Source organism: Cavia porcellus, unplaced genomic scaffold, assembly GCF_034190915.1.
Source record: "Cavia porcellus strain 051 isolate PalLab524CR breed Dunkin Hartley unplaced genomic scaffold, mCavPor4.1 scaffold_7, whole genome shotgun sequence".
NCBI lineage: Eukaryota > Metazoa > Chordata > Mammalia > Rodentia > Caviidae > Cavia > Cavia porcellus.
In genome coordinates, this window is record NW_026947490.1 from 56,733,377 (window position 1) to 56,788,199 (window position 54,823).

The 54,823-nt window shown below is 38.5% G+C and overlaps 1 protein-coding gene and 1 pseudogene across 3 annotated transcripts; one reads left to right on the forward strand and one right to left on the reverse strand.

Moving 5' to 3' along the window:
• The first annotated feature begins 3,155 nt into the window (after positions 1 to 3,155).
• LOC100716449 (vasculin-like protein 1) lies at positions 3,156 to 4,514 on the forward strand (annotated as a pseudogene).
• Positions 4,515 to 21,184: 16,670 nt separating this feature from the next.
• On the reverse strand, positions 21,185 to 39,574 carry Sell (selectin L). 3 transcript variants are annotated; one of them, XR_010048848.1, is made up of 9 exons: positions 39,413 to 39,567; positions 38,530 to 38,611; positions 35,994 to 36,380; positions 35,016 to 35,123; positions 32,633 to 32,818; positions 31,497 to 31,682; positions 29,856 to 30,058; positions 25,806 to 25,824; positions 21,185 to 21,758 (listed from the first exon to the last, which is right to left on the reverse strand). XR_010048848.1 is itself a non-coding variant. In XM_013151236.3 (9 exons), exons 1-9 carry the CDS (start codon positions 39,413 to 39,415, stop codon positions 21,740 to 21,742), a joined length of 1,098 nt encoding a protein of 365 aa, XP_013006690.1. In that variant the 5' UTR covers positions 39,416 to 39,574; the 3' UTR covers positions 21,185 to 21,739. The 3 variants fall into 3 exon arrangements, 2 of the variants coding, with proteins under 2 accessions (XP_013006690.1, XP_063109709.1); XM_013151236.3 differs by having other exon boundaries at positions 29,930 to 30,058; positions 38,530 to 38,590; positions 39,413 to 39,574; XM_063253639.1 differs by having other exon boundaries at positions 29,930 to 30,058; positions 39,413 to 39,569.
• Between the last annotated feature and the right edge of the window lie 15,249 nt (positions 39,575 to 54,823).

Here is a 54,823-nt window from a genome sequence, read left to right on the forward strand (position 1 = left end):
GAAGCTAAGCAGTTCTTAAAAACAGAGCAGGCTCATTTTATGACAGACCACTACCAGGTCGGGAAGAGGTCACCAGAAACCCAAATCTTTATGGCCTAGCCTAGATAGATAGGTAAGGGGAGAGGGGAGGCAATAAGGCACCATACAGAACAGAAAACAGAGGTTATGTTTTTCTTTCTTTCTGGGGAGAGGGATCAAGGTCAGGTAAAGGGTTATGCTAATAAGCAAATCTCCCTGCACACAAGCAAGTTACTTCAAACAAGTGTAAATTAGAGGACCATCCTAGTTTTCTTTAGCTCTTTAGCAGAGAATGGAGGCGCCTAACAGTGATTAACAACACTTGTTAGCTTGTTTTAGCCCCACTTCTGTTATGTAGAGGGAAACAATGGTTAACATATCAATTAGGTAAGGTTTTACAATTCTTTACAGAGGAGAGCATTGCTTAACATATCAATTAGGTCATCCAAAGGGAAAGGGAAAACACATACATAAGCCATGTTACAGGTGTTGTTATAATACACATATAACGAAGCTATTTTCTTAGAGTACAACACTATGAGATATTCGTGTTCTTTAAAATCGAAGAATGAATTTTAGGAACAACGGTTAAGAGTAGAATGTATTAATTGAGAGAGAGAAAGCTTCTGTCCAAAGAGAGACAGAAGGGGTCCTGAGAGGGTTGCCAGGGACTCTGTCTTTTCTAGAAATTTTCACAGAGTAAGATCATGGGGTGAGACAGGTTTAAGGTGGGGAAGACTGGGAATTCACAAGGCAGATGGGATAAAGTGGGACAGAACTATATTTAACCAATAAGATAATAGTTCAGGTAAAATTGATTACATTGGGGACAAGTGGGGAAGTGAGTCACACAGAAAGCGGTGTCACATAGAGAGCAGTGACCCTTCCATAGTGAGTTGGAATGGTGACTCCTGACTTCCTCAGGGTGATAGGGAACTATTTAGAATATCAGTCCTCAGGATATGGATGCATTTGCTTGATCTTTTGTCTTGAGGCCTGGCCCACAGCTGGAGGTGTCTGTCTTCCCAACATTTGCAGGATATATCTGGGCTTCTGCACTGGCTCCTTTGAGGACCTAGCCCTGTCTTACTGCCTATAGTATTTCTAACTCAGCTGTCTGTAACAAAAGGAAGCACATATGTGCAGGAAACATTTCTGTTGCCGCATACTGGATAGTTTTAGCCAAGCTGATGAGGGAATCCTTGGATGAAGCTGTTTACTAGAGGAGTTCTGAATGTATAAGAGGGCCTGGTCTAGGGTCACAACTGTGTCCCAACAATGGCAAGGAGCAGCCTGTAGCAAGCTGTAGCCTCAGTGGTAGACCTCTAGTGGTAGACCAGGAGGTAAACCAGGAGGAGCAGCAACTGGAGCTGTCAAGACTTTCATCTCCCTGGCCTGGCCAGATCTTCATTGTCAACCATTGAATTGCAGAGGAACGGCTTCTCCCAGGTTCCCACTGCAGGTTGCAGTGCTAAAAGTTTTTCTTTTCTCTCCCTTTTAAAAGTTATGAAATCATTTTTGCTTTTTATTTTACTTTTTTCTCTGTGTTGAGATTATACGATTTTCCTCTGCCATCCATTAAGATGGTTATGGGTGATTAGAAATTCTCTGATGGGCCCCTCCTGGGCCTTGAGGGCCAGACAGCCATTTGGGGAAGAGTTTTGTTTGGCTGTGGGTTGGTCCCCTCTACCAGTCCCTTTTCAGCTGAGAAAGTATTCCTGGACTCCATAGCTTGTCCTTGGTTGTAGCCCTGCTGCTGCCTGATTGGTAAATTCATGTGGCCTTTTAAATAATTGAATAATGATAAGAATGGACCCAAAATATTAAGTTACTTCTCCACCAAAGCAGTAGAAGATTCTTCATATCATCTTCCAGTAGCTCAGTTCAGTTTTTGGAAAGGAACCCAGCAAGTGAAATGCTGAAAACTGAAGAGAAAAAACTTCATTTTGGAACTATTTTTTTCTTTAACTGCCTCTCACCCCTGACTTTCTACTCATTTTAATTTTATTGTATTTATGAATATTGAAGACCAAAGAAATATAATTTATGTTTAAGAGCTGTATACCAAGAAATTTGCCTTGAAAACTGCTATTCTAGGGGTTGGGAATTTACTCAGCAGCATATGTACCAGCCTGGCAAGCTCAAAGTCATGAGTCTGATCCCTGGTACCAAAAAAAGAAAAAAAGAAAAAGAAAAGAGAGCCACCATACTGTAGAGGAAAAGGTTTATCAAGTTCTAATCCAATCCTTTGTAAGGAATTTTTTTGGGGGGGTACCAGGAATCAAACTCATGATCTCGCCCTTGCCAGGCAGGAGCTCATGCCACTGAGCTAAATCCCTGGCCCTAGTAATCCTTTTTTAAAGCAAGATTTCTTAGGACCTTTGATTTTGAAGGTTAAGACAATTGCAAACATTCTGCACACTGTTTTTAGCGTACGAACAATGAGATTCGTGTTTTGAGGGCTTTGGCATGTGGTGGGTTTTCCACAGGAGTTGACTGCTCCAAAGATTTTTGATTGTTTATAATATTATACTTTTGAGATATCTCCTTTACTTCCCTGCCCATGAAGCTCCCTGTCTTTCTAACTATGACCTTGTTATGAAGTGTTTGGCTTCACGGTGCTAATGTCTGTGTATTACCTATTTAAGCAACATTTATAGTGCAATTACTCAAGGAAGTAGAATGAGGTGAACACAGACATAGCTTTTCCTCTTACCCCTCTTTTTAAATGTAACAAATATTGGGGCTGGAGATTTAGCTCAGCGGCATAAGCACCTGCCTTGCAAGCAGGCGGTCGTGAGTTTGATCCCTGGTACTGATAAAAATGAAAAAGACCAAAAAAAAAATGTAACAAATATTGTTTATGTTTCTTTTCCCCCTTCCCCTTTTGGAAACATGTCAGGAGCTAGGGATGAATCATTGAGGGACTAAGAAAGTGAGCCACACAGAGCCAGGCTTCTCTGTGCTTCGTTGCAAAGTGTGCTGCTGGCTGGGAAGTTTAAGCTCCTTCTTAACAAGAAACCTGTTGGGGAGATCCAGCTGCTAAACTCAAGGGTTTGGAATACAGGAACACAGAGGTTAGATCCTGGCCATGAGGTAGGATGCCTCTCCTTGCTGAAAAGAGACACTGGACCTAAATGGCACAGCATAACTTTGCTCCTGCTTGGCTAAATTTCTTGACCCCACAGTCAGCTAAGTCACCTACGGCCACTTTTGAGAAACACAGAGCCCACCTATCCCAAGGAGAAGGCAGATTTGCAGTGAGCTGTCAGGAACACAATTCCTCTGGTGGCTTCTTTAAACAATGGACCTTTAGGAACTACAGGAGATTCCTGGTGCCAACCCTCCCTGTTCTGCCGTGATTCTGTGGACTCCGGTGTGTCTCAGGGAACATATGCTGAAATCAGGGAATTTATCTGGTTGGCACAGCTCTTCCTGGGGTCATAGTGGCATGAGTCAGGTAGTAGAGGTGGCATGGGGAACCACTGATAGTGGATGGCAGCGTCTACTCCCGGAAAGGCCGTGCCTTTCAGGAAAAGCAATCTACAGAGGTTAGGGAAAAAAAGACAAGGTGGAAAAATTGCAGTTTGAAGAGGAAGACTTAAACTGGCAAACAGAATCAACCATGCAGACCTATTGGAAACTCCTTCTGGAGTGTGGGAAAATTTACCTGGTGCCAAGCAACCCTCCAAGATGCCAGTAATCAAAAAAGTTTCCAAACAGGATCCTGCTCTTGTCTTTTCTACTGCATCCACCGCACCAGGATCTCACCATGCAAATGAAATAAATCATCAGTCAAGGTTCCAAGTGTCTACAAAAACCTGGTTCCTGAGTCCGCACCGCTTCCTCCCAAGCCCAATGCATAGAAAGCTAACAGAGTGAAACACAAATCAGGATTCCTTTCCTCTGGTCAGGAGTCTGCTTTTATCAATCCAGTCTCTGTTACCAAACCGTTGGTACTGACTGGTGGTGCATTTCTAAGCTCTCCTAAACAGAGTCCCTCCAGCACTACTCCTGTAGTTGAGATCAGCTCCTCTCCTCTGATCAAGTTGACCTGTCAAACCACCAGTGGGGAAACTGAGTTTCTGAAGACTAAGGAGGACTGAAATGGAGACTTCTCAGAGAACAGAGACTGTGACAAGCTGGAGGATTTGGAGGCAAACAGGGAGCAGGCTGTGTTTTCAGAATTGTCTCTCTTGCCCACTTGTGTAAGAAGGGCGGATCCTGTCACATTCTCTGGAAGTGCATAGGTTATTGAAAGCAATGGGATGACAGGAACATTCTGAATTGCCTTCCACTCACAGAGGATGAGCTCAAAGTGTTGCACGTGAAGACGGAGCAGCTAAGAAGAAACAGCTCTGCCAAAATTGCTTCTTGCTGAGCCACAGGTTGAGCCTCTTCTCCCCTGGGAAAAGCACTTGTAAAGCAGAGTTTGAGGATTCAGACCCTGAAAGGGGAGGAGCAGTGAGACCTCAGATGATGACACCGGGAAGTAAGCACAGAAATGCTCACCGCTCATCTGACCCCATAAACTCAGCTGTGTGTTTCAGGAATATACAAAAGCAATTATCATTTTTCTTATGTTGACTACTTCATGCACAAGGGAAATAATCATATCCCTAAGAGAGATCAGTTGGTATATTGGGCTTTTGTTGTTCTTTCCTCTTACCTGCTTCATAGAGATGTTTGTGTGGTGGGAAAGATTTGTAAAATACACAGACAGAGCCTATGGGGCAGTGCACAGGTGGGAGGTGGCGGTGCAGGGGCGGGGAGAGCGGGCGCTGCTCTGTGGTGGTGGCTTCTTAAGAATCATCGTCCATGACAAAGTGGCTACTGAAGTTATCATTATATTAAATTAATGCTAATAATTTGGATATTTTATTTTTGGCTTCTCGAGTAACTTTAGACCTTAGCCATCCATGTGGTTTTTTGTTTTTGTTTTCCTTTTGGGTACAGCTATAAAATATTTGTACATAGGAAATGTGTTACCCTTGAAGCCTTGATATTCAGGGTGGATTGTAAAATGTAAATTTTTGTGGCATTTCAAAGATTATTTTGATAACATGATTTGCATATTTTAAAAAGATGTGGTTATCACAAGTCAGTTAAAGGGGAAAACTACTGCATAACATAAATGACTTGGAATAAATATTTTGCATCAGTTTGAAAAAAAGAGAAATTCTCTGATGTAAATGCCACTGATATATCCCAGAAATAAATCTAAACTGAGCATCAGACTGTATTTTTTTTTGTCTTTTTCCTTTTTATCAGTACCAGGGATCGAACTCTCGACTGCCTGCTTGCAAGGCAGGTGCTTATGCTGCTAAGCTAAATCCCCAGCCCCCAGACTGTATTTTTAAAAATTTACTGCTGTACTTAACTTTCTAATATGTTTAAGATTTTCACATGTAGTCATGGGTGAGACTGGACTGTAATTTTTTGTTTATTGTCAAGTATGTACCTGGGTTTGTTTTTTTTCCTTTCGAGTACTGGGGATCAAACTCATGACCTGGCGCTTGTGCCACTGAACTAAATTCCCAGTCCCTTGTATCTGATTTTTGAATCAAGGATATTCTGGACTCAGAATACTTACAGAATTATCTTTTATTTTCTCTTGGGAAAATGTTAAGCATATTTGCAAGAATGTGTTTTCAAATACTGGTAGAATTGACCTGTAGAATTACTTGAGTCTGATGTTTCTTTGTAGGAAGAGTTTAAACCAGGTTCAACTAACTTTCTTTCTTTCTTTCTTTCTTTTTCTCTTTCTTTGTGTGGTACTGGGGGTTGAATCTAGATCCTTCCAGTGAGCTACATATCTATCCTATTTATTTATTTGTCCATTGATTCATTTAGAGGCAGGGCTTGTAAGTCACTAAGTTACACAGCTTGAGCTTTAATCTCTCCTGCCCTAGCGCCCAGAGTTTTGAGGTTACAGGCTTGTGTCACCATGTATTGCTCACATTTTTTTTTTTTTTTTGAGGCAGAGTGTCTCTATGTAGTTCAGGATGATCTTGAACTCTCTGGGTTACCAGGCTGTCCTCAAACTCATGGCAATCTTCCTGCCTCCACCTCTCAAGTGCTGGAATTACAGGGATGTGCCCCATCATGGCTGCTTCAAATTCTTAATGATTATAGGAGACCCTTAATAATATTTTCTAAGTAAATGTTTTTTGGCAAATGTATTTATTTTAACTATTATCAAATATATTTTTAGGTTGTTAGTCTTTTCTTAATTTAAAATTTTGTTGATACATTTTAGATATATTCCTTTGTATTACACATTTTTATATTTACATTATTTATTATTGATCCTTGTACAGTCTTAAATTTTTTTTTATTTTTTATCTTCTTTAATGTCTTGTTCCTTGCTTCTATTTAACCTTTTTTTTTTTTTTTTTGGTTCCGGCAATCCAACTCACGACCTAAAGCTTGCAAGGCAGGCACTTAAGCAGCTAAGCTAATCCCTGGCACTCTATTTAACTTATTAAGTTTACTTTTTTCTTCTTATTCTTTATTCTTTTATTTTCTGTAAATTTTTAAGTTGAATTTAAATTTTTTAACCTTCTTTGCTTTTATAACATAAACAATAAAACTAAATTTCCTTGCTGTATCCCAAATTTTGGACACCTAGTATTTTTATTATCATTCAAATATAGTAATTTAAAATTTTCTTTGTGATTTAAAAATAATTAATTTTTAAAGTTATTAAAAATTATATATATTTCTCATATACAATATATTGTTTTGAAATATGATACACATTCTAAAGTAGCTAAACTGAGCAAATATATATTATTTTATATAATTGCCATTTTAGTACTGAGATCTTTGTGATTCTTTAATATGTGAGTTACTTAAAGTTTTTAAAATTACTGTGCTGGGCATGGTGACACATGCCTGGAATCCCAGCATTTGCCACCACATGCTGGGAGACTGAGGCAGGAGGGTCACCATGAGTTTGAGGCCAGCCTAGACTACATAATGAGTTCAAGCTAATTTGAACTACATAGTGAGACCCTGTTTAAAAAACAAATAACTTATCATTGTAGGATTTTGAATATTTGTTTTGTTATTCTCAACTTAGAAAAGACTTTGATCCATCAATTTGAGGTTTTTTGAAGTTTACTAGCTTTATAGTATGTTAGATAGCTTACGTTAGTTTATGTTCCAGGCATAGTACTATTGGCTGGTAGGTAAGTAAGATATTCTAAGTATGTCTATAAAATTAAATCTGATCCAAAGAAAAGGGTAGGAATTTATTAAATATATTGTCTTAGATAACAGTGTGTATATTTTTATACTTGATTAATGCCAGGATTTTTTGAGGCACCTGTGATTAATCCTATTTTACAGAATCTGAAAGTTTGAAACAAGCCTGGCTTTAGTATTTGCAAATAGTGAAGCAAAATGACAAAGGCCCACATATCCTATAGCTAAGTACTTAAACATTTTTTAAAAGAGATTAAAAGAAAACAAAACAATTAAAAAAAAAAACCAAAACAATAGAACCAGTGTAGGATTTCAAAACAAGCTGATAGGAAATTAACAATAATCATTATATTGCACAATGTTAACTTCAGAATGGTGGCTCATACTGCAAGATACAAGCATGCAAAGTGGATCAAACAATACAAGCCATCACAGTTTCTTCCCCCAAACTAATAGGATCAATAGTATAATTATAACTATCTTGTGTATGTATATACATATATATATTTATTTTTATATATATGTATTTTTTTCCTTTCTTCTTTTCTCTTTTTCCCCATTCCAGTTATTTTTTCCTTTTGAGTAGTTTCATTCCCTTTTTACAATGTCTGTGGTACCTTTTGGACCTCATTTAAGGTTTCAGTTTCTTTCATGAGAGAAACAATATGATGGTTACACTTGTCAGTCTGATTCATTCACTTATCACTACGGTCTCTAGTTGCATCCATTTACCTATAAAAGCCTCAAATCTATCCTTCTTTATGGCTGAGTAGTATTCCATTGTACAAAACTCCATCTTTTCTATCCATTCTTCAGTTGATGGACATTTGGGCTGCTTCCAAGATTCAGCCATTACAAATTGTGCTTCTATAAACATATGTGAACATGTATCACTGTGGTATGATGTTTTTAATTCTTCTGGGAAAATATCCAGAAGTGGAACAGCTGGGTCAAGTGGAACCTGTAATACTAGTTTTCTGAGGAGAAATCTCCACACTAATTTCCACAGTTGTTTCACCAGTCTGCATTCATACTAACAATGGCGGTTTCTTTTTTCCCACAGCAAATTCCCTCCAGCATTTGTTATTGGCTGATTTCTTGATGATAGCCATTCTTTCTTGAGTAAGATGGAATCTCGATGTTTTTTAAATTTGCATTTCTAAACCAGGCACAAGACAAGGATGTCCCTTATCACCAATCCTATTTAATATAGTACTGGAAATACTAGCCAGAGCAATTTGACAAGAGAGAGAAATAAAAGGGGTAAAGGTAGGAAAAGAAGAAGTTAAATTATTGTTTGCAGATGACATGATACTCTACATAGAAGACCCCCAAAACTACATTGAAAGACTCTTAGATATAATAAATGAATTCAGCAAGGCAGCTGGATACAGAATCAATGCCCAAAAATCAATAACATTCCTATACACTAACAACAAAAATCACTGACAGAGAAATGAGAGAAACCACACCCTTCATACCAGCAGCCAAAAAAGAGAAATATTTAGGAATTACTCTCACAAAAGAAGTGAAAGACCTCTCACAAAAGAGGTCTCTCACAAAAGAAGGGGAAATTATAATACACTGAAGAAGAAATTGAAAAGGATCTCAGAAAGTGGAAAGACATCCCTTGCTCATGGATAGGAAAAATAAATATTGTGAAAATGGCCATTCTCCCAAAACTGTTATACAGATTCAATGCAACCCCAATAAAAATACCATCAACATACCTTATAGATCTAGAGAAATCACTCCTAAAATTTATCTGGAGCCAGAAGAGACCTAGAATAGCAAAGACAGTTCTAAGCAGCAAAGGCAAGGCAGGAGGCATCACAATCCCTGACTTGAAGTTATACTACAAAGCAACTGTAGTAAAATCAACATGGTATTGGAATCAAAACAGAGCTGAAGATCAATGGAATAGATTAAAAGATACAAAAACTACAAACACACTCAAGCACCTTATCTTTGATAAAGGAGCGAAACATGTTCACTGGAAGAACGACAGTCTCTTTAATAAATGGTGTTGGAAAAACTGGCTCTCCATATGCCAAAAACTAAAACTAGACCCATGCCTGTCACCATGTACTAAGTTAAAATCTAAATGGATCAAAGATCTGGATATCAAAACAGAAACACTAAATCTATTGAAAGACAAATTGAGTAAAAACCTTGAAGACATAGGGGTAGGTAGAGAATTCATGAACAGGACTCAAACTGCACGGGAAATACTTCCCAGAATCAATAACTGTGATTGCCTCTTATTAAAAATTTTCTGCATGTCAAAAGAAATCTCCAGCACAGTGAAAAGAAAACCCACAAACTGGGAAAAAATCTTAGTGAACCGTCCCTCAGACAAAGGACTTCTGTCTAAAACATATAAAGAATTTTAAAAAAATCAGACCCCCAAAACTCCAAAGATCCAATCCAAAAATGAGCATCTGAGATGAATACACAATTCTCAGATACAAATGGCAAATACAAATGGCAAATAAATACACAAAAAAAGTTCATCATCATTACGCATTAGACAAATGCAAATTAAAACCAAACTGAGATTTCATCTCACTCCTGAAAGAATGACCAGGATCAAGAAAACCACGAACAACAAATTCTGGAGAGGCTGTGGTGAAAAAGGAACTCTTCTGCATTGTTGGGAGTGTAGACTGGTGCAACCATTGTGGAGGTCAGTCTGGAGATTTCTCAAAAAGCTGGGTTTGGAAGTCCCACTTGTTCCACCTATTCCACTTCTAGGCATATTCCCAGAAGAACTGAAAGCATCATACCACAGTGATATATGTGCACCTATGTTTATAGCAGCACGATTTGTAATATCCAGATCTTGGAAACAACCTAAGTGTCCATCAACTGAGGAATGGGTAAAAAAGTTGTGGTATTTTTATACAATGGAGTACTACTCAGCTACAAGGAATGATCACATTGAATATTTATAAATAAATGGGCACAGCTTGAGGCCATACTCATAAATGAAATAAATCAAACTCACATGTATAAATACTGAATAGTTTCCCTAGTGTAAGAAATGATAACACTACATAAATTATGTGGTAATCATGATTCCCCATTATAATGCTTTCAAGCCTTGTAATGTTTTCATTCATTAATTGGAATGGTTTTATTCTGGGTTGTTTGATTTTATTGTCTGTGATTGTATGAACAGCTATTTTGAAGAAAACAAGACGTCATAATAACTAGTGCTGATTTAATATCATCTTGTTTTGAAGTCCCATCAAGCTTTTGTTCTTCTGTCTCCATCGGTCTTATCATGTTATATCATATTGGATTTTATTATATGTGTACAAACAAAAACTGTTATAGATAAGGAGATAATATATAAACCATTGTTCATTTTCTGTTAGTTGGTTCTCAGTACCCTGTAATACTTTCATTCTCTTGAATGGTTTTGCATTGTCTTGATATGTTTGATGCTACAGTATATGAATGAATATTTCAAGGAAAGAGACACTATGCTAACTACTGTTATGTCAGGTTATCTTGTGGTGAAACACTATGTTGCTTAAATTGTTCTGTTCTGACCTGTGCTGTTGTGTTGTTATGTCCTCTTTTATCTCAATCTTATTTATTTATTTATTTATTTATTTAATTTTTTTAATTAAGGGAAAAATAAATAAAAAATAGCAGGATATATTATAGTAACCATTTTGATTTCCTACTTGATTTGAAGCTCTGTATTGCTCTCACCATCTTGTTTTGACTGATTTTACTCTATTCTGTTTTGCTTGATAGTATCAAGTTTGAGGGTAGGCAACTACTTTGAAGACAATAAGATTCACTATGATGCCCATTCTGGTTTGACTATTACCTTCTTTTGAAGTCCTGTAATGTCTCCAATGTTTTGGTTTTAACAGTTTTGTTCTGTATTGTTTTGTTCAATTTTATTATAACTGATGATATAGGCAATTCTTTTTAAGATAGCAAGAGGCATTATGGTAACTCATTGTTGATTACCTTGTATTCTGTTTTTACATCATGTACTTTTGATTTGACTGACTCTGTTTTGTTTTATCACATTTGGTTTTATTCTCTTCAAAAAAAAGTAATAAGAACTGTGGGAGTAATAAACCCAAAATGTGTAATTGTTATTGTAAAAAAGAGAGGAAAAAAAAGTGCTCTAAAGGATATAACTGTATGTATATTTAAGTGTATAAGATAGATAACCATATTACTGAATTTTTGCTGGATCATTGAACAGAACCATTTGCAGTCTCACTGTTTGAATGTCCACTTTGTATGCTTTAATTTTATAACTTGAACAACTATTTCTAAGATGACAATATGTAATCTATTAACTAGTGATTTCTTACTGTTTATTTTTTTGAAATTCTGTATGACTTGTATCCTTTTTCTTTTTCTCTTTAAATATAATTTAAAAAATAAAATGCCTTTCTTTTATGACTAATGACATTGAACATTTTTTCATATATTTATTTGCCATTTGTATTTCTTCATCTGAGAAGTGTGTATTAATCTCAGATGCTCATTTTTGGATTGTGTCTTTGAATTTGGAGGCTTGATTTTTTAAAGTTCTTTTTATGTTCTAGATGACAGTCCTTTGTCTGAGGGACACAAGGATAAGATTTTTTTTCCCACTTTGTGGGTTTTCTTTTTACTCCATTGGAGATTTTTTTTGACATGAAAAAACTTTTTAGTATGGTGAGATCCCAGTTGTTGTTTCTGGGAAGTATTTCTCATGCAGTTTGATTTTTGTTCATGAACTCTCGGCCTACCCCCATGTCTTCAGGATTTCTACCTACTTTGTCTTCCAGCAGATTTAGAATTTCTGTTTCAATATTTAGATCTTTGATTCATTTTGACTTCAGTTTAGTGCAAGGTGATAGGCATGGGTCTAGTTCTAGTTTTTGTCATATGGAAAGTGGAAAGCCAGTTTTTCCAATATCATTTATTAAAAATGTTATCTTTCTTCCATTGAACTTGTTTGGCCCCTTTGTTGAAGTTAAGGTGACTGTGTGTGTTAATAGTTGTGGCTACATCTTCTAATTTTGTCCATTGATCTTTAGGTCTGTTTTTATTCCAGTACAATGCTGATTTTGTCACAGTAGCTTTGTAGTATAATTTCAAGTCAGGAATTGTGATGCCTCCTGCCTTGCCTTTGTAGCTCAGGACTGTTTTTGCTGTTCTAGGTCTCCTCTGGTTCCAGATGAATTTTAGGACTGATTTCTCTAGATCCTGTGAGGTATGCGGATGGTATTTTGATTGGAATTGCATTAAATCTGTATAACAATTTTGGTAGAATGACCATTTTCACAATGTTTGTTCTTCCTATATATCAGCAAGCAATGTCCATTTTCTGAAATACTCTTTGATATCTTTTTTCAGAGTATTGTAATTGTCAGTATATAGATCTTTTACTTCCTTTTACCTAAGTATTTCATTTTTTGGGCCCTATTGTGAAGGCTCTGATTTTCCTTATTTGTCTCTCAGTAAGTTTGTTGTTTGTGTACAGGAATGTTATTGAGTTTTGAATGTTGACTTTGTATCCAGATACATTACTAAATTTGATTATTAGATCTAGAAGTCTTTCAGTGGAGTTTTGAAGTCTTCTATGTAGAGTATCCTGCCATCTGCAAATAATGATACTTTAAATTCTTCCTTTCCTAGCCTTATTCCTTTTATTTCACTCTCTTGTCTAATTGTTCTGGCTAGTGTTTCCAGAACTATATTGAATAGGAGTGGTGATAATGGACATCATCCTTGCCTTGTTCTTGATTTTAGGTTGAAAGCTTTCAGGTTTTATCCATTTAGTAAGATGTTGGCTGTTGGTTTATCGTATATGGCTTTTATCAAATTAAGGTAAAGACCATCTATTTTGATTTTCTATAGAGTTTTTATCATGAATGATTGTTGAACTTTATCAAAATCTTTTCTGCACCTATTGAGATGATCATGTGATTCTTGTCTGGCTTTGTTCATATGGTGTATTACATTTATTGACTTGTATATTTTGAATCATCCATGAATTTCTGGGATGAATCCCACTTGATTGTGGTGTATAATCTTCTTATGATTTGCTGCATTTGTGTTTGCCAGTATTTTACTGAGGATGTTTGCATCTATGTTTGTTAGGCAGATTGGCCAGTAGCTCTCTTTTTTGATCTTTCTCTGGTTTTGGTATAAGGGTAATACTTGCTTCCAAGAATGAACTAGGAAAACTTGCTTCCCCTTTAACTTCTTTGACAGGTTTGAGAAGTGTTGGCATTAAGTCTTCCCTAAATTTCTTGTAGAATTCAGCTGTGACTCCATCAGGACCTGGGGTTTTCTTTGTTGGTATGTTTTTAATTACATTTTCAATTTCATTAACTGAAATTGAGTTATTCAGCAGTTTTATATCTTCATGATCCAGCTTTGGCAATTCATATTTTTCTAGGAGACTTTCCATTTCAATATCTCCATTATCAATCCTAGCTTTTAAACATTTTAATCCAAATGTTAAAAGTACAGCCAGGGATTTAGCTCAGTGGTGTAAGCACCTGCCTGATAAGCATGAGGTCTGGGACTTGGAGTTTAATCCCTCCTACCAAAAAAAAAGTGTTAAATACAATGTATCCTATCTTCAACGTGGACAGAAATGTCTTTATAATGGCCTAGATCACCAGGTTTAAATGTAGAAATCTCTATGCTTCAGAGCCCCGCATTGAAATATGAAAATCAAATTGGTGACTTTCCTGCTGCTGGGACAAAATACAGTATACCTGTAACTTAAAGGAGGAGAAGTTTATTTGGTTCATGGTTTCAAAAGTTTCAGTCCACGGCTGCAAGGTAGGGATAGCAGAATGGAATGGCCTGGGGGTACAAAGATGTTAGTTCAGAGTACAGTGGAAGAATACCAGAGAGGGCCTAGGGACTAGATAAGACCACAGCACAACACTTCCGTGACCTTCCCAGACATACCTGCCAGGGCATTTTGCTAATCTCTAGGCCATTCCTGAGCCAATCTAGTTGACAAGGTTAAGCAGATTCTTCAGAGTAGCTAAGCTGCTTCCATGGTCTGTGGCCCATCCATTTTCATTTCACCAAAGGGTCTTTCACAAATGTGTGTAAATAATCCCATAGAAATGCCCAAGCTGTAATCAGACCCTGAAATGGGACACCTCGGCCAGGGCAAGCACATCCTGGGGTATGGATCATCCTTAGGAGAGGAGAGACTCCTGCAGGCTGTGAAGGGAAGCTAATGACATTTTGAACATCACCACCACATGGGAGGACCCAAGATTCCCAGCATAATTTCTTATAGCACCATCAATTATTAGGTGCTTACCATTTTCCAGTTACTGTTATAAATTCCTTGTATAATTAGTCCATGTAATCCACGCAACTCCCACATGAGGGATGTTCAATTAGTGCCACTATTTTAGTGATGAGGAAACTGTCACAATGCATCTGGGTGAACTGTCCACACAACCTCGCCTAATGAAACCACACTGTTGCTCAGTTTGCTTGTAAAATTCAAGGAGATGGTGGTACTTAAAGTCACAAAATTAAGAATTAGCACTAGAAAAAAATCTGAGATATAATCTAGTTCTCACCTTCCCATTAAAGTGCAAGAGATAGATGCCTCAAGTTGCTCACTAGTATTTTTACACATGAATCTCAAATGAATATGTAGTCTGCCGAAGATGAAAAGCCTGATATCTATAAAGCTGGGTTCTTAAAAGTATTGCAAAATGTAGGAACAAGCAAGTAAAATGCACTTGTGGGTATGTCTGAGAAGGTCATGGAAGTGTTGTGCTGTGGTCTTATCTAGTCCCTAGGCCCTCTCTGGCACTCTTCCACTGTACTTTGAACTAAGCATCTTTGTACCCCCAGGCCATTCCACTCTGATATTCCTTCCTTGCAGCCAATGATGTCTAATGCCTGTACCTTAAATTGGATTTAGCTCGGCAGTGTAAGCACCTGCCTGGCAGGCATCAGGTCATGAGTTTAATCCCTAGTACAAAAAAAAAATCAGTTTAAATTTTTTCAAAACAAAAGAACCTATATTTTAAAGTATAATTTAGTTTGTTCTTATCTACTGTTGGGTTGTCACTTTCATATACACCATTTATCATAAGACCTGTGTTATGGAAGAGAAGAGTAAACTTGGAAGTCACAAACTTGGCTTGAACTTGCCTAGTTCCTGTATTTTCTCAATAATTGCCTAGTAAAATACATCTGTCATGCAATTTTCAAAACTTTAATGAATGTTCCTCATAGCAAAATTTTGAAGCAACTGTGGTGGGTGTGCATTTTATAAGGAGATCTCTCTAGAACCTTCATGTAATGCTCCAGAAGGCATCAGCACGCTGTGCAAACCAAATCCATCATCAAACCTGCATTCTTCCTGTTTGCTCCACATGAGGTCACTCGTGCAGTCTAAGGTGAGCTGGGTGCACAGGTATCTCAGAGGCACTGATACAGGACTGACCAGAATGAATCAGGATCTCCATCAGAATTGCATTAATGACCAACTCAAACCACTTTCCTTTCAGAAAACCACATTTTTATTAGCATTTTAGATCTGGGTCTTTTTCCCATTCCTGGTCTTCTCTCCTTGTCTTTGTGGATTTATAGCTCATTTGACCAAATCCTTGCTTCGATCCTATATTAAGAATAAACAAGGTGAGTTCATACAGAGGAAAAATAACAAAGGAGGGACTTTCCTACAAGATCTTTGAAAAAGGAACATTTGCATAAGCCATATATAACCAGAAACTTTGTTGTATGTTTTTCCTTTCTGAATGATTTGCGACACACCCTCGCAGTCTCCTTACCCAGCCCGACTAGTCAGGAAACAATGGCTTCATAGTGTTCACAGTGGAACCTTCCTGGTCCAGCCTCATTGATATGCCTGACTGATTGCATTGACTATCTAGTTTCTCCTGACTCCATTTCTTTCCACTCCTGAGCCCTCGGGCATGTTAAACTTCCCAGAATGCTGTTGTGATCCTGTTTCTCTTGCTCAAAGTGTTTCCAAAAACTATAGTATAAGCCTCACAAGCTTTAGTCTGTCGTTTAAACCTATTCTGTCATTTTATCTTGTTTCTCTAATGTCATCTGTCTGATCTTTCTGACTTCAAAGACTTTATCTCAGAGAGTCGTCTCTTTCCATGGTTTTAACTTAAACCTAATCTAGGATCTAATTTTGTCTCTGAATTCTGCTGTCCTTTGACATGTGGTCATGGCTGTTGTGCACACTGCCTTGGCTTGGATGTACAGATGTTTGCTTTCCTCCCTGCTCCAGACACTGTTTTTTTTTTTTTTTATTTTAAAAAGCAAAAAAGAAAAAATGATAGAAATAATACAGAATTTAAAAAAACAGTAAGAAGCCAATGTTAATGTATTGCATATTGTTATCTTTTTTTTTTTTTTTTTTTTTTTTTTTGTCTTTTTTTTGAGACAGAGTCTCTATGCAGTTCAGGCTGGCCTTGAACTCACTTTCGCAACCATCCTCGTACCTCAGCCTCCGGACTACTGGGATTACAGGCATGAGCCACCACACCCAGCTGCGTATTGTTATTTTAGAAATAGTTGTTCAGGTTACAAGATCTAGGCACAAAAATGATCAAGCAATCAAACAATGACAGCACACTCTTCTTTTTGATGGACTGGCAGAGACTAGTAGTATAGTAATCTATCTTGCACACATTTCCAGATACTCTTGGGGCAGCATCTCTATCCTTGTGAGTCCATAGGTCCTGATAACATTTCTTACAATCATACATTTTTAGTGAATCTTTAGTTGGTTAATGGAAAGCCACTATCCCATTCCTTATGCTGTCTTCGAAACAAACATGTTTATTATTGTCATTTATCATTTAACTGCTCTTTTGATAACCTGTTTTCCTCCTGATAAAGGAGTCAATTCCAGGAATGCTGAGGTCAGTCTGCTCTCTTCTGATTGCATTCAAGGGTGATTTTAATAGGAAATGGTGACATACTTTTCATTGCCCACTTTGGCAAGAGTGTTTGAAATCAAATCTCTTCTGAGTCGATTTTCATTTCCTTCTCTCTTTACCATTAGACAGGCACACAGCTGTTTTTATATTGCTTCTTTTAATTGGTCAGGTTTCTGTTGCTGGGCAAGATATTTGACTCCTGAAACTTAAAGGAGAAGTTTGTTTGGCTCACAGTTCCAGAGAATTCAGTCCGTGCATGGCCAACTGGTGCCAAGGCAGGAACATCATGTTTGAACAGTATGACAGATGAAAGTTTTCTACCTTGTGGTAGCCAGGAAACGAAGAGGAGGGGAAGGACTGGAGTGGAAGGGGCCAGGAACCAGATATAGTCCACCAGGTCACACCAGTGACCCATCCACTTTTCTAATCTCGTAGGCTTCCTCAAGCCAATCAAACTGACAACCTAGATTAACCACAACACTCCCTCTACCTATTAAACACTTTATAGGGGTTGCCACTGGGAACAAAAGGTTACACCAACAGAAGAACACAAGTTAGAGACCTTCTGCTCATAGCTCTCTCATACCATTCATTCCTCCTATTGAGGAATGAATTCCTTCCCGTCTTCTCTAAAGAGTATATGTAGATCTTATCACCTTCTTATCTAAAGCCAAAGACCTTCTATAAGCAGAGTCAAAAGTTTTGTCAAAATTGCAACTATAAGCATAATTTTAAACACAATATAAAAGGATCTACAAAGTGCTAAATGATCCAGGAAGAGACATTCTTTAGATTATCACTTTTGCTGTCCAGATCTTTTTTTGATATCTTCAAATCTTTATTTAAAAAACTCAAAGGGTCATGCTGATTGTGCGATTCTTGTCCTAGAAATTTGTTCATTCATTCCTTTAGATCAAGGTAAAATGCCTCTTGATATTTTACCTTAATCTAAATAAATGCTTGTCTTTTTACATTCCTTGTCTGTTGGTAAATTCTTTTTACTACCTAGGTCATTGTTTCTCTGTATGCTGTTTTTCTTGTCTCACAATTCACTCTCTATACAGAGATTAGTTAGCTATGTAGATTTAGAAGAATTATTTAATATCTTGGAGTCTCAGGTTCCTAAAATTTTAAATAGGAATAATATCACCCAAGTGTTAAATGCTGTGAAAAATGCAACTCAGACCTAACCCTAACCCCTAAAATTGAGATAAAAATGAATGAAAATAGTGATTGTTACAGAAGTCCTGCAAGCTCAAAATTCCAGGAAAGCTTAATTTTCGTGTTTACCTTTGTAATGATTTTCTTATAAATATTTTTTTCTGCCAAACTATTTTGTCTCAACCTGCCTATAGGACAAAACTTGGCTACATTTTCACAACTATTTTTTCAGTCTAAAGTAACAGTCCCTTGTCCTCCAGAGCCTCTGAGTGCTGGCCTGTGCATGCATGGATGTTTTCAGAAGATTCAAGCAATGCTGGAGAGTCATATTACCAACATCCGCTTTAGTCTTCCATGATTGCCTCTACCACATTCTTCAGCTTCTCGCATTTATAGCTCTCCTCTCTCTACTTTTTAAAATTTTTTTATTTTACGAAGAAATAAATGTTCATAAAGTAAATAATAGAACCACAAGTTATTACATGGTAAATTATTTTTAAAGTAGCTACTCGCTACTCTCATGCCCTCAGAGTAGCACTCTAACATCACCACACTTTCTTACACACAGCACCTGAATTACACATCACTGCTGCTTGAGTTTTGGCCAACTGTATGGTCTCACCTTTATCTTGAGGCTTAGCACGAAAAGGCAGTTTTCTCCCCAAAAGAGACTTGGTTCCAACCAAGATAAGTGGATGCTAATTCTAAGGTAAGTTAAAGGTGACATTCTGTTTTAGAAAATTACTCCACTATTTTTATTATTGTGACTTCTATTACTATTAAAACAATTAATACTGGGCATACCACTGCCAGATCTGTTATGTAGACCAAGTTTCATACCAAGTTGCAGAGTAAAACTCAATTTCAGCTTTTTAGAGTGACATAGAGAGGTCTACAGGTGTCTCATAAAATTCCAAGCGCTCACCAGCTCAGAACCCTAAGGAAGTAAAGATCTCCTTCTTTAAGCAGCTTCACTGTGCCAACTCACAGACTGTAGGTTGTTTGGTGAGGGCAGATTTTCACCCTGTGTGTTCATGGGGTCATTAGAACAGAAAGAAGAACTAAATTGCCAAGTGAAGAAAAAAAATTTAGGACTTTGGGCAAAAGGGGAAGTGAAGAGACAATTCAGCTGGCAGAGAAAAGAAAAATTGGGGGAAGAACACAGCTATCTACAGGATAATTTTGTTAATTTTTCATAGGATGGTTAGCTATGAAGCCCTTTATTACTCCACCTATTTTTCAGTAGATCTGGGTCTGTTTTAGGCCTGTGTTGAAAAATAGAGACAAGTCTCAGGAAAGTCAGTAGTTACACAGGAACTATGTGGCAATTGGCTAGCAAATTTTTCCTGTCGGAACTGAAGCAATGCAACTAGATTTAATTTAGTAAAATGTTTCTGCAGGAAGCGACCATATGTACCCTAGGCAAATTGATCTATGATAACCATTTCCAGAGGAATGGATAATTCTTTAGTGCTTTATTGTGTCAGAAGTGTGCACCATACTGTTGCTCCACTGTCTGAGCAGTGGAGATCATAAACCAGGCACCAGTAATGAATTAAAGGAACCAAGTTCAGGAAGGAAGATACTTCATTTGAAAAGAAGGAGAAGTAGAAGATAGAAAGCTGTCCTGTACCTGAGATGAGGCATCGGAAAGGCAAATGCTCATGGACCTTGGTCCTCAGCTTCCTTTTATTGTGTTTTGGGGAACTCTTTTCCACCAGGTTGATACCTGGAACTTGGCACAATCTGATTGGCTCTCTGAATTGTCATCAATGTCATCAATGGATCCCGGGCCCTAAGACCCTAACCTGGGTGCCATTGTCGATGTGCACATTCATTTGGTGTACTTTGTTTTCACCCTGCCCACTTGTCCTTGTCTAGGTCTTATGTCTGGAATATACAGGCTGGTAAGCCTAACAGACAAGCCATCTTAAAGTCAGTGATTAAATAGTTTTATGAAATAAATGTTATCTAGAACAACAATGTAGTGACCCTAGAGTAGAGATACGTACATATGTATGTGTGTGTGTGTTTATATACCAAATAAGAGCTTTCTTTTAAGTGGCTACTTGTCTTTTCTGTATTTTATTGGAAGTAAGGGTTTATTTACGTAAGACACTCAGCTTTCTCTATGATCTACTTATTCTCTCTTTCAGTATGTCTATCTCTCTCTGTCTCTCTTTCCCTTCTTTTCTCTCTCTTCTCTTATTAATTGCTTCCTCCAGAAAAATGTTAACTCTTTCTGGTCAGGATTCTCCAGAAATCCTAATGAGACTATATTCTATTCCTCTCCTGTCTACAGATCTCCTACACTTTGAACCCTATTGATTTCATAAAAATTAATATTCTGGGTAAATTTAATATGGAGAACAACTGTTTGAGGAAGATAGTGGTATACTCATTTCATAAGTAACTCTGCAGTTCACTGAGATAATGCATCACCTCCATGGCCCCTGTGAAGGTAGAAACAGGATCCACGTGGAGTCTGAATCCCCACCCCATGCCTCTCTCCCTCTCCACAGCACAAGTAGGTACAAGATCTGGAGGAAGGGAAGGGGATGGATTTAGCCCAGTCAAGGGATCCCTCTACCTGTTTTAATTTTCTTTATAATACCAAAGCAATGTTACCTGCAGCTAGCCATACATTTGTGTTTCTATATTAACAATATAGTAATCATAAGAAAAACACTGACTTCAAAAAATCTGAGTGGGTCTAATAAGAAGAGAAAGCAAGACCCAAAATTAAAACATGGTACAGGGCCCTATTCCGTTCTCTCATTTTATTTGGTGTTTATGGATGCTGCACACAGAGGTTGGCCAACTGAGCTTTGGGATGGCTGGAAAAGGCAGGAAGGCCAAGGTAGTTACAAGACGACCTTTATTTACAGAGGGGGAGTACAGAGCAGACAGGACTTTCCTAACTTGAGCAAGACCCGATTAATTCCCCAAATTGGAAGGGCAGGATAACATCAACTTTAGGAATTTTCTGTAAAATAGTATACAAAAAAACAGGGAGATAAAGTTTGATCTGCAAGAAAAATGCATCAACTTATCACTGTATTTAGAAGTATTGTCATGTACCACATTGAATTGAAATAGGAAATAAGAGACAGGAACGAGCACAATCAGATGTATTTATCTGTCCCCACCCCACCCCAGTCTTGTTTCGCTACAGAAAAGATAGCATAAGTTGAGCTATATAAACAGCAACTGTGGGTCAGGGGTGGGAGTGATTGGGGCAAAACAGGAGCAGAAGGGGCTGTTGATCACGTAGACATCCTTCCAGATACACTGTAGGACACACACTTCATCTGTGATGTAGGAGACACCACCTCACAAAGCTCTTCATGGAGGAATTTGAAGTCATTTTCCAATTATCTTTAGTATCTTCAGAGCTTTCTTTCACACAGGGCGGATTAGTATGGGCCATCCACTCTGAAAGAAAAGCAAGCAATTTTCAGATGAACTAAGAAGCTTTAACAATCGCCAAAATTAAAATGTTAGTAGTCAAAGGACATATTCGCTAATGTTGAGAAAAGGCACAAGGAAATGCTCTCCACTGGAAATTCTGGACACAAGTATAGAGTATTTTAAGGCACACAGGAAGAGGACTGGCGCAGCCATGCAGTGCCAGGGAGGTGGCATTAAAATGGAAATGGATTCAGTGAGTCTGCAGGGTCTGGGGTTCTGCATCTCTAAGCAGTTGCCAGTGGTGCTCATGCTGCTGGTCCACTGATGCAACGTGGACAAATGTCTGCAGGTACATTGGACAAATGTGTGAAGGATGCTGAATGTGAACAGGGGAGACTCAGAAATGTGCAAGGTGACATATTCAAATGGAATGTCAAATCAGAGAAAATCAAAGCTCATGAAAGGAAGCAGATTAGGTGTAAATGTCTGACCTTGGTAGGATATGACTTGAGGAGATGGTGACGAGTTTAGTTTGGTGACGAGTTTAGTTTTATGAAATAAATGATACTTTTGTTAAACTGTATCATTCTTGGAAAGGAGGGGTGAACCAAAGCTGGTATCTTAGCACCTTTCAGAGTCTCAGATTCTGAGGCTCTGGTCTCACAATGAGCTGTCAGGGCAAACCACAGCTGTGCAGCTGCAAATGTGCTTGCCAAAATAGAGACAAAAATGTTTCTGAAAACAGAGTCTGACAATAGATACCCTCCTCTGAGGTTGGCATCGTATCTTCCTGTGTATCTTGGGTGTAGCTTTTACCCAAGTAGAATTTAGGCACTAGAAACCAAATGTGATAAACAGAACCAGTTTGCAGAAGAGTCAGAAAAACCACTAAGAACGAAAACCACATTTGCCCAAGGAGTCATTCATTCACCAGCCTAAACGTAATAGGAATGAAGAAAAAATGGTGAGAATTTTCTCCACAGTTTAAAAATAAATCAGCACCTAGAACTTTTTACCTGTGGCTTTTTCTAAAAACATGCTCTATTTCTTCTGCTCCACCCTTCCTCAGTGCCATGGCACAATGATTCATTGTGCAAAATAAATCACATTACTAGAAGAGGAAGGCAGCTGGGACTAATAACTATAACATAAGAGTCAAGTTTTCTGAGTTCTGGAATCAAGAAACCTGGATCACATGATATGTGGATCCAGATGCTTACAAATCTTGTTTTGCCATTTATTCAATGATATCACTCTAGCTATTTAAACTCTCTGTGCCTAGTGTAATGGGAATATTAATAGGACCTACTCTCATAGGCTTGTGGGCAGCACTTAATGATTTCATTGCAATTGATATTTGATAAGAGTTTACTATGAACTGTCACTAGCTCAGGGCATATAGGAAAGTTATTTAATTAGTTCTACTACTTAGAGAATTCGAACATGATTTCTACCAAATAGCTCTCCAGATCTAAAATTCTGTGAATCTATGAATTAAGTTCACTGTGCTCCCAGGGTGGCTGAGCACTTGCTAGGTTCTTCCAGACCATTTGCTAAAGCAACGGGGACACATGTGAATGGGGCCAACCTTCCTTTCCAACGTCTGTTCCACAGACACTCAACAAGCCACGGACAGGTTCCAGGCCCTTTCCATGGGGTCCTGGCCACGGGTTCGAAGCCTACACCATTGTGCCATTGTTTACTTCCTTTCCTCCTCTGGACTGCCTTCTTTCTCAGAGTCTCTCCATCAACCTCAACCCCAAAGCAATCCAAATTCCACCCTCCTTTATAAGATTGTTCTCTGATCACTAAGCCTAGGGGGATCCTTCTTTTCACCAGGGCAAGATTCCTTAGTGATTACCATCCTCTGCCTTGTGCTTTTCTAATTTTCTTATCCTGTATTTCAGTCTTAACTTCCCAACAAGATAGCAATCTCTCACACTAGGGACAAGAGCATACTCTTCTTGTTGTCTCAATCAAGCTTGGCATTGTTCTAACACAAAACTGTTCAATAAACAATGATTAAGTCATTCATTGTATAAATCAGTGAATCGTTAAAGTTAATGTGGTAATTTGCTTAATATGGTAACTAATTTGATGCTAATATCCTTCCAGTGAGGCATCTCTTCTTGTCCATCAAAGACACTAAAAAATTGGATTTTTTAATCTGCTTCCATCTAGTAGCAGTTAAAATAGGTGGTTCCTGTGACCTGAAAACAGATCTGGGAAGATTGTATCAGGAAAGACTTTCACTCAGTGAGTGTGAGCATGAAAGAAACCTTTGTATCTTGTGGGTTTCCTGCCACAAAAATAGAGAGGCCAACTCCAAAAAGGGACCCCTTTCTTCCTATACAATTATACCCCATCTATACAATTAAAAAGAAGATAAGGTAACAGAATAAAAAGCCCTATGCCTCCATCTATGCCCCCATTGCTCCTCCCCTTCATAGCCAAACTTCTTAAACAGACGACTATATGTTCTGCCTCTGCTTTCTCATCTGGAGTAATTTCTTAACTTTTTGACATCTGGCTTCTGTCTGCACCTGAAGTGGTCTCCCAATGGACACCCTAGTTATACCCACTAGACACATCGGTTCTCCTGACCCTACTGGAGACTATTTCCGTTTCCTTTCCCTGGCATATGCGTTTTCTGGCTCTTCCCCATCTTGTTTCCTCTCTGGGCAGCTCTTTCCATTCTCCTTTTCCTATGCTGATTTGGACATTGATGTCACTCTGGTTCCCATCCTCTCCCACATCCTTCTCCATTCTCAAATGCGTATGTTCTCTGGATGATCATACACACTGCTGGGGTGGCTGTGACCTCTTGAAATAGGAGAAACTCGAGTCCATGTCTCCTGCCCCAAGGTAGGATTTGTGCTGTAAATAAATCCAACCACAGCCGAATCACAGCTCAACACCTCCAAAATATCTCATTTATGTTCCTTTCTAGGCAGTAAGTAATACTACCACCACCAATTCTCAAGTTAGAAACACAGTAATCTCAGTTTCTGTTTCTGTCTCTGTCTCTCTGTCTTTCCTCCCTCCCTTCTCTTCTCCATTAAGATCCACATTCAGTTGATTCTACTTCTTATCTCATGAACCCAGTCTCTCCATAATTTCTCGAGACAGTTTTAGTCTAATAACTTCAAGTGCATCCAAAACAATCTCTTTGCCTCCAGACTCACCCCACTCCCATGATTCTTCTACTGTTATGCAGTAACCCTGATAGGAGACAGATGTGACCCACACTGACCTCATTAGTAATATCACCAAGAACTCGAGGAACTCAGTATACCTTAATATGGTTGATCATGACTTTAAGATCTGATTTTGGGTCCCTCTTTCTCACCCTGAGCTCCAGCTCATTAAATTAAGTTTTACTAAGTGATCATTTGTGATTGGTAGGATAGTTGTCAGAACAAGTGCTCAACCTCTTCAAGAAACCCCTTGCTTCATTTTCAGCATTAAAAAAAATCAGTTATCCAGCTGGATACTCAATATATCACCAAAGAGCATCATGACAGTTCTCTTTACTTACACACTCCTTGCTAAAGTTTTAAAGCATGTCACTAAACTCATAAAACAAAATATTTTAACATCTTCATTTCTGCAAGATACTATTTCTCCAGGTTAAATTAGAGTTAGGGTAATAATAATTTGCCCTTCTGTGTTAGACATTGCTGAGTCTGTGATGTGGGGTTGTACATTCTTCTCATGGTCTAGGGTACATTAGTTCTCAACAAATACTTCTCAATTATTATGTGTAGGTCCTTCATGTCTGTTTAGCCTGTAATCCTCAAAAAAACTGGAAACAATCAAGAACAGCTCCCTTTACATAAACTGCTCCTTCTTGATACATGTACATTTATTCATTTATTCAGCTCTACTAGACCAAAAACAGAGCTTTGCAGGGAGCTACTGATTTATCACTTTATTTGGAAACTTCATTTAGATGAGATTCCCAAGTTAATAACTGATCATGGGTCAATGTGTCTAGCTATGACAAACCCTAAGGAAAATAAGCAAAGCATCAACAGAGATGGAAACTCTTCACCTGTAAAATTTACTTACCTTTTCTGAGCTCTCTTTCCTAAAAGTAGAAAAAAAATAGAGAAACAGAATCAGTAAAACATACACAATACCAATTTTTAAAATAAGGGATCTCTTAACCTCAAAACTTTTCTGAAATGCACTGCACATTTGTTAGATAGACCTTCATCTGTATCTAAAGGGTTTGGGGTACTGGCTTAATCTTTTAACTCCAACAGTGATAGTTACTGCAGTAGAACAGATACGTTAATGCCTGTGCCTCTTAGGTTCCCTGTCACTGTTGAGCTGGTCATGAAGTCAGACATCTCAGCTGACTTGCCTGGTGCTCGGCCCCAAGCTTCCCATTAGCATGTTTATCCCACATCTCATCCTACCTGAAAATGCTTCCCTAAAGGAATCAGCTGCTAATACTGTAAGAAAATGTGTCATAACATTTCTCAGCGTCTTCTCTATGTGAAATTCACAGGAAAATTTCACTCTGGTCTCATTATCAGGAATGGCACATGATCTAAGTAACTGCCCTATTTTCAACGTACAAACAATGACTAACATGACTGGTTATGTTTTCCTTTTGAACTGGCTGCAAGGAAACACAGATTCAAGCCTGATCCCCTCACCTATCACACATATAGGACTGTTTGTCACAGGCGTTTCTGTAACCTACTTAATTTTTGGTTCCAACTTATTTTTTGTGCCCCAAGTTTTTGCTTTCTTTTTCTTGCTTTTTAGCTACTTCCAATTTGCTATGCTGAATGCATTCTGTAAACATCATACATTCTTTTTGAAAAAAGCAAAATACAAATAAATATATTAATGAATGACAGCAGAGTTGAGGTACAGAAGAAAGCAAAGCAAAGAGAGAGAGAGAGACAAAGACAGAGAGAGAGAGAGAGAGAGAGAGAGAGAGAGAGACATTCTGATGAGAAAGACCATTTGAATGGCAGTATATTTCAGTGGCTGTCACTTGGTTCTCTAGAATCATCACACCTAGGTGAAGACCATAATTATCCACCTGCAGTGTGGTGCATCTTTGAACAAATACATTTCCTCTAAGGGCCATAATTCTTCATCTATTAAGGTATGTAATAAACCAAAAGCAGTAACCCTTGCTACTCAGGAGGCTGAGACAGGAGATCACAAGTTTAAGGAGGCCAGCATAGGCAAGACCCTGCCCCTAAAATTTTATAAAAAGGGTGGGGATGTAGCTCAGTGGTAAAGGGTTTGCTTTGCATGAGCAAGCCTCTGGGCTTAGTCCCCAGTATACACCCTCTCAAAAAGAAAAAGGAGAGACAAAATAACTATATCCTCCTTGTTGATTAATAAAAGAAAATGTACTAAAAGAATTTAGGCCAGGGCCAAGAACTTAGAGCTCAATTTCTATTTTAACCCTTAAAAGTGTTTGAAATTACTATTTTAAACTTTTCTTCCTAAACTCAGACTGCTGCTGACATGAACAAACAACACTTAGGAAGAACCAAGTATGAATTAACTTCAGTTCCCATTTCTTTATCTACCTAGAAATACAGATTTTTTTTCTCCCCTTTGGGAACAATGAAGCAAATAACAATAGATTACAGAACTCTGTTCCTACTCAGAAGGTTTCTTTTTGAAGAAAAGGGAACTAACAGGGCCTGCATTTAGTTTCACGCCCTGTTCTTGCCCTGGTTGTTGGTTCATGTAGAAAATTCTTCCAACCAAGTTAAAAAACAACCCAAAACAGTCTTAAGAATCTGAAGACTATTATCTTAGAAGTAGTTGTTCAGGTTACAAGATCTAGGCACAAAGAATCAAATCAATCCAACAATGACAGCACAAACTGTTCTTTTGGATGAACTAACAGAGATTATTAGTATAGTTATCTACCTTGCATACATATACACATATATAGGCAATATATTAACTAATGTTACTTTGCCCTATTTTTTGAAATTCTGTATCATTTCTATCCTTTTATCTGTTTTGCTTTTTAATATAAAAATAAAATAAAATACTAAGCAAGAACCAAAAAAATAAAAGAAGATTGGTACTTTAGAAAGCAAACCTGGATTGGAGTCTGACTTTTGACTCTGGCCACCATTGATAAGGGATTATAGATTAAGCTTCAAACATCATCATCCAATTCTCCTTTTTTTTTTTTTTACCAAATAGGGCCGATGGTGATGATTACTTAAGAACGATGATGCGTGAACCAAAAACATATGTACCTAGATGGGCCAAGTGAGAGTCAAATTTATGGTGCCTATTTCTGCCCAGAAGGGAGCTAAAGTCTGGATACCAGGACTACTAGGGAAGGACTCAGATGCTAGGTTTGGAGGATCCATTCTCTATTTAAAGGACAGAAGGAGAGGGCACAAGTTCATGTCACTTCTTTGGCTCCCAAGGTGTGAATTTCCACCTGTCCCCTTCCACTTTCTAAACCCGATAAGCCAATGAAATTCTCCTAAGAGAGGAACGCTATATATATGCAGATTTATTATGTATGAATATATTTAAATTATACTAACTTATAAATTCTATTTATTATTTTTCACATTTTTCCTGTCAATGAGCTGGCTAAACTCCATAAATTCACGATGGGAACCTAGCCATCATTTTTAACATTGTCTCTCTAGGAAAAATCCTCTTCGAGGTTTAAAGAACCAACTTACAAATAAGACTTTTGGAAGACAAAGTCATTGACTTGGAAGTTGGAGCAGTGGTAGAAGTTTCACACATGAAGACACCCACAGTTACCTGAGTGTCATCCTGACCTTCCTACAGTTAGTGATCTTTGAGGCATCTGTTCTTGGTGGCACACAACTGTAACTACCCTCAGTGCCCGTTATCTGCTTCCTGTTTGCCCCACACTGATTCTCACGGAAGGGGCATGGTAGTTTTCAGGTTATCAGTTTGAGATCTTGTACAGAAATGACTCCAAGGTAAAAAGGTTAAAAACAACTCTGTGCTTTGCTTACCCTGCTTATATATAAAACAACTTTAGACAACTAACTCCTCACTAAACATACATGACTGGCTCAGTGCTCTTGATTCGACAAACTTCTTATTAAAAGATATGGAATTTTGAAATAAACCTCCTCCCTATTAAGATGATTTACAGCCCTGCAGCCCTCAAAATTATTGAGGGAATAGCCACCTGCTCCCAGAGATTAGCTTGCAATTACTCCTATTCTCTACCCTCTCAGTTTTGCCATTATCACTCAGGGAAAGGATTAATAGGTAACATTTCTGCCATTACCACTGCATATGGGCTGGGAAGCCTTTAACTCTCATATATAGTGAATACAATCCGTACTAACTCAGCCATGGAAGGGGCATTAACATGGCAAAAAATGAATGACACAGAAAGGTTGGCAAATGTTTTGAAGTCATCCGTGGCCCCTGAACTGGAAACAGGGTATCTTAAAAACTGCCCAATGTCTATGAATTTTATAATGAGTTCAGCCAAATGTGTTGGTACACCTCAAAGCCTGCTGCAGACTGTGGGCCTGTAGCTGAAAGACTGCTCCCACTTTAGGTCACGGGTCTACCAAGTGGGGAGGGAAGGGCAGTAATGCCATGTTCTTCTCTGGTGTTATTCCACCTATTGTCTAAACAGCAAATAATGACTCAAGACAGTCCTCTGCTTTCCTTTCCTTCTCCAGTCCAGAGTGGAGGGAAAGCCTTGTGGTCTTGGTGACATCACAGAGAACACATGCAACCTATACATGTTAGGAGGCAGGCCAGTAGGTGACTCTAAAGAGGCCAGGTGTTTGAGAGAAGTATCTTGAAAACCTAAGTGGACCTTAGACTCTTACTTATAAATCAAAAACAGGGTCTTAGGAGACAGAGATTATGCATCCTTTTTTCAAAATTAAGAACAAAGAACCATTAGAATGTCTCACTTAGCTATTATTCCCCTAGCAAGGTGCCTTGCAAATAATAGGTCTTTTTTTTTAAAGGTTTGCCTAACGAGAAGCAAAAGGCAGCTGGCTTGCTTTAGTGAAGGTGTGTTCTGACTAATTTACATGTCTCCAGGGACTGAAGTCTATAGATCGGAAAGCTTGGCACCAGCTTCAGTTGAATCTATTGCACCTAATTTCCTGTGGGCTTCTTTCTTTTCTCACTTTAAAGTTGGTTTATTTTCATATGAAGTTAAATTCACATACTCTTCCTTAGTCGCCTTGCCAGCCAGATGATAAAGGCGAGCCCGGAAAACGCAGTGACCATGACTGCCACTGGGATGAAAAGGGGGTTATAGTCACCTTCCTTGATCTTTGAGAAACTTTGGTCCAATTCTGAAAGAGAAATCAACAAAGCACACAACATAAGATTATGCATATTTCTTTAGCCCAGCTCATGGTTTTGATGTTTTTCTTCTGATGCCTCCCAACGTTAGCCTATTTGATGCCACTTAGCACATGAGAAAACTCCCAAGAGAAGTCTACAAAAGAGACAAAAACTGGGCCAGCCTCTAGCCTAATGCCTATGGAACCCCTAGATTTATCATCCAGAAACAATCCTGGGACCGTGGCTAAAAATCTTGGTAATAAGTGGTCATTAATGTGTTTGGCTCCACAGTCTGGCTCAGTGGCTCAAACTTCATGCAGAAGATCTGGAAATTCTAATGCAACTTTAGGAAAAAGAAAAATCAGTGTTCTGAACTGGGTAATTTGTCAATCAAAGGAAGCCAGTATTGTTTACCCTGTTTGTTTATAAAGCAATGGTGCAAAAATAAGCACTTGTTTATGTGCCAAGAATTGTACTGATCTATCAGATAGTATAGTCCTACTGGTCTTCTTCACAAATTAGCAAAGAGACACATTTGCATGCCCTTTGGGGAGTGTAACTTGAGTTCATTCGTAGGCTTTTACTAAACAAGAAAAGAAAAAATCTGCTTTGTGATGCCTTCAGTTGAAGAAATCCACTTCTACCTATTAGCATAGGACCCCTATTCTTCATGCTGCTTTTTCCTTTCAAGGTGTTTCCATTCCCACACTCAGATGCACAGTGGAGGCTCAAGTTCTAGAGGCACACAGAGGCACCTGTAGGCTTGACAAAGATGAGGAAATGGACACTAGCCAGGCCTTAAAAATAAATGTACATACCCGACAGAGCTGACCAAAGTCCTCCCCTAAAGGACTCCCCTGTCTCTCTGCTCCCCACTTTGTTCCACATACATGGAGGTCAGCTTCTCTGACAACTTCTACAGATGGCACCACTTCAAGAATTCGGTTATCTATGCAGTGGCTCAGGGGCGGACGCTGACAGCTATTCTTTCATATGCTATTTCAACATGCATTTATTGTAGTACCAGTCACCAAGTACTCTGTCAGATGGAGGGTATGCAGAGATAAGAAGACGTGATCCTAACCAGAGACAGCTTTGTGAGACATGGGCTTAATGATCATTGAAACATACCATTGTTTTGAGAAGTAGGTGGCCATGGGTAACCTTACAGAGGCATTTCAGGGATCTAACAGGAAAGCCATATTGTAGTGGAATAGAAGAATGGATGAGAAATGCACTATAAAATCAGCAGAAATGGTTGGTTTAGATTTTAAGAGTTAAGGTGGAAAGAGTTAAAAATGGCTGTCATTCAAGAAAGAGACCACAACAGAGGCTTTAATATAAAGTAATGCATATAAGCCATGTGTGTTTCACAAGATGATCTTTGAAAGTTAGTATTTCCTAGAATCTGCTAAGTTTTCAGAATATTGGAGCAAACTTACTTACTTTGACATACTGGACTATGACCAGACCACATTCCAAATGGTCCACAAGTAGCATTATTCTCTCCAATTAGCTGAGTTCCTTCTGAACAACTGAAGGTACACACAGAGGTAAAGCTGAAGTTGCCCAGAGGGTGGCTACAGTCCATGGTCCCCAAATCAGGTGCTATTAAAGGTTCACACTGAATTGCTGCAATAAAAAAAAAAGCAAAACAACACCAAATAATATTTCTGATCAAAGACCTTCTCTTGACCAAAGGATTTTTAGTTACAATGGGTTGACTTAACCATGGAACCATTTACATGAATCTAGAAACTCCTTATTGGCAGAATTCCTTTGTGATACTGCTCCCAGACGTGACCTTCTTGAGAATGATGGTGTACATGATATTGTAAAGTCTAGCTAGGAATTTCTTAAAAAACATCTTAATTCTCTGAAGCAAATATTAGGCAGGTGGGTTTCTTTTGATATTTCTTTTGAGTTAAACTATTTAAACTGATAAATTAGGGCATGAACGCAGAAAATGACTTCAAGACCTCACAAGGGCAGACACTACACATTTTCTTCTACAAAGGGATGATTTGGGCAGCTGAAAGGTAAAGGATGTTACTATATTCCAAGTTTTTATAAAGACAAATTGGTTTTGTTTTTCATGGTGGTTGTTATTCTCCTGAGAGTTCATGTGAGAGGAAAAGAATGAGATGATTTTAAGAATACACCAAATAAAACAAGACAGGCCTATACCCTCTGAGAAGGAAATCAGTTGTTTTTAAATAGGACACCACATAAAATAGGTGTTATTGAGAAAAGAGTCACCAAAATTTAACAGAGATTCAGCAAGACTGATTATGTATGCCACAGCAAGTAGAAAAATAAGGAAAACACAGTAAGTACACTGAACTGTTACAAATTATGTTGTAGACTGCCAGTCAGGACTAAGGGACTTGACTGTATTTTCATTTGGAAGCTTTTTTTTCAATTTTAGTAAGCAAAACTCCTCTAAAAACATCAGAGTGTAATTTAAATTAGGTTAAATTCTGTTCCAGAAGGACTTACAACCTTCTTAGCAAGATTCCTCAACACTTTTTCAGACTGTAGAACAGGTTCATCATGACAATGTGACACGTGAAGTCACTCACCTTGACAGGCTGGCTCTAGAGATGACCAGTTTCCAGATGGTCCACAAGTTGTTTCTTCCATCCCGATTAGGTTTGTTCCATTAGAGCAGTGAAAGGCACAATGTGAGCTAAAGGTGAATTTTCCCAGAGGGTGAGTACACTTCATGGTACCCAGTTCTGGGGCCTCCAGAGGTGGACACTGGACCACTTGAGTAAAGAAAGGAAAAATATTGGTAGTGGTTAAGGAGATCTGATGTCTGGATTTGAATCCTAGCTCTGCCACTTGATAGACACATGCCTGTGTTGGGGTCCAAAGGAATAACCCTGGAAGAAATGATCCCAGTAATAAGTTTTAAAGAGAAAAGGTGTAGTAGTCATGTACACAATGAGAGACAAGGCTAGAAGCAAAATCAATTATATACAAAGTATATGTGATTGGTGGAGAACTCTTAAGTATTCCTAAAAGGAAAGAGGAGGCAGGAAAGAATGTGAATTATAATCAGTGAAAAAGATAGGAGCTAAGACCAAATCCATTTTTCATTTTTACTGATTTATGAATTCCTAGTATATATCAGGTATTGCTCTAGGTCTTAAGGAATTTAAATTTCATCTTGTAGGACAATGATGTGTGTAAATTAAAGACTGAGTGTGTGTGTGTGTGTGTGTGTGTGTGTGTGTGTGTGTGTGTGTGTTGTTTTAAGCTGATCAGCCTGCCTATGGTAGGGGTAATGCGTGGGAGGGGAGCTGATTTAAAGTTGTGGAGCTCATCTAGGACACCACTGCAATAATTCAGGAGAAAGACAATCATGGCAAGGTACTATAGCTGACAAGTAGGAGACAGATTAGAGAAATGTTATAAAAGTTGAAATATGGGGCCTTGCCCAAACGTCAGAAGAGGTGAGAGTCACACACCATAAGCCCATGTAAAGGGTAATTCCACATACTGAGATAAAAACACAAAAGGGAAAGGTGGCTGGGGGCAATGGACTTTATCATTTTTTGGACCTCCTTCAGGGTAATGTTAGCATATTTGGGAGGAGACAGATTTGTCAGCCCAGTGATCACACATATTTATAAAACCACAATTGTCAGTAAGTTTGATTAAGGAACCACAAAAAGTTAGAAAAACCATAGACAAGACAGAAGCTGAGAATTAATACTAGTTTATGAGCTTTATGAGCTTTAAGTGTCTATAAAGAAAACCAGGAGAAATGATCACAGGTGAAAATACAACCAGAAAAGAATAGTGTGATGGAAACACAAAAGAAGCAGGAAGAGGAAGAGGTGGAGGTGAGGAAGAAGACAATGTTTAGAAGGAGTGAAATTGACATATCCATGATATAAGGATTTTTTTTAAATCCTGGGGGTAATGTATTGAGTTATAGTCATGGATCAAGGCTTAAATGAAGTACATTTGACCTAATCCCATTGGCTGACGTTTAAATTTATCCTGGCTTTAAGTCTTTATTTCTTGCAAACTTGCTAAAATTTTTTATGCACCAGATTCATTGTAGTTTTGAAACCCAACCAACATCAATTACAGGAGCTAATGCTTTCTTTAGTCATGGCTGACTGGGTCAAGATTCTGACTTTGCATTCTCTCCATTTCTACCATCATGGCTCTGAATGATTTCAAAAGGTTTCCAGGGACCTCTCCACCTTCTCGTTTTTGGTTTCCAATCTATCCTATTTGCTGTTTCTAGAATAATTGTATGCCAGTACTAAATAGAGAGTGATGTGTCGTTGCCAAATAAAGGCCAGCTTCCTCCATTTGGCAGTCTCCAGTCTCCTCAAGTGTACTCCGAAAGTTGTCGGCTTTCCACCAAACTCAACCATGAACATACAGAATTTTCATTCATTAACTCAAACTACTTTAAGGGAAGAATCAAAAATAGATTAACCTTTGTATACTCCTAAATATCTGGCCCAAATAAATGTGTGGAATTTGTTACATAGCACTGATATGTACTGTGTGTCTTTACATGAAATGACTTTCTATAAAAAAGCAAAATTACCTTCTGGGTCAATTCACCCTTCTAATGATAAATGGTATAATTTCTTTAGGTTTTAGAATTCTCAGTAAGGCAGGATATTCATTAGATTGGGAGCTCTGTGAGAGTGGGAATCTATCATACCTGATTTCTTATTGTGACCAGCTTATTCTTTGTGGTACTCAAAACAAAGCAAAACTAACCCCTCCCCCAAAAACTTGAGAAGTGATTTTCATCAGACTTTCATGCTGACTTGTAAAATCATTACAGAAAGCCATTGTGAAAGCGTGACTCCAATTAAAACCTCCCATTTTTCAAAACGGCTAGTATCATTTTGTTCCAACCAACTTCTAACATGAGTTACGATGATTCCTGTGCCTTTGTGTAGGGAGAAACAAAGGAAAGGGACTTACCAAACTGGCACTGGGGCCCATAATATCCCACCTCACAGTTGCAAGTGTAATTATTGATGACTTCCACACATTCTCCGTGGTCACCGCAGGAGCTTGGTGTGCAAGAAGCTTTAACAAGGCCAGAAAAATTTATTACATTTTAGTATTCACCGTCATTTCCTTAGACGTAGTTAGCCTTTTGTTGGAGACAAGTTTAATAAACAGGAAGGATTTTTTTCATGCATTCACATAGTACTTTTGCATAAGAGTCATGTGCTAAAATTTTTACTTGTGAACCATACTAGACATATGGCCACAGGTATTTATTTACTTTAGAATAAATTTACTGACAATAATAGTGTAACATTTTGGGGACACATAGAGGTGTATATGGAAACTATTGAAATTATTTGTTTTTCATATAATAAGCATATTATGACCAGACCTCAATCATTTCTACATTCTACTTAATAATCCCTTTCTTTACAGAAAGTACTAAGATTAAAACATCCAAAATTCTAAAGTAGTAAGATCCAATTTCACTGTTAAAATATGACTAGGAAAAATATTGTGTTAGAATTTTGTAATAGTTTGTTCAGAAATAAATTGTCATACGCTGACAGTGCAATATTTTGCTTTACGGAATTCAAAAACCTCCAGCACAAATCTCGTACTCCACAAGGAGGGAGCAGGCAGTATGAATGCAAGCTGTGAACTGGCCCCAAGTCGTGTCCACCCAGAGCCCTGGCTGTCCGGCTCCTCCTGTCCATCTCCCACCCAACGGGCCAATCACCTTGGTGCAACCGAATGCAGGGGTCTAGAGGCCAACTTTATACACTAGAAATGCTCGGCATTGACAGACTCCAGATGATTTCCAGGACAGGCAGTGTTTTAGAAGAAGCAGCAAATGCTGCCTCACCCAGCCCTCCCGCAGCTCGCTCAGATTGTCCCACCCCTGGTGGCCCTGGGCAGGAGGTAGCAGTGGGCGTGGTCACCCACCTGTGTAGCACAGTGCTGCCTTCTTTTTGTGGCAGGAGTCATCATTCCACTTTCCCGAGTCTTTGAGCCTCTTGATGTAGATCTCTACGCAGTCTTCCTTGGACTTCTTGTTGTTGGGCTCCCCGGCTCCCCAGTTCTCTGCTTCCTTAGTGAGAGGCTTTCTGGTTCCCACCCATATCCACTTATTCCCTATCTTCCGAATGCCTATCCAGTAGTAATTCTGGTTGAAGGGCAGTGTCTTCTCCAAGTACTCGATCTCTTCTTTGTTTTGGATGGCAACTAAATCCGTGTAATTTGCCTGGCAGAATTTCCTAGCCCTGTCCCATATCATGGAATTTTTGGAATAATGGTAAGTCCAACAGTGAGTTCCATGATGTACCAGGAAATCTGTAAGACATCAGCATAGCGGGTGACATCTCAGCACCAGCCCGGTGAGCCCATCCCTGGGAGATGAGGAACAGAACAGAGAGACCGGACCCCAGAGCCCGCTGTTTGCAGATCTGAGGTGAAGCTCAGACCTTCTGATCTTTAGGTTTCTGGACAAGGAATAACAGATGCAAACACAAGATAATTAATGTCAAGCAGATCAGATACTATAGAAATGAGCAGAGAACTAGGAACATACGATTAATGAACAAAGAGTATCCTACAATCTCATCATAAACACGATTTTAAAAGTGCCATTCCCTAAAATGTTAGTTCTAGCGTGAAATAAACTGTGTGGCCACTACTGTATCCTCAATACATAAAACTGAAAGTAAGAGAGACTCAGGAAACACTTGAATGAAAATAATGCCTGGTTCCCATAGACACGGGCTGACACGCGATAGAGGATGTGTAAGAGGTGATTGAAAATTATGGAGAATGTTTAAATTTTAAAAATGTATCTCAGTAAAAGACACACTGCCCTTAATGCCCCTCATAATCTTCCCGTCTCACACGTGCACACACATACACACACACACACACACACACACACACACTTATCCTATTGTTCTTGTCACTTTCTGAAGCAGTTGTGGAAGTCTTCTTTCTTGAGTGTCTTTAAAAGGTCTGATCTGACCCTAGAGAGACTGTACCACCAGGCCTGGAAATAAAGCCTTTGCTCCCCACCAAAAAAATAAAAATAAAAAAATAAAAGGTCTGATCACAATATGTTGACTGCTGCTGCCAAATCCCATCCACGTGAAGGCAGCTTGTAAAGATCTTACAGTGTGTCATCTTTCACCTTATTCACTGGACTGGGCACTATGCAACTTCTGGCTCTTCCTCAAAGTCAAAAGGGATCATGAAATACCGTTTGCATAGATTTGTGAGTCAGCCACAATGATGCAGCTGAAGGCAGGCACAAAGAAGTCTTCCAGAACTACTTAGAAAAGTGGGAAGAATGAGAGGACACGTGTGTTGGAAATATTTTGGGAGTGGTATTTTGAGGGGGAATAATAACATGTCTTTTACTGTAATAATTTGTTTCTAATTTAACATTCACTACGGGTTTTTTTTAAAAATCACACTGAGAATGAAGCGCATAGTAGGTGCGTTTGCATAGTCAGAACTGAAAATCCAAGAAAGTAAGAAGACACTAGCTTACTCAAGAAATAGTAAAGAAGTCAAAGGAATTGCTGGAGAGTCTTTAGGACTCAGACCCAAGACTTGTAACATCAGTGGAAGAAGGATCAAAACAATTATAATCCCCTACCTTAAGGAACTAGAATACAGCTGTGGAAATTCCACTGATTGACAATAAATTAGTAGAAAATGGAGTACTAAATAATTGGTACAGATTATAAAGACCTCATGAGAGATTTCTTATTTTTATCCAAATGCCCACATCATTTTTCATAAAGATTAATATTTTGATTCTTACATTTCTGTAGAAATACAAAAGACTCAGAAAAGTCTAAACAACTCTGATAAAGGAACAGAAGTAGAGCTCCAACCCCACGACTTATCATAAAGTTGCACCAATCATGACAAAATGGCATTGATATCAAGATACACAAACCACCAAAGTACCAATATGAAGTCTCCAAATAATAACCCACATAACAGACAATTGATTTCTGGCAAAGATGCAAAAGCAATTAAATGGAGAAAGGATAAATGTACTGGAACAGCTGGATACCCACATGTAAACAACCCAAACCTTATAGCACATCAAACATTTCTTAAGACACCCAACAGTCAACTCAAAATGGCTCACAGTGGGTTAGTTAAAGTAAAGTGTGGCCTGAGTTGTTGCTTTGGCTGAAGTCCTTCTCTGAGATATTTCTTAATTGACTGTACCCCTTCACAGTTGAAACCTTCTGAAACTATCAGGATTTGGGCCTGGAAAGGAGTATGACAGGTAAAGGTAGGATGAGAGGGTTCCAGGGAAATGCTAGAGGTAAGAGGAAGAAAAGAGATGCTCGTAGAAAGTATAGAATTGCAACTGTCTACTTAATGTTTTCCCTACAAATGTTTACTCTTGATGGATATTCAAGAAAAGTGATCCTCCATTAAAAATTCTTAGCAATATACAAATATCACAACATACCACAACAGAACACTGCCCAGATCCACAACTTGAAGATCTTCCATAAGCCAATTGGAGAGCTCTGACATTTCCATGGAAATATATGCAATAAAATACAAAAGGATATTTAGATTGTAAACCACAAACGCATAGCACCATGAGGTGGTGCCTACAACTTTCTTAAATTTCAAAACACAACACAATAGTCTACTAATTATTCAAGGTAATAATGTTCTCTGATATAAATTTTAAAATTGCATCAAATTTATCCCAAAACTGGTACATAGTTTTGAATCCATTTTTTAGTATCAAGTTGCAGGTGATTATTACTTTGTTGTTTTTCTGTACTTGGGAAATTTTTGTACCTACTTTTCTGTTCAGCCTTCAGATAGAACTACTTAACATCTGGTATGCTTATTTTAAAAAGTGTTTTTGATGCTTTTGAAATGTTTAGATTTAGTATTATCTTCATTCTTGATCATGATGAGTCAATGCCTTGAATATCTAAAAGACTTAAATAGGCAAACAGGGGCCAGGAAAGAAAAATAGTTCATTTTGATCCAAGTAAGAACTACATTTTTAGGCAACTCAATTGAGAAAAACCACAGATTTTACGCAAACTGTAAACCATACTTTCTGAAACACATCATTTTCCAGGCAGCTGCTATGTTTTGCTGCACAAGTAGAATCTCACCAGAGACATTGTCAGGGGATGGACATTACACACACTTGAGAGGAGAGATTCTAGGATGGCTTTTGTGAGGCTCCAAGAGCATTTTTTATTCCTACTATTTTTAAAACCATAGATGATATGGTTGCCATTTGTTCCCATGCAGCCTGACTCCACAACTCCAAGAAGTGTTTCTATCTGAGTTTTTGGAAATTATATAGGCTGGAAGCTCACCATGGCTTTGCTTGGTTCTTCTCCAGTGTCTCTGCAGCCTTGCAGCTCTCTCTGCTCAGCCTCTGGGGGGTCTGGGTCCCTGTGCAGGGGAGCTGCTGTGCTTCAGGAAGATTGTCCCAAGTGCCACCCACAAGATGTGCTTGTTTTCATTTCTCTACCTCACTCTCACATCCTCCTCCTCCCCTTCCTCCTCCTCTCTCTCCTCTGTCCCCCACCCCTGCTCTAGACAGGTTTCTATCACCTCCCCTAAGAAAAAAGCTGCAGATTAGAATGTACTTTGGTTAGATTTTTCCTTCTTTTCTCTCTCCATATTTCCATGCTTTTTATATCCTATGCATTTTGGCCTTTCTTCTGCTGCATACTAAACTCACTGAGTTGTAATTCCTCCTCCTCCTCCTCATTTCTCTTTTTCTTCCTCCTCCTCCCCTCTTTGCTCTCCTCCTCGTTCTCCTTGTTGTTCTGCTTCTCCCTCATTCTCTTCCTCACTCCTCCCTTCCTCTCAAAAACCCTAGACTGACTCCTGTCTCCATCTGTGTTTGGGAGAAATGTATGACATCTGTCAAACCAGCAGTCTTGACTAATGTCTATACTTCTCCTCCCTCTTTCCTTGCCTGCCCCCTAGTGGAAGTCCTTGTTCATGGCACTTCCTAAATTTAAACCCCCGACGTTTAGGAACCTACAAGATCTTTATACTTCTGGAGTATAAAACGTGAAAAAACTAAAACAGCGTGTTAAATTAGGGCTCATCTGATGAAAGACAACAGGAAAGGAAGAGCCACGCGCAACACCAGATGTGAAATGTGAAAATAACAAGAAGAGCTGTAGGTCTCAGCACCTCATTTAATTACCTTATTTAATCTTTATAAAATGCACCCTGGATGCCTCGCGGATGTACCTTGAGACCATAATGTTAAGTTAAATGAGGAAGACACATGAGTATAAATATTGTATGTTTTCTGTTGTATGAGCAATTGAAAATAGAAATAAAAGGCAAATTGTAAGATAGATGGTAAGAAATAGGGAGATCTTTTTTGAATGAGAAGGGGAACAAGAGATGGAGAGAGTGAGAGAGAGGGAAGGGTAAGGGATTAAAAAAGAGAGTTTTAAAAAATGAAAGAGCTTTTTCAAGTGGTAAGGGGACCAAGAGTTAAAAGGGGATGAAAAAGAGTTACAGTGTCTTATGTACGTGTATAATCGCCCATAATAGGTGTAACCACGTGTTAAATTTTATCTTTTCAAAAAAGAGAAAAAACGGAAGGAAGGGAGGAAGAGAAAAAAAGAAAGGAAGGAAGGAGGAAGGAAAGAAGGAAGGAAGGAAGGAAGGAAGGAAGGAGGAAGGAAGAAAGGAAGGAGCTGTCTCAGTAACCTTAGTAAGAAAGAGGCACAGTGTCCATCAACTGAGGAATGGATAAAAAAGCTGTGGTATTTTTGTACAATGGAGTACTACTCAGCTATAAAGAAGGATCACATTGAGATATTTATAAATAAATGGATGCAACTTGAGACCATACCCATAAGTGAAATAAATCAAACTCACATGTATAAATACTGAATAGTCTCCATAGTATAAGAAATGGTAAGAGTACGTAAGAGTTTATGGTAATCATGATTCCCCATTACATTGCTCTGAAGCCTTATAATGTCTGTATTCATTAGTTGGAATGGTTTTATCCTAGTTTGTTTGATTTTATTATCTGTGATAGTATAAAAGTATAGCCAGTGCTGATTTAGTATCATCTTACTCTGAAGTCCTATTATGCTTTTGTTTTTCTGTTTCCTTTGGTTCTATCCTGTTATATCTTATTGGATATTATTATGGGTGTTAGTATAACAAATTTTCTATGGAAAATGAGATAATATAGTAGCCATTGTTCATTCTCTGCTATTTGGTTCTGAACGCCCTGTAATGCTTCCATTCTCTTCAATGGTTTTATACTGTTTTGTTATGTTTGATACTATCGTATATGAAGCTATGCTCAACTATTTCAAAGAAAGAGACATTATAGTAGTTACTGTTAATTACGGGTGGGTTGTCTTGTGGTAAAATGCTTTGTTACTTGCATTGTTCTGATCTGATATGCTTTGTTATGTCCTCTTTTGTCTTAATCTCTTTAAAATAAAAAATTGTAAAAAAGAAAAGAAAGAGGCACAGCAGGGGTTTTGAGCTTGTGTTCCTGATAGCTAGGTCAGTCTGGGAGGACCTGGGGAGATATGTGACAACACCCAGGGAGCCAAATCCAGCCATGAAAATGCCAATGCTCCCACCCACAAAAAATACCTATGTGCACCCTCTAGTTCTCTCTTGGACCTTCAACCACGCCGACTCCTGGAGTCTGCTGGTGCTGAGGCTCCGCACATCATCAATGCCACCAACCAATCTCCACCCTCAGCTTGTTGTTCCCCTGCTAGGAACAAGCAGTTCCCGGTTTCCCTCCTGTGTCACTAGTTAGGCCCTCTCTGTTCCATGTGTTCATTCTCTCTCATCTCCCCAATCTCCAAACCTTTGAAGTCGTCCTCGAATTGCTGCTTTTCTCTTCTTTGTTGGCCCTCACTGACTTGGTGACCCTGTCTCTTAACTTTGAATATCACTAAGGGTTAATGACCCGCAAATTTATATTTTTTCAAACAGGACCATTCCCTTGGAGCTAAAGGCCTATTCCCCACTTAGTAATGAGTTACCCTCTCCAGTTTTACATGTCCTGAAATGAACACGGGAATTTCTCCTCCAAACTGAACAACTCTTCCTGCAGCATCCCCATTCCGGTTAAGATATAACTCTATTCTTCCAGTTACTTGAGACATAAACTCTTGTAGTTGAGGTTTTTCTCTTTTTCTCACAAGTCATATGCAATATGACACAAAGTGTGTTGACTTCACCTTCAAAATATTTTCAGCACTCAGGTCTTCATTTTGCTGTGCAACAAAGTCACCCTCATCTCTCACTTTTCTTTCTTTCTTTTTTTTTTTTTTTTTTTTTTTTGCAAAAACCTTTTTGTCTGGACTCAGTGTCTCTGTGCTTTTAATCTATGCTCTGTTTCTGGCAGGATTTCAGTAATTCCATACAGCCGCTACAATGCTAGAGAATGAGGAGTAGGCAGGGGACAGATGGCCTTCAGGGACAGTACAAGGTCTTCAGATTTTGCTTTGAATGAGGTGAAAAGCCTTGGGAGGATTTTGAGCAGAGGACTGGGATGTCTGACTTGTGCTCTTTTGCATTTATCTTCTGCCCTTTCCAACTTGCCCACTATCCATTTTCATACTTCCCTGCCAGGTCCCAGATGGTCGGCCTCCGGACTGCAGCATTTGGTCACTGGTTTCCAGTGAGGAGACTAAGAGGAGACTAAGAGGCACCTCAAGAGATGAGAGAGCGAAGGCAGAGAGGCTGGAGTCTTTCCTCTTCCGTCTCTCCCTGTGTAGTGCTGTCTCTGGAAGTGTGCACACCCTTCCTCCACTAGGTCTTCTGTGGCTTTTCCTCTAGGGCTGTGGGTTCTGACAACACTTTTATTTCATTCCTTGAGTTTTCAGATCTGGGATAAGAACGGCTTCAGAAAATGCTAGTTTCCAGATACACCTTTCCTCTAGTTTGTTCTCTTAACCTTGCCTAATCTCTGTAAGTGGTCCTCCATCGAAGGGGTCTTCACTAGGCAAAAGATTCACTCACCTGAGAAAAAGTTTGTCTTTGAAGGCTCCTGGGCAATGCAGCCTTCACGGAATTACTTAAATCTTTTATCCAAGTATAAGAAATAACAGGCCGCCTTTCGTAAGTCAGAGGTGGATTATTGACTAACATCACTTACCACGCTCAGGACTCAATCTTTAACATTATTTTTGTAAGTGGCATCTCAGAGATGCGTTGCATAGTTTTAACCTTGTTTGGAATGTCATGAAAATGGGAATTACTCCCAGACAACATGGCCATTCTGATAAAATCCCACCAGAGAGGGTCTTACCATGTTTTGCTGTGTACAATGAAATTTGAAAGCTGGCAGTGTCAGATGTATTGTTTTAGAAAGATAGTTGCAAAAATTAAGGTATTGGGAAACATAGTTCCTCAATTTCCCTTCAAGAAACTATTTCCTTTCCGTTTCACCTAGTTTCACAACACTTTTGTGGTTGATTTAAGATGTGCTCTCTGACACTGTGTAACATACAACACTTTCACCACATGAAATACGTGTATGGCTTCCCTATTGTATTCTGTCACTCCAAATGGTTCTGTCTAGGCCTCTTGGAATGATCTTCCCAACTTGTTTTCAGTTTTTTTCCCCCTATAATCGTTTTTTGGTGTTCATAGTCTACAACACCACAAAATTTTTAAAACATGAAACACCCAATACAAATCTATCCCTATACCAAAAATAGCTAGCATTACTAGTTAACACTAAAATATTGGATATTCTCTGAGTTAATAATCTATGAAGGTGATTCTCAGGTGGGATTTCCCTTGAATTTGCTGACCACCAGTGCAAGAGGAAACGTTGCATGGTCCAACAGCTTTTGGCCTTCTTTAACAAAAGACATCTGAGTACATTTCTTATCTTATGGGGACATTTGCTAAAATCACAGCCAACCCAAGTAAATATATATATATATATACACACACACACACACATTTATCCTTGCTGTTTTTTCATAAATTCTTTACAAACAACTAAATATGATGCTACAGATTCAAACATGCCAGGGGGCAGCCCAACTTTAAAAGAATCTCAGTCTTTTAATTAGAGTATCTCTTTGCTAAATCTTAGATATTAAATTTCATTTTTTATAAGAAAACTCAAAGCTAAAATCTTGTATTAATAAAAAAGGATCTATTAAAACTCACAGCAGGTCTAAGCAACATATATCTCCTTGGCAGTGTACTGACAGGCCATGGAAAGACTGAAAGAAGTCGTGACATCACAGCCTGATTCACTGATTTTTCTAACCACATGCAGGGCCGTAACGTGTGCTGTTATGCTGTTGTCAGCTACTGGGCGATGCTGGGGTGGACCGGCTCTCATGTGACTGACAGAGAGGATTCTGTGTGCCCACTCTGTCATGCAGGCTCTCAGCTCACCACCACTGCAGTAGAGGATTATTCAGTCCTCTAATGCAGGATTATTCACTGCCAAATACACATGTAAACCACTGACGATTCTACACGTTTTAAATAGTGTCATTGCAACAAGTCAGATTTTTAGAATACTTGGTTACAGTATCATGTAACCAAGACTACCTAAAATGTCTCAGGTTCATCCTTCTTTGCATTATAGTACAAAAAAGCACTTTTTAAAAAAATCTCTTCGTCTGTTAATGGGATATTTCCAGATTTAATTGATATGAATGGTACTGCTATAAATATGGGTGTGCATATATCACTGTGTTATGATGCTTTTAATCCTTTTGGAAAGTTATCAAGAAGGGGAATAGTTGGGTCAAGTTGAACTCCTAGTTTTAATTTTCTTGAGGAGCTTCCATATTGATTTCCACAGTGGTTGTAACAATTTACATTCCCACTAACACTAAGGAAGGGTTCATTTTCCCCCCCACCCTTGTCAGCATTTGTTATTGGCTGGTTTCTTGATGATAGCCATTATTTCTGGAGTGAAATGAAGTCTGTGTTGTTTTAATTTGCATATTTTGAATAACCAGTGAGGTTGCACATGTTTTCATATATTTATTTGCTGTTTGTACTTCTTCATCTGTGAAGTGTGTATTCATTTCAGATACCCATTTTTGGATTGGATCTTTAAATTTTGGAGATATGGTTTCTTTGAGTTTTTTATATATTCCAGATATTAGTCTTTTGTCTAGTAATAACTGGTAAATTGTTCTTCCCTTTCTGTGGGTTGTCTCTTTACTTGGTGGTTTCTCTTGCTGTCTAAAGCATTTTAATATAATATGATCACAGTTGTTGATTCTTTATAGTATTTATTGTGCAGTTGAGGTTTTGTTTATAAACTCTTTGCCTTCAAGAGTGCTACCTATTCTGTCTTCCAGCAGATTAAGTGTTTCTGGTTTAATAGTTAAATCTTTGATCCATTTCACTTTTAGTATCAATATAGTCCCTTGCTGAATTTATCTCATTGAGTCAATAAATGCTCTGATTTTTTTGACTTTGTGAGAGCACTTTTTGTATTTTTGACTGACACTGAAGAACTTTCATCTGTTTCTAAATCATATCGATTGATCTCATGGTTATCAAAAACATTTTTCATGAGAATGCATTAAGAAATTTGGCTTAAATGAAGTGCATATATAAATTTTTCAAATGACAGAGTAGAGCCCAGAGGTAAAATATACTTTCTCCTGAACTAGGAATCAAGACACTGGAGAGCAACAACTTCCTGAAACAAGGTCTTTGGGAATTCGAAGGGAGCTGACAAAAGAATCACAAACTACAGAGAAGCTGGAGAAACGGAGTACAATGCAGAGAAACGGACAAAGCAGGTTGGAAAGCTTGCCCTGGCTCCTGGGGAGTAAGCCCGACTTCACAGACACAGAGTGAGCCAGACAGGGGTCAGCAGCTGCAGGACATCGCAAGCTAGAGCCGGGAGAGAAATCCAATAAAGCCCCCATCATATTTGAGTGGTTAGTTAGGAGCCATTTTTGAAAAATTAATATTCATTGGTACATTTCTGACATACGTAAGGATCTTATTCATCCCAGGGACTTTGTACCTGTGTGTAATATATCTTGATTCTTCTTTTTTCCCCATTTCCCTCCCCTCTGCTCAACCCTTCTCCCCCTCCCTATGAACAAAATGTTATTTCTATTGTTTTCCTTTCATTCTTTTAAAAAATATTTCTTCCCTTTCTTCTCTTCCCATGTTCTCTCCCTTCCAATTGGAACGTTTTCTTCCTGTTTCCTAATGTCTGTCCTCCATTTTGCTCCTGTTTCACCCTTTGGATTTCTACACAAGAGAAACAATGTTCTCTAACTGTATCCATTCACCTAAAATGTCTCAGGTTCATCCTTCTTTGCATTATAGTACAAACAAGCACTTTTTAAAAAAAATCTCTTCATCTGTTAATGGGGTATTTCCAGATTTAATTGATATGAATGGTACTGCTATAAATGCGGGTGTGCATATATCACTGTGTTATGATGCTTTTAATCCTTTTGGAAAGTTATCAAGAAGGGGAATAGTTGGGTCAAGTTGAACTCCTAGTTTTAATTTTCTTGAGGAGCTTCCATACTGATTTCCACAGTGGTTGTAACAATTTACACTCCCACTAACACTAAGGAAGGGTTCATTTTCCCCCCCACCCTTGTCAGCATTTGTTATTGGCTGGTTTCTTGATGATAGCCCTTATTTCTGGAGTGAAATGAAGTCTGTGTTGTTTTAATTTGCATATTTTGAATAACCAGTGAGGTTGCACATGTTTTCATATATTTATTTGCTGTTTGTACTTCTTCATCTGTGAAGTGTGTATTCATTTCAGATACCCATTTTTGGATTGGATCTTTAAATTTTGGAGATATGGTTTCTTTGAGTTTTTTATATATTCCAGATATTAGTCTTTTGTCTAGGAATAACTGGTAAATTGTTCTTCCCTTTCTGTGGGTTGTCTCTTTACTTGGTGGTTTCTCTTGCTGTCTAAAGCATTTTAATATAATATGATCACAGTTGATTCTTTATAGTATTTAGTGTGCAGTTGAGGTTTTGTTCGTAAACTCTTTGTCTTCAAGAGCTTTACCTATTCTGTCTTCCCGCAGATTGTTTCTGGTTTAATAGTTAAATCTTTGATCCATTTCACTTTTAGTTTAGTGCATGGTGAGATATATGGATCTAGTTTCAATCTTCGGCATGTGGAAGTCAGTTTTCCCAGCACCACCTATTAAAGAGGCTGTCTTTCATTCAGTGAAGATGTTTGACCCCTTTGTTAAAGATAAGGTAACTGAATGTGCTTGGAGTTCTTTCTGCATCTTATGCTCTGTTTCATTGATCCCTGGGTGTGTGTGTTTGTTCTACAAGTACCATGTTGTTTTTACCATGGTAACTTTGTACAATAACTTCAAGCGGGGAGTTGTTATGCTCCTGCCTTGCCTTTGTTGCCCAGACTTGGTTTGCTAGTCTAGATATCTTCTGGTTCCATAAGAATTTTGGGATTGTTTTCTCTAGTTCCATAAGGTATACTGTTAGTATTTTGATTGGAACTGCATTAAATTTGTATAACAGCTTTGGAAGTATGTACACTTTCAATAGATTGATTCTGAACAGGGATCTCTTTCCATTTTCTCACATCCTCTTCAATATATCAGGAGCCATTTTGGGAAAGGGATACTTATTCAAGATTAACCTACAGAACAACTGTGCCAAAGGGTTTCTGTGGTCACCCTACCATAGTGACATGGTGGGAAATTGTCATAAGAGACAGTCATGGAGAGTGTGTGTGCTACGGATAGACCACTGAGAAGTTTAGCCCCAGGCCAGGAGGATGTGGGGGTCCTGACCTCCATGGTGGGAAGACAAGCCATTTGAGTTTGGTGTTTGGAATGAGCTGGATCTGAAAGTGCTGGTTTAAGCCCAGGGAACTTCTTGACCATACTCTTCCATATTGCCTACGTCCAACACAAAGTTCCCCATTCTGTTTCCCTGGATTATTCCCACTGCTTGCGGTGTATGAATAAATGATTCTTTGGAGGTGGGGGAAGGGATTCCTCACAAATCCGCAGGCCATACAGCCAGGCAGAGGAAGCCACGACTGGGGTGCACAGAGGGAAATGGAAATTGTTGACCAGCCATGCAGATGCAGAAACATGAGTGTGGAAACAGAGTAAGTATTAGTAGTGACTCACTATCTTTCCCCCATATTTGGTGGATACCAATGCTCCCGTCCCTGGAGAGAAATCACAAGTTCAAAACATGAAGGCAAGAGGGAAGGGGACCAGGAGATGGAGGAGGTGGGAAGGGAGGAGGATTAAGGAAATAAAAAAACAAATAAATAATATTAGGAGATGCTTGTAAATGTAACACATGGGAGAGACCGTGCAGCAGGCTTTTGTGAAGGCTTTGAGGTATATAACTTAATGCCTGGGTGCAGGCAGAAAAAGGGCAAAAGATTGTCCATGGAGGTACAGAGAAAAACAAAGCTTTATATAGGGCTTAGACAAAGTGAATCAAGTAGGGTGATCAGGCAAGGTGTCTGGTGAGGAGGTCAGGGACTTTAGATGAGCAAACATCCTGTCGTGGGAAATTTCCCAAGCCAAGCCAAACCAAACCAAACCAAAAGAAAGACTCTGCACAGAGGGGATAAGAAGGCAACATTTAATCTTTACACTAGTGGACTGTTGCAGGGATAATCCTTCCCAAGCAACCACCCTGACTCAGGAAGGAGTTTAGTCTATATAGAATTACAAGTGGGAGAAAGTGACCAAATGTTACATGATTGGTTACATACATTGAGTCATATATTGACAGACAGGCTAGCCTTGAAATAATAGAAACATGCCAGGAACCAGGGGAGGAGGCTCTTACAGAATGAGTATAGTTAAGGGTATTACTATAATATAGGAATGTTCTGGAGAGAGGGCCTTTACTGAATGAGCACAGGTCAGCCAAGGTGCCTAACGGTACAGGCAATTCCTCTGACTTAGTGCTCTCCTGCAGCTGGGCTGTAGACATTATCAGGGCCAGCTGAATTCACCAGAACAACTTGGTCAGAGTGCTCTAATTGATTATGAAATAGCTATAAGTGTTTTAATTTTTATACAAGTGTTCTTACATATAATTGTACCCCAAAATCCATGGTCAGACTTCTCTGAATGTCTGGTACCTTAGTGGTCAAACTCTTCGAGGTGTCTGGTGTAAATGAATGGATGTTTTCAAATGATCCAGCACTTGGAATATTCCATGCTCTACCTTATCTCTTTTTACCACATCCTTTGTTTGCCCAGGGCAACAGCACTGACGCTGAGCTGAGTTTTTTCTAAAGATAATGCTGCTGCTGAGCCCGACCACAGTATGGTATGTTTATGTACCATCACCCCATGATGAATGCAATCACTATGTGCTGTAAGCAAGTACCGTAAAGAAATCTTAAAATCTATGTTTCTAACACTAAATTCAAGGACAAGACAAACAAGCTCAGCCTGTTCTCCTAATTACAGAATAACAAAACTCTGCTAGCACTGACATCCCCATGCCGACTGCAGCTTATAAGATAAATATAACTCAGCTAGGTGGTACATCTTGTTATAATAGCTTGCTTTCAAGTTTTCAAGGGCTTATCATCTGGGTGCAGGCTCAGATTAGTCTTAGAAAATGATTGATCCTTCCTACTTACTTGAATTTCATGATATAGCATAGTAACCCCCAATTAGTTCATCTGCCTAGCAATATGTGACAAGACAAAATGGAACTGATAGATTCCCCATCTGAGAGACAGCACAACGCTCCTGAGTGTAAAGATTTACCCAATGCCCTGCACTTTCACAAAATAAATAAGCTCTCATCAGCACACAGAGCCCTTCCTCCATCAGAGCCTATATCAGGCAGAACCCGCCACAGCCTTCTCTGTTGTGACTCCTTCCATGCCCTCATTAAACTCCTTCTTATCTAGTTCCTCTCTCTTAATAATATGTGCTGCTCTAGATTGAGTACAATGTTTCAACTCAAGCAGTAGCCAACTATAGAAAGTTCTATTATCAGCTTTTTAAATATTTCTTGCTAGCTTTTTGTACTTCCTGCCTAAAACATATGTAAATTACCGTTTAACCCCAAGACAGGACTGATGATTTGGAACTGAGATTGCCATCAATCTTCTGGCATAAATAAAGACGTCTGCCTTTCCAGTTCCTTGGTGCTAAATGTCTTCCATCTTGGCTTGAGTCTGTTTTTCTGCGACAGTCCTAAATAAATTTTTTTTAATGGAAAACTATCTTGAACTCTTATCATTTTCTTTTTATTTTGGAGATTCTGAGTTTTCTTTTTCCCCTTTAATTTGCACCTGTTTTATCTTTCACTTACTTGTTCTTTTCTGTTACATTTACTTAATTCTATTAATTTTTTCTTAATCCTTAATAAGATATTTTATCTCACTTTTCTCTCCTCCTATCCAATTGTTGACTGTATGCCACTGTTAATTCTTTGCTACTGTTAATGGTGATAGAGTTGGTGTGTTTATGTATCTATAGTATAAAACAGATCTGTTTTCTATTGTTAAGTTTGGTATAGTGATAGCTTTGATTCTGTTGTCATTGCTGATTTTATTATCATTCTTGCCAGGGTGGCATAGTTTTTGCTATTCATTGGTTTTTTTATTGAATGTCAATATCTAGTTTGTCTTTGCATCATCAATACTGTGGTTCACTTCTCAAAAACTAGATGATAAGTCAATAACACTGCACCCCTACCAAAATAATGGAGCTCGTCAGATCTTAGGACAGAGGCAAAAACCAATAGTTAGCCATGCTAGGAATACAGATACTAACTAAAGGCATCTACAACCAGCAACAAAGTCTTTCCACTATAATTAACATGTAAACATCAGTACATGCATTGTGTGTGCACAGACATACACACACACTCACAAAATTGTCTTTTTTTGGGGGGGGTACTGGGGGGACAAACTCACAACTTTGCACTTGCCAGGCAGGTGTTTTACCACTGAGCTAAATCCCCAGCCCCTAAAATTGTCTTCTTATAGAATAGGTAATTCTAACTGTCCATGGCATAAACTGTTTGAAGGGATATGTGAAGCACATGCATTTGATATTCCAAATTCACTGCTTGTGAGAGGCAAGGAATTTAATGACTCTATATGTAATACTTTTGAATACTTTTGGAAAACTAAGGATTATAGTGATGTTGTGTGGTTGTTCTTATCACTACACAAAGTAATAAAAGGAAAAAATGAATTTAAGGACTCAATTTCACAGCTCCAGATACACATAAAAACCAAAAGACTTCTAAGTATACCCGGAAAGAGATTCTTCTGTCATGTAGCTTTGGGGCTAATGTTGCTGAAAACCAAACCATGACCCCATCATGTAATTAGTTGAATTATAATGCAATTTTGAGCCTCAGGTTGGAAGTATATAAGATGCCTTTAAAGTGAAGGCACTCATTGAAAAAGAATGGTCTTCTGTAAATTGAGATTGAGACATGTCAGGAGTGTATCTGTTACTTTTCCCTCACTAGGACAAAATACCTGACACCCACAGTTTAAAGGCAGTGAGGCTTATTTTGGCTTAACCTTACATCCGTTGAGTGGAGGGAGGTACTTTGTCCCAGTAACAGGAAGTGAGAGACAGGAGAGAGTCTGTTGGTGTGACTGTACATGATCACATGATTCAGAAGTCTTTGGAACTGGTTTGTGGGATGGGTTTGAAAAGTCTGGGGATGCCAGCTAGTGAAGCCCTAGAATGTTATAAGCCGTGGTTGATGTGCAATACTGGCCAGAGCTCAGCACACCAGGATGCTGATAGGAATGAGGACAATAAAGGTCGGGATCATGGGGTTTTAGCTGGGAATCATTGGAAGTTTGACCAGAGGCTATGTGTATTACACTCTGTCAAAAAGTAATTGTCTGAATTTTTCCCATGTCCTGAGACTCTGTGAGAGACTAAGAGCAGTGACATTGATCCCGTGGAGGAAGCTGCTCATTACACTCTGACCAGGGAACAGAGATAGAAAGGAGAAGCTGGGGACAAGAATATGCCCTTCTAGGTGACAGTCTCAGTGGCTCACCTCTTCCAAACTGAATCCATATCTGAGCAACACACTCAGCTATGAACTCCATGGACTCATCCACTGATGAATATAGTGCCCCCAAGATTTAATTACTTCTCCAAAGCCCCACTTCTGTATATGAGACTTTTGTGAGGTACTTCATATCTAAACCAAAAGGGGGTTTAAAAGTTCTGGTGAGTTTATTTTACCAGAGGAGGTGGCTTCATCACCCTTGGTGGCAGAAATATCACTAAAGCCGTGACCGTAATAATGGCTTAACGCCTCTATCTGACAGATCTAATCCTGTATCACTTAAGAAAACAGCAATGACTTTCCCTAACACAGTTTCCAGGTAAGACAATGCTACACTCTTCAGAATCTGCCCTCTTCATCACTTATTTTACCTCCAAACATGCAATTATGCTCACATCTCAGCAGACCCCTAGAGATGAGGTACACAGTATGACCCAGGATGGGCTATGCTACATTTCCAAAGAACTGTTTGAGTTTTCTAATTAATTGAAGTAGAGATCTGAGGAAAATGTATGGGGATGGATTATAAGGGTGGAAGATAATTATCAAAGAAACACAAGTTTAATCAGATGGGATTTGTTAATATGAGCACATTAGGTAGTGAGTCTGTATTTAACATTTCAGCTTGTAGAATAAAGAAAGATCCTACTAACAGTCTATTTGGTTGGCTGGCTGAAATATGAATCAGAATACGGTTCATGTGAATGGGCTGGAGAAATCCCATATTTTTTACTGTTAATGAAGAGTTTCAAAGGCTTAAGAAGATTGGATACTGAGTAGATTTGGCAAGTAAAACCTCCTCCACACAGGGAGGGTTGAGAAGATGTCTTTTTAACCAATACCTCAAGAAAACAGATTTGTGAAGGGGCAGTCAGTGTCTTGAAGAGCTCTGTCATTGCTCTTTTGTGTATAACAAATCTTACTGTGAAAACCAACATCACTCCGTTGGGGAATTTGAATGCACTGGGTGTGGTGGGAGTCAGGAGTGGCAGAAACCAAATGGTAGCACTAACCTGCTAAAGGCAAGGGAAATATTCACCATAATGGAAAACAGAGCCAAGCAATGATCAGGATGGTCTAGCTCGTGTAGACCTATAGCATTCACTAATTAAGCATGGTTTCTAGAAGTGAAAGAGGTTGGAAACATGTTAAAAGTTACTTGATCACTATTAGAGAACACTTCCATGGCAAATTAATGAAAGTCTGCCTTGAATCATACAGAGTCACAACCTTTCAGCTAATTCCCAGACATCCAGTTTACGGACCTAGAACTCTTTGAACAAAAGGGAGCAAAGGATCCCTTGATAAAGGATCCTGGTATACTACTAAAAATTTGTACTTGGCATTACAAATTCTTTCTTCATATTCTTCCTCAAAGGTATTTATGACCTTTTGTCAAGGTATCTGTGTATAGGGTGAAAGGAATTAACCAGAACTTTCAAGAGTTACTGGACACTGGTTCTGAATTGATGCTGATTCCAGCAGATCCAAAACATCACTGTGGCCCTTTCTGTCATAGCAAGAGATAAATGGAGGAGTTTTATCCCTGGTGCAACTCACAGTGAGTCCAAAGGGACCTCCAACCAATCTTGTGACACTAATCTATTACATTGATGACCCTAAGCTGGTTGAACCAAGTGAACAAGAGGTAACAACCACTCCAGACTTGTTGGTAAAGTATCTACGTGTCAAAAGTGGGAAATAAATCTAACTAAAATAATTTTTTATTTTTATTTTAAAGAGAATAGAAGAAAACAAAACAGAACAAAACAATGCAGGCAACACAAGATTTCAAAACAAGACAAAAGGAACTCAACAGTGGCTACAGTAATATCTCTTATTTTCTTCAAAATAGTTGTCCATAGCTTCACACATAATGATTTCAAACAAGCCAAAATAATATAAAACCAATCAAAACAAAAGAATGAAAGCATTATAAGGCCTTCAAAACCTGAAAACAGGAAAGTCAACAATAGCTACCATAATGTCTCTTATTTCCTTCAAAATAGCTGTCCATACCTTCACACATATTGAGATTAAGTAATACAAAACAGACTAAAACCAATCAAAACAAAGAATAAAAGCATTACTGGACTTCACAACAAAATGACAGAAAATCAGCAATGGATCCCACAATGTCTTGTTCTAGCTGAAATTCAATGTCCTCTACCTCACTGAAATTTCTAGGACACCAGAGGTACAGGGAATAGCAAGATGTTCCTCCTTCTTCTTCTTTTTAAATCTGGGATTGAACTCATGACCTCGCTCTTGCCAAGCAGGCACTTGTGCCACTGAGCTAAATCCCTAGCCAAGATATTCTTTTTAACATGAAGGATAATTTGCATTTGGCTCTTCTCCTATCTAAGAAGCACAATGATCATTATGACTGTTTAAAAGCAGAGGTAAAACAGAATGTGTAGTAGAAGATAGTTATAATTTCCAGCTATGTTCATGTGATCATCTATGAAAACAAGACTGAAATTATTTCTTTCCTATTTTGTTAAGAATATATTTGTGCATATATAAATACATTAAACTGATATCTTTCCTCTCTCATTTCCTTATCTTGTGGTAGAACATTGACTGATTTTACATTAGTGCTTAGGTATTGTTAAAAAATATTATAACATAAGTTACAGAATGTCAACAGATGATAAGCATCACTCAAAAACAAAGCTCCTGGTTTTATACTGCAAACGCATACAAATAAAAAAATTGTT

Bases quoted from the DNA above. Each gene is read 5' to 3' on its own strand.
- Sell (XM_063253639.1), bottom strand. The intron at 36,381-38,529 runs GTATGTTGTGAT...GATGTCTTACAG, and splicing joins CTGGGCAGTGTTCTGTTGTG to ATTTCCTGGTACATCATGGA. The intron at 35,124-35,993 runs GTGGGTGACCAC...GCCTTGTTAAAG, and splicing joins GGCAGCACTGTGCTACACAG to CTTCTTGCACACCAAGCTCC.